Genomic DNA, 70,023 nt, shown 5'->3' on the forward strand with positions numbered 1-70,023 from the left:
TTTTGACAGAATGTATATTTCAAGGAATTGTTCCATTTAACCTAGGTTAACAGATCTGTGGGCATAGAGTTTTTCATAATATTCCTTTATAATCCTTTCAATATCCATAAAAGGACATTAGTGATGTCACCCCTTTCATTTTCCATATTAGTGATTTGTGTCTTCTCTCTTTTATCTTAGCCTAACTAGATGCTTATGAGTTTCACTTATCTTCAAATAAACAACTTTTGATTTTGCTGATTTTCTCTACTGATTTCCTGTTTTCAATTTCATTGAGATCTGTTCTAATCTTTATGATTACTTTCTTCTATTTACTTTGGATTTAATTTGCTCTTCTGTCTACCTTCCTAAGGTGGAAGCTTATTTTACTGATCTTTGATATTTCTTCTTTTCTACATATATATATATATTGAATTTTAGATTCTGGGGTTCTTGTAAAGAATCTGCAGGATTGTTGCATAGGCACATACATGGCAATGTGGTTTGCTGCCTCCATCCCCATCACCTGTATGTAGCATTTCTCCCCATGTTATCCCTCCCCCACTCCCTACTTTCCACTGTCCCTCCCTGAGTGCCCCCCACAGACCTCAGTGTCTGATGCTCCCCTCACTGTGTTTATGTGTTCTCATTGTTCAACACCCGCCTGTGAGTGAGATAATGATTCTCTGTTACTGTGTCAGTTTGCTGAGGATGGTTTCCAGTTTCATCCATGTCCCTACAAAGGACATGAACTCATCGTTTTTTATGGCTGCATAGTATTTCATGGTGTATATGTGCCACATTTTCCCAGTCCAGTCTATCATCACTGGGCATTTGGGTTGGTTCCAAGTCATTGCTATTGTAAACAGTGCTGCAATGAACATATATATGCATGTGTCCTTATAATAGAACAATGTATAATCCTTTGGATATATACCCAGTAATGAGATTGCTGGGTCAAATGGAATTTCTATTTCTAGGTCCTTGAAGAATCACCACATTGTCTTCCACAATGGTTGAACTAATTTACACTCCCACCAACAGTGAAAAATTGTTCCTATTTCTCCACATCCTCTCCAGCATCTGTTGTCTCCAGATTTTTTCATGATCACCATTCCAACTGGGCTGAGATGGTATCTTGATGAAGTTTTGATTTGCATTTCTCTAATGACCAGTGATGAGCATTTTTTCATATGTTTCTTGGCCTCATATATGTCTTCTTTTGAAAAGGGTCTGTTCATATCGTTTACCCACTTTTGAATGGATTTGTTTTTTTCTTGTATATCTGTTTTAGTTCTTTGTAGATTTTGGATATAAGTCCTTTGTCAGATGGGTAGACTACAAAATTTTTTTCCCTTTCTGTTGGTTGCTGATTCACTCTAATGACTGTTTCTTTTGCTGTGCAGAAGCTGTGGAGTTTAATTAGATCCCATTTGTCTATTTTGGCTTTTATTGCCAATGCTTTTAATGTTTTAGTCATGAAGTCCTTGCCTACGCCTATGTCCTGAATGGTTTTACGTAGGTTTTCTTCTAAGGTTTTTATGGTGTTAGGTCTTATGTTTAAGTCTTTAATCCATCTGGAGTTCGTTTTAGTGTAAGGTGTTAGGAAGGGTCCAGTTTCTGCTTTCTCCACGTGGCTAGCCAGTTTTCCCAGCACCATTTATTAAACAGGGAATCCTTTCCCCCATTGCTTGTTTTTGTCAGGTTTGTCAAAGATCAGATGGTTGTAGATGTGTGGCATTGCCTCAAAGCCTCTGTTCCATTCCATTGGTCTATATCTCTGTTTTGGTACCAGTACCAAGCTGTTTTGATTACTGTAGCCTTGTAGTATAGTTTGAAGTCAGATAGTGTGATGCCTCCAGCTTTGTTCTTTTGGCTTAGAATTGACTTGGCTATGTGGGCTCTCTTTTGGTTCCATATGAAGTTTAAGGTGGTTTTTTCCAGTTCTGTGAAGAAGGTCATTGGTAGCTTGATGGGGATAGCATTGAATCTATAAATTACTTTGGGCAGTATGGCCATTTTCACAATATTGATTCTTCCTAACCATGAACATGGAATGTTTTTCCATCTGTTTGTGTCCTCTCTTATTTCCTTGAGCAGTGGTTTGTAGTTCTCTTTGAAGAGGTCCTTTAGATCCTTTGTTAGTTGTATTCCTAGGTATTTTATTCTCTTTGTAGCAATTGTAAATGGCAGTTCATTCTTGATTTGGCTCTCTTTAAGTCTGTTATTGGTGTATAGGAATGCTTATGATTTTTGCACATTGACTTTGTATCCTGAGACTTTGCTGAAGTTGCTTATCAGTTTCAGGAGATTTTGGGCTGAGACAATAGGGTCTTCTAAATATATAATCATGTCGTCCGCAAATAGAGACAATTTGACTTCCTCCTTTTCTAATTGAATACCCTTTATTTATTTTTCTTCCCTGATTGCTCTGGCTAGAACTTCCAATACTATATTGAATAGGAGTAGTGAGAGAGGGCATACTTGTCTAGTGACAGATTTCAAAGGGAATGCTTCCCTTTTTTGCCCATTCGGTATGATACTGGCTGTGTGTTTGTCATAAATAGCTTTTATTATTTTGAGATATATTCCGTTGATGCCTAGTTTATTGAGAGTTTTAGCATAAAGGGCTGCTGAATTTTGTTGACAGCCTTCTCTGCATCTATTGAGATCATCATGCGGTTTTTGTCTTTGGTTCTGTTTATGTGGTGAATTACGTTTATAGACTTGCATATGTTGACACAGCCTTGCATCCCTGGGATGAAGCCTACTTGATCGTGATGGATAAGCTTTTTGATGTGCTGTTGTAATCAGTTTGCCAGTATTTTATTGAAGATTTTTGCATCTATGTTCATCATGAATATTGATTTGAAGTTTTCTTTTCTTGTTGAGTCTCTGCCGGGTTTTGGTATACGGATGATTTTGGTCTTATAAAAAGATATGGGGAGAATTCCCACTTTTTCCATTGTTTGGAATAGTTTCAGAAGGAGTGGTACCAGCTCCTCTTTGTATGTCTGGTGGAATTTAGCTGTGAATCCATCTGGACCTGGGCTTTTTTTGGTTCGTAAGCTATTAATTGCTGCCTCAACTTCAGCCCTTGTTATTGGTCTGTTCAGGGTTTCAACTTCTTCCAGGTTTAGGCTTGGGTGGGTGTAAGTGTCCAGGAATTTATCCATTTCTTCCAGGTTTACTGGTTTATGTGCATAGAGCTGTTTGTAGTAATTTCTGATATTGGTTTGTATTTCTGTGGAATCTGTGCCAATATCCCCTTTATCATTTTTTATTGCATCTATTTGATTCTTCCCTCTTTTCTTTCTTATTAATCTGGCTAGTGGTCTGTCTATTTTGTTGATCTTTTCAAAAAACCGGCTCCTGGATTTATTAATTTTTTGAAAGGTTTTTTGTATGTCTCTCTCTCCTTCAGTTCTGGTCTGATCTTAGTTATTTCTTCTCTTCTCCTAGTTTTTGAGGTTTTTTTGATCTTGCTCCTCTAGCTCTTTCAATTCTGATGATAGAGTGTCAATTTTAGATCTTTCCTTGCTTCTCATATGGGCCTTTATTGTCATAAATTTTTCTCTAGACATGGCTTTAAATGTGTCCTAGAGATTCTGGTACATTGTGTCTTCGTTCTCATTGGTTTTGAAGAACATCTTTATGTCTACTTTCATTTCATTGTTTATCCAGTCAACATTCAAGAGCCAGTTGTTCAGTTTCCATGAAGCTGTGTGGTTCTGAGTTAGTTTCTGAATTCTGACTTCTAATTTGATTGCACTGTGGTCTGAGAGACTGTTTATGATTTCCGTTCTTTTGCATTTTCTGAGGAGTGATTTACTTCCAATTATGTGGTCAATTTTAGAGTAGGTGTGATGTGGTGCTGAGAATAATGTATATTCTGTGGATTTCTGGGTCAGAGTTCTGTAAATGTCTATTCAGTTTGCCTGGTACAGGTCTGAGTTCAAGTCCTAGATATCCTTGTTAATTTTCTGTCTCATTGATCTGTCTAATATTGAAGTGGAGTGTTAAAAGTCTCCCACTATTTTTGTGTGGGAGTCTAAGTCTCTTTGTAGGTCATTAAGAACTTGCTTTATGTATCTGGGTGCTCCTGTATTGGGTGCATATATATTTAGGATCATTAGCTCTTCTTGTTTCATTGATCCTTTTACCATTATGTAATGCCCTTCATTGTCTCTTTTGATCTTTGTTGGTTTAGAGTCTCTTTTATCAGAGAGGGGATTGCAACTCCTGCTTTTCTTCTCTCTCTCTATTTGCTTGGTAGATCTGCCTCCATCTCTTTATTTTGAGCCTATATGTATCCTTGCATGTGAGATTGGTTTCCTGGATACAGCACACCAGTGGGTTTTGAATTTTTATCCAATTTGCCAGTCTATGTCTTTCAATTCTGGCATTTAGTCCATTTACATTTAAGGTTAACATTATTATGTGTGAATTTGAGCCTACCATTTTTATACTAGCTGGTTGTTTTGCTTATTAATTGACACAGTTTCTTCATTTTGTTGATGCTCTTTACCATTTGGTATGTTTTTGGAGTGGCTGGTACTGGTTGTTCCTTTCTGTGTTTAGTGCTTCTTTCAGGAGCTCCTGTAAAGCAGGCCTGGTGGTGATAAAATCTCTGAGCAATTGCTTGTTCATAAAGGTTTTTATTTCTCCTTCGCTTATGAAGCTTAGTTTGGCTGGATATAAAATTGTAGGTTGAAAGTTCTTTTCTTTAAGGATGTTAAATATTGGCCCCCACTCTCTTCTGGCATGTAGGGTTTCTGCTGAGAGATCTGCTGTGAGTCTGATGAACTTCCCTCTGTGGGTAACCTAACCTTTCTCTCTGACTGCCCTTAGCATTTTTTCCTTCCTTTCAACCCTGGTGAATCTGATGATTATGTGCCTTGGGGTTACTCTTCTTGAGGAATATCTTTGTGGTGTTCTCTGTATTTCTTGGACTTGAATGTTGGCCTGCCTTGCTAGGTTGGGGAAGTTCTCCTGGATAATATCCTGAAGAGTGTTTTCCAGCTTGGATTCATTCTCTCTGTCACATTCAGGTATGCCTATCAAACGTAGATTAGGCCTTTTCACATATTCCATATTTCTTGGAGGCTTTGTTCATTTCTTTTTACTTTTTTCTCTAATGTTGCCTTCTCATTTTATTTCATTGAGTTGATCTTCAATTTCTGATATCCTTTCTTCTCCTTGGTTGATTTGGCTATTGAAACTTGTGTATGCCTGCCCAAAGTAATTTACAGATTCAATGCTATCCCCATCAAGATACCAATGACCTTCTTCATAGAACTGGAAAAAACCACCTTAAACTTCATATGGAACCAAAGGAGAACCTGCAAGGCCAAGTCAATTCTAAGCAAAAAGAACAAAGCGGAAGGCATCACACTACCTGACTTCAAACTATACTACAAGGCTACAGTAATCAAAACAGCATGGTACTGGTACCAAAACAGAGATATAGACCAATGGAACAGAACAGTGGACTCAGAGGCACAAAACATTCCTACAACCACCTGATCTTTGACAAACCTGACAAAAACAAGCAATGGGGAAAGGATTCCCTGTTTAATAAATGGTGTTGGGAAAACTGGCTAGCCATGTGCAGAAAGCAGAAACTGGACCCCTTCCTGACACCGTACACTAAAATTAACGCCGGATGGATTAAAGACTTACACATAAGACCTAACACCATAAAAACCCTAGAAGAAAATCTAGGGAAAACCATTCAGGACATAGGCATAGGCAAGGACTTTATGACCAAAACACCAAAAGCATTGGCCACAAAAGCCAAAATAGCAAAATAGGACCTAATCAAACTCCAAAGCTTCTGCACAGCAAAAAAAAAAAAAAAAAAAAAAAAAACAGTCATTAGAGTGAATCAGCAACCAACAGAATGGGAAAATTTTTTTGGAGTCTACCCATCTGACAAAAGGCTGATATCCAGAATGTACAAAGAACTAAAACAGATGTACAAGAAAAAACAAGCCCATTCAAAAGTGGGTGAAAGATATGAACGGATGCTTTACAAAAGAAGACGTACATGAGGCCAACAAACATATGAAAAAATGCTCATCATTACTGGTCATTAGAGAAATGCAAATCAAAACTACATTGAGATACTATCTCACACCATTTAGAATGGTGATCATTAAAAAATCTGGAGACAACAGATGCTGGAGAGCATGTGGAGAAATAGGAACACTTTTACACTGTTGATGGGAGAGTAAATTAGTTCAACCATTGTGGAAGACAGTGTGGCGACTCCTCAAGGTTCTAGAAATAGAAATTCCACTTGACCCAGCAATCCCACTACTGGGTATATATCCAAAGGATTATATATTGTTCTATTATAAGTACACATGCACACGTATGTTCATTTCAGCACTGTTTACAATAGCAATGACCTGCAACCAACCCAAATGCCCATCGATGATAGACTGGACAGGGACAATGTGTCACATATACACTATGAAATATTATGCAGCAATCAAAACCGATGAGTTTGTGTCCTTTGTAGGGACATGGATGAACCTGGAAACTATCATTCTCAGCAAACTGACACAAGAACAGAAAATCAAACACCACATATTCTCACTCATAGGTGGGTGCTGAACAATGAGAACACATGGACACAGGGAGGAGCATCACACACTGGGGTCTGTCAGGGGGAAATAGGGGAGGGACAGCAGGGGGTGGGGAGTTGGGGAGAGATAGCATGGGGAGAAATGCCAGATATAGGTGATGGGGAGGAAGGCAGCAAATTACACTGCCATGTGTGTACCTATGCAACTATCTTGCATGTTTTTCACATGTACCCCAAACCTAAAATGCAATTTAAAAAATACAAAAATTAGCCAGGCATTACAGGTGGTGGGCACCTGTAATCCCAGCTACTCAGGAGGCTGAGGCAGGAGAATCACTTGAACCTGGGAGGCAGAGGTTGCAATGAGCTGAGATTGTGCCATTGCACTCCAGCCTAGGTGAAGAGCAAGACTCCATCTCAAAAAACCACTCTTTGTGAGAGAAATTTGTAATGAAAATCTCCATTTGCAAGGGCACCTTCCTCTTTGCATCTAAACCACAAGAAACCCAGGAATCTCCTGGTCTGTGGGCAGTAAAAATTCATTTGGAAATGTGGTGATCACTCACCCTCTGTGTTTTCACTGGGAACTGCAATCCAGAGCTGTTCCTATTTGGCCATCTTGAATCCTCTCTCCAATATTTCTTCTTTTCTAATGCAGAATCTAATACTTTAATTCATTCAGTGTTATAAATGTCCCTATAATCACTGCTTTTGCTACATCCCACATATTTTGATTAGCTATCTTTTCATTTTTGTTAGTCCAAAATCTTGTTTAATTTCCCTAGGTTTCTTCTTTGGCCCAGATATTATTTAAAAGAGTATTGTTCAATCTCCATGTATTTCGATGGTGTCCAGCTGTCTTTCTTTTATTGATTTGTAGTTTAATTCTGTTGCGGTCTGTTGTAGACCATATGTTAAGTATATTCTTTACATTTGTTAAGGTGTATTTAATGGCCCAAAATGTGATATCTTGGTTCATGTTCCATGCCAGCTTGAGAAGAATGTGTAATTTTCTGTTATTGGATGAAGTAGTCTGTAGATGTCCTTTATATCTGGTTGATTGATGGTGTTCGGTTGATTGATGGTGATCGACTATGTTCTAACTGATTTTCTGCCTGCTCAGTCTGCCAATTTCCGATCAATGAGTGTTGACGTCTTCAACTTTAGCAGTGGATTCATCTGTTTCTCCTTGAAGTTCCATCAGTTCTCCCCTGACATTTTTTTTTTGAGATGGAGTTTCACTCTTGTTACCCAGGCTGGAGTGCAATGGCACGATCTCCGCTCACTGCCATCTCCGCCTCCTGGGTTCAGGCAATTCTCCTGGCTCAGCCTCCAGAGTAGCTGGGATTACAGGCATGCGCCACCGTGCCCAGCTGATTTTGTGTATTTTTAGTAGAGATGGGGTTTCACCATGTTGACCAGATGGTCTCGATCTCTTGACCTTATGATCCACCCGCCTCGGCCTCCCAAAGTGCTGGGATTACAGGCGTGAGCTACCGCGCCCGGCCTCCCTGACATATTTCTATGCTGTTTTTAGGTGCATACAGACATTTAGGATTGTTATGTCTTGTTGGAGAATTGACTCCTTTTTCCTTATGTAATGTTCCTTTTTATCTCTGTTAACTTTTCTTGCTCTTCAAGTCTGCTCCGTCTGAAATTAATGTAGATATTCTGGGGGGGGGGTTGATAAGTGTTAATATGGTATATCTTTCTCCATCCCTTTAATTTTAATCTAGATGCATGCTTATATTTAGAATAGGTTTTTCGCAGACTGCATATAGTTGGGTCTGATTTTTTTTTTAATCTACTCTGACAATCTCTTTTATTTCTTTCTTCACACTTTTTATTTTAGGTTCAAAGAGTACATGTGAAGGTTTATTATTACATGGGTAAATTACATGTCATGGAAGTTTGGTGTACTGGCCATTTTGTCACACAGGTAATAAACAGAGTACCCAATAGGTAGTTTTTCAATCCTCACCCTCCTCCCAACCTCCACCCTTAAGGAGGCCCCAGATGTCTGTTGTTCCCTTCTATGCGTCCATGTGTACTCAGTATTTAGCTCCCACTTATAAGTGAGAACATGCAATATTTGGTTTTCTGTTCCTGTGTTAATTTGCTTAGGATGATGGCCTCCAGCCCTATCCATATTGCTGCAAAAGACATTGATTGCATTCCTTTTATGGCTCTGTGGTATCCCATAGTATATATGTACCACATTTTTAATCCAATCTGTCATTGATGGGCACCTAGGTTGATTCCATGTCTTTGCTATTGTGAATAGTGCTGCGATGAACATATGCCTGCATGTGTCTTTATGGAAAAATGGTTTATATCCCTTTGGGTATACACTCAGTAATTGGATTGCTGGGTTGAATGGTAGTTCTGTTTTAAGTTCTTTGATAAATCTCCAGACTGCTTTTCACAGTGGCTCAACTATTTTATGTTCTGACCAGCAGTGTACAAGCATTCTCTTTTCTCTGCAGCCTCTTCAGCATTTGTTATTTTTTGATTTTTAATAATAGCCATTCTGACTGGTGTGAGATGGTACCTCATTGTGGTTTCGATTTGCATTTCTCTAATGATTATTGATTTTGAGTATTTTTTCCTACGTTTGTTGCCTGTGCATATGTCTTCTGATGAGGGACTGTTCATGTCCTTTCCCCATTTTTAATGGTGTTATTTTTTGCTTGTTAAGTTCCTTATAGATTCTAGATATTAGACTTTTGTTAGATGCATAGTTTGTAAACATTCTCTTTCATTCTATAATAGGTTGTGTGTTTACCCTGTTGATAGTTTTCTGCCTCGCAGAATCTTGTCTTAGTTGTTATATTTAGACCATTGGCATTCAAAATGATTACTGACATAGTTAGATTAATATCTACCATATCTGTTTCTATTTTTCTATTTGTTGTCTTGTTATTTGTTCATCTATTTTGTCTTCCCCTCTTTTTCTGCCTTTTGTGATTTTGAGTATTTTCTATGACCAAAAGAGAAATAGCATATTTCTGCTATGGTCTATGTTCCCCCAAAATTCCTATGTTGAAATTTAATCACCAACGTAAGAAGTGAGGCCCTTAGGAGGTAATTAAGTCATGAGGGTGGGGCCCTCATTAATGGATTAATGCTTTAATAAAATAGATGAGAGGGGGCTATTCATCTTTTCCACCACAGAAGGACATAGCAAGAAGGTACATCCTGGAAGCCAAGAGTGAGCACTTATCAGACACCAAATCTGCTATTATCTTGATCTTGGACTTCCTAGCCTCTGGAACTATGAAAAATAAAGTTCTATTATTTATAAATAATGCAGTCTAAGGTATTTTGTTATAGCAGCCCAAGCGGACTAAAACAACTTCCTTTTAAAAAAAAAAAAATTTAATTCTTATTTTTTCATTTGTTTTAGTGTTTTCTCTAGATTTGCAATATACATCTACAATGAATACAAATCCATTTTTCAAACACTATATACTATTTCGTGGTAGTATATAGTTGGTATATTGTGCCAAGTAACTTATAACAACAAAATAATCCCAATTCCTGCCTCCTGTCTCTTATATCACTGCTGTTATTCATTTTACTTATACATAAGCATACTTAAGTATATATGTTTATGTTTATGTGGATATATATATACGTGTGAACAAACGATTGAATATATTGTTGCTATTATTTTTAACAAACTGTTATCTGTTAGATCAATTCAGAATAATAAAAATAAAAGTTTCTATTTTATCTTCACTCATTCCTTCTTCAGTCCTCTCTTTCTTTATATAGATCCAAGTTTCTGACTTGCATGCTCTCTGAAGAACTTCTTTCAATATTTCTTACAAGGTCCGTGCAATGACAATAAATTCCCTCAAGTTTGTTTGTCTGAGAAGTCTGTATTTCTTCTTCGCTTTTGAGGAATTATTTTACAGGGTACAGAATTCTAGGTTATTTTTTTCTCTCAAGATGTTAAATATTTCACTTCATACTCTTCTTGTTTGCATGGTTTCTGAGGAGAAGGCAGATGTTATTCTTATCTTTGCTCCCCTATAGATAAGCTGGTTTTTCCCCTGGCTTCTTTCAACATATTTTTAGGGGGTTGTTTTATTTGTTTTGAGACAGAGTCTCACCCTGTAACTAGGCTGCAGTGCAGTGGTGCAATCTCAGCTCACTGCAACCTTCACCTCCTGGGTATAAGCGATTCTCCTGCCTCAGCCTCCCAAGTAGCTGGGATTACAGGCACCCACCATTACACCCAGCTAATTTTTGTATTTTTTGTAGTGATGTTTTGCCAAGTTGGCCAGGCTGGTCTCAAACTCCTGACCTCAAGTGATCCACCCACCTTGGTCTCTGATCAACCTGCCTTGGTCTCCAGTTGTTTTATTTATCTTTGATTTTCTAGTTTGAATATGCTATGCCTGGGTGGAGTTTTTTTGGCATTTATTCTGCTTTGTATTCACTGAGCTTCCTGGATCTATGGTTTGGTGCCTGGTATTAATTTGGTGAAAATCTCTGTCATTATTTTTGTTTGTTTGTTTGTTGATTTAAAAGACAGTGTCTTGCTATGTTGCTTAGGCTGGAGTGCAGCGGCCTTACACAGGTGTGATCAGCATGGGAGTTTTGACCTGCCCCGTTTCTGTCCTGGGCCAATTCACCCCTCCCTAGGAAACCTGCTGGTGCCACATTCCCCAGAGGTCACCATACTGATGCCAAACTTAATGCAGACAACCAGTCAGCATAGTGCACTGCAGCCCAGATCTCCTGGACAGACTCGAGCAATCATCCTGCCTCAGCCTCCAAGTAGGTGGGACTGCAGGTGTGTGCCATCACATCTGACTATTTATATTTTTTGAGACAGGGTCTCACTCTGTCACCCAGGCTGGAGTGCAGTGCTGCAATCATGGCTCACTGCAGCCTTGACCTCCCAGGCTTATGTGCTTCTCCCATCTCAGCCCACTGAGTAGATGGGACCAGAGGTGTGTATCATGCCTGGCTAAATTTTTAAATTTTTTTGTAGAGATGTGGTCTCCCTACATTGCCCAGGCTATTATCATTTTAAACATTTTTTCTCTTTCTCTTCTCTTCTCTCTCTTGCATTTCCATTATGTGTTTGTTTGTTTGTTTGTTTGTTTGTTTTTGGTAGTTGTCACACAGTTCTTGAATAGTCTGTTTCACTTTTTCCTGTCTCTCTGTCCTTTGTTTTTCTGTCCTGGAAGTTTCTATTGATATATCCTCAAGCTTAGCGATTCCTTCTTCAACCATGTCCTGTATACTCATGGGCCTTTCAAAGGCATTTTTCATCACTGTAACAGTGTTTAAGATCTCTAGCCTTTCTTCTTATTTTTTTCTTAGGATTTCCATCTCTCTGTGTAACAGGTTCTTGCATGCTGTCTACCTTATTCGTTAGCACCTTTAGCATTTTAATTGTAGTTATTTTAAATTTCCAGTCTGATAAGTCTGACATTCCTGTCATATCTGAGTCTGGGTCTAATGCTTGCTCTTTTCTTCAAACTTTGTGTTTTGCTTTTTAGTATGACTTGTAACTTTTTTCTTGATATCAGACATGATGTCCTGGGTAAGATGAACTGCAGTTAGTAGGCCCTTTAGTAATGTCATATGTAGTAAGGTGACAGACAGCAGGAGAGTGTTCACAGTCCCATGATTAGGTCTCAGTCTTTTGATGATTCTATGTCTCTGAAATGTTAACTTCACGAATGCTTTTTGGTTGTGTCCCCTTGGATGAAACAGGACAGCTAGAACCCTGTATACACCTAAAAAACATAAACAAATATAGAACTTTAGCCAATGTACGCATGTTGAAATATTTGAGGGGGGCAGGGAAAGTATACTGATGTCTATAACTTACTTTGAAAGTCATCAAAAGACAAGGACAGATAGGTAGGATAGAGAGATAGACTTGTGATAAAGCAACTATAGTAAAATGTAAACTGTGGGGTCTAGGTGGTGGGTAAACAGGTTTTCACTGTATTTTTTTCAACTTTTTTGTATGTTTGAAAGTTTCCTAACACAATGTTCCAAAAATTAGCCCAACAGCTGGGGAGACAGGTCAGAGTCATCAGGATGAAATATAATGCCACTGAAGGGCAAGTGGTCTCTTCAAGTGTAGATGATCTTTTGCTTAGGCAAGAAATGAGAAAGTCATTTTTCTACCAGCTATTCGTGTACACAAGGAATGGGTTGCACTCAAGGTAATTACGATGTGCTTCTGTAAGGGATGTTGAATTCACAGATGTATCTATAATCTCTGGACAAGGAATTGAGCATGCTATCTTACTCCAGACCATTCACATCCTCTTAAGATGAAATATCCCACTTTCTAAGAGATGTTGGCAAATGAGTCATATCAGACAGGATGGGCTGAGTTTTGCTGCAACAACAAAAGACTCCCAGACCTCAGGGTCATCTCTCTCATGTTTCACATCTAATGTGAGTCGGCTGTGGCTCAATCCATGTCATTTTTACTCTGGGACCCAAGCTGACAGAGTGGTTTTTTGTTTAGAGCATTCCATCTAGTAGCAGAGGGAAAAGACACGTGGCAAACACAGGCTGGCTCTAACAGGAGACTTATAAGGGGCATATGGTGCTCCTACCCAAATAGCATCGGCCAAAAACAAGTCTCATGGCCAGGCCTTGGTTCAGCTAGGTGCGGACACCCCATCCTCCAGCAGGAAGAGGCTCACCTGATGATGACCAACAGTGATTGGATCTACCCCAAGGACATCATGAGAATAATGTGAAGTCTGAGAAAGGTGAGGGAACTAGGGGAGAGGAGGCAGAGGAATGACATGCTGGTTTTATTCAAACATTTTAGAAAATGCAGGACAAAATGTGCTCTGCACAGCTCCAGGGCAAAGCTGAGGACATTTCTACCAGCTAGGAGTCACAGGAAGCACATTCTGACAGGAAGGACTACCCAGCAAAAGGGAGCACCAAGGGCACATTGGTACCTGGGCCGTTCCATTCACCCCGCACAGTACCAACACTTGAAGACTGTGTTGCCTTCCATTCTCCCCCTCCTCATAAAGTACTGGGCCCAGCCACTGACACAGGAGTGAGCTCCCTGTCCCTGAAAAAATGTGAGCAGAGCCTGGGTGCTCGTGGACAGAGGGCTGTGGATGGAGCCCCTTTATCGCAGGAGGAGGCCAGACCAGAGCAAGCCAGAGGAGGATGTGGCTAGTCCAGGATACACATAGGGCAGAGCACCTGGCAGGGATCCTGAGTTCCTTCTTGCCAACATGTGCCCCTCTCAAGCTAGCAGGAAAAAGAAATCACAGAAAGAGGTTGCTAAGATCTAGGGAAAGAACGAATCTTCTATCCATGAAACTGTGAAGAAGGAAAAAGAAATTTGTGCCGGTTTTGCTGTTGCATCTCAACTGCAAAAGTTATGGCTACAGTGCGTGAGAAGAGCTTGGTTAGGGTGGAAAAGGCATTAGATTTGTGGGTGGAACAGATGAACAGAAATATATTCTGATTATCTGCAACCATATAGCACCAGATTAACTTCATCTTAATTAAATTAAATTTGATCACTGGTATGTATAGGAAAAGACATGACATATGCAGAGTTCGGTACTGTCTGCAGTCTCAGGCATCCGCTAAGGGTCTTTGAAGGTGTCCCCCAAGGATACTCTATACAAATGAAATAATCCCATATATACTCATTTTTAATCTACCTTTTTCTACTCCAAATAACTATCGTGATATATATCCATGTTGCATCAACAATTTGTCCCTTTTTATTGCCGAAGTAATATTCTCTAGTGTGGATAAACACAGATTGTTCACACATTCACCTGTTAATGGAAAACAGGATGGTTTCCAGTTTGGAGATTTTACAAAAAGTCTGCTGTGAATATTTATGTATAAATGTTTGCATGAGCATATTTTTTCAATTCTCAGGTAAAAAACATAAATCTGGATTTCATAAGGAGAGAATTTATTCTAAAGGATTGTTGTGGGGGGTGTGGAGGGGACTATTGCAATAGGGAAACGTTGCAGCATGCCTACTCTCGGGCTCCCCATATGATCAGCAAGTGTCTCAGAAGTTAGGCAAGTGCCTAATCTTGTATAGGGAGGAATAAACTTGGCTAGAAATAACTATTATGGAAAAGTGGGCTGAGCAGGAGTGTCACAATCCAGCAGGTCTTACCCTGAGGACAGCCTGTTGTCACGAGGGACTCCCAGGAGGGCTGTGGGTTGCCACAAGCTGCTGGTGGGCCAAAGCTCAGGGGCCTGGAGGACAGAATCTGAACCAAAGTTTGGTTACAGGCAGTGTGTTCTTATTGATGCATGGGGACAAGCAGTCCAGCTAATCATTTATGACGCCAAGAATGGGAATTTAGAGGGTCTGCGTCTGGCCGGGTCATGGATGAACAAGGGAGCATCTGGGAGTCTTATCCAAGTTATATGGAAAGTCACTGGTTCTTTCCAGTAGGGTGTTTTCTGGAACCAAAGAGTGGCGGGATTCCTTAACCTTCACTATTTCTAGGAGCAAAAGGCAAAGGTAAAATTCAATACTGTCAATCGTCACAAGTGAAATGGCTAGATCCTATGCTAGGTGTATGTTCAACTCTCTTCACACACTGCCAAATGGTTTTCAATCGTGGTGGTAACTATTTTATGATCCCATCAGCAGTATACAAGAAGTCCCAGGTCCTCCACACTCTTGCCAATATTTGGTATAATCAGTCTTCTTTGCCCATTCTAGTAGGTGTGAGATGGTGTCACATTGTGCTTGTAATTTGCATATCCTTAATGATTAATGATGTTGAGCATCTTTTCATGTCTTAATTTTCTATCTGTATATCTTTTCGGTGAAGTGTCTGTTCAAATATTTTGTCCATTTAAAAAACTGAATTGTTTGATTTTATCAATGGACTTTTAAGTGTTCTTTCTGTATTCTGAATACAAGTCTTTTATCAAATATATGCTTTGCAGATATTTTCTTCCAGGCTGTAACTTACCTCTTCAGAAAGTCTTTGGGAGCTATGGCTTAGTGACACGCTTTTGCCAGGTTCTCCTCAGCGCATCCCCCTGGTCACAGCCACCCCCACAGGTTCCATTTCTGTATCTGTGGTGACCTCCTTCTGCAAGTCAGGCTGAAGTCCCAAGCTCCTGACCCATGTCTCCAAGTGCCCACCATGCAATGCCCTTTGGATGCCCCATGCAAAACACAGCTCACCATCCTCTCCCCAGACCTGCTGCTCTTCCAGAAGCCCTGTCTCCATGAATGGCCGTGCACCTACCCGGCTAGAGAACCCCAGGAGTCGGCCTTGGACGTCCTTCCCACTTCCACCTCCTGTCATCCAGAGCTGTCAGTTCTTCCTCCTGAACATCTCTGGACACTCACCTTCTCCCCCACACACCGCCATTATTCTCACCTGCACCACTCACCCAGACACCCTTCCTTCCTTACAGGGGTGGCCAGGGAAAAACTTCTCAAATACAAGTCGGGCACTCAAATACATGCGGTAAGGACCTTCCAGCGGTCTCCTGTGCACTTAAACAAGATCCAGACTCCATCGTGGGCCAAGTAAACCCCTTGATGATCTGGTCCTTGAGTAATGTGGGGGCCTCTGGCCCAGAGCCCCTCACACTCTTCAAGCCCACAGCTCAAGAGCTAGCTGTAGCTGTCTGTGGAGTTCAGCCGCTGCTCCCTGCGTGCCTGCCCTCTGCCGGGGATGGAGCCTCGTTTCCTCTCTTCCCCACCTGCGCCCAGCAGTGCAGGTGAAGGCCGGGCTGCTGAGAGAGGCTGGGAAACGCTGGGCTTTGGGGTCAGGAATGCCAGCGCCACTACTCACTGCCTGTGTCGCCCTGGGAAAACAGCTCTGGCCCCAAGTTCCCCGTAAGAAAAACAGGGGCAGTGATCTGTCCCCTCCTCAACGACCTATGTCACAATCGGAAGCCACAAATCTCTACCAGCCAGCACGCTGCCTTGGTCTCCTCCACCACTTTCCCCAGCAATGAGAACGGCGCCAGGCCCAGAACGGGGCCGACACTGGGTGAGGCCAGCAAGGCGTTTAGGGAAAAACTTTCGGGCAGCGCCCACTCTCGGGCTCGAGCCAGAGCAGGGTAGCGAGCGACTTCGGAGAATATGCCGGTCGCCGGGCTACGTCAGGAGCCTAAGAACCACCAGTAAACGCCTGCCGAGCGTTGGGCCCGCCCCTCAGGCCCCTCAGGATTGGCGCCCGGCTTGTGGCCATTGCCTGTGACGTCACCGGACGCGTCGGCTTTTCGCTGGAAGGATCCGGCCGGGAGGCTCTGGGTTCGCTGGGGCCGCTTCAGTTTCCCGGCGGGTCGCAGTCACTGGTGCCAGTGCTCAGGCGCCCGCCGCCCTTAACCTTCAGCCCCGGGAGCCCTAACTGGGCGCGAGAGGACCGGCTGCCGCCGCCAGGTAAACTGGGCCTGGCTGGATCAGGCCAGAAGGGTGTCCATGGAGCGCGTCTCCAGCCGAGGGCAGAACTGGAACCGGTCCCCAGCAGCTTAGTGTGGAACCGTGTGAGCGCTCACTCACTGCAGCGGACGGAGCTGGGCATATAGAGAAACTGGGGGTTCCAGGCGAGTGGACTGTGGTTTGGGATCCCACGTGCACAACCCAGTCTCGGGCTTTCGAAGATGGGGGCTGCTGTTTCCACCTCAGGTCACCGCCCCTTTGCTTACGGACTCTTGCAGAGTTGGATTGAGCTCGGGCTGCGTGACATAGTGGTTGCTGCAGAAGCCCCAGGGCCACTTTCTGACTGGTACCTTGGGCACGTGACTTCGCCCCTTTGAGAGTCAGTGCCCCATTCTGTAAAATGAGGGCGCTCTACCTGAGGGGATTGCTGTAAGGTTGGAATGGACCCGCATGTGTGTCATGTGGGAAGGGCGCAGTCAGTGTGGCCCGGGGTCCTCTTGGAAAGCAGGTAACCAGCCTTGTCCCAGAGGCAACAGCCAGAGGATGCCTGTAGTTTCCCCACTCATGGCTGTTAGCATTTAGGGCCTCTGAAGGATCTCCTGTGGAGGTCCCTGCTTCTCACCACAATCTTTAGGGCCTTTGAAGGATTTCCTATGGAAGATCGCCACTTCTCACAACACTCTGGGTTAAAATATCGTTGGGGGATGGGGGCTGAAGCTAGATTTTCTTATTTGCATTATAAGCTCTGAACCAAGGACTTCAATGTCATCTGGACTTGGATTCATATCTCAGCTCCTTCCCCTCCTGTCTCTAGGACTGCGTAACCTTGGCCAAATCCCTTAGCCTCTCTAAGCCTTAATTTTTTTCATCTCTAACTTGGGGCTAACAGTACCTACCTTCCACAATTGTCAAGAGTTAAATCTGGCATTGTAGGTAGAGCACTTAATAGTTGGCATTCAGCATCAGCCGTTACCGTTATTTCTGGGTGTGGGGTGTGGAGTGTCTGAGCGTGTGCAGTTTGGCTCGAACCACCTTTTCACAGTAGCACAGTTGGTGCTTGTGTAAGACAGCAGGGCAGGGAACTCAAAGCCTCGGTTTTCTGGTCAGATTGGCGGGCCACAACAGTGGTGACCTAAGTCTAAGGAGTCTTTAACTGAACAAGGCAGATTGAATCATCCAGGTGAGGACCAAGAGGCTGGGGCTCAGGTGCCTCCACACTTTTGGGCATAAAAGGCTATACAACCTTTACCGTAAGAGCAAGGAGCAATTCAGGGAAGGCACTATGTGGTAAGGAATAGAGGCCAGACTTGGATTAAGAACAAAACAAAAGGGCAGTGTTTGTCTTTAAGTGGAGCCTTGGACTCAAAACAGGACCTGAGCCCTGTGGATAATTTTTTTTTTCTTGAGGTGTAGGTGCTCTGTCACCCCGGCTGGAGTGCCACGGCATGATCTCAGCTCACTGCAACCTCCGCCACCTGGGTTCAAGCAATTCTTGTGTCTCAGCCTCCCTAGTCGCTGGGATTGCAGGTGCCAGTCACCACTCCCACCTAATTTTTTACATTTTTAGTGGAGATGAGGTTTCACCATGTTGGCCAGACTGGTCTTGACCTCCTAACCTCAAGTGATCCACCTGCCTTAGTCTCCCAAAGTTCTGGGGATTATAGGTGGGAGCCACGGTGTCCAGCCCTTGTGGATACTTTCTAAGTGATTTGAGGAGGAAAGGCACAGCCATGTTTCCTGAAGTTAACAAGCACTAAACTTTCCCAAGTAGTGAAAAGTCAAGGCCCTGCTTCTGTCATTCGTTCATTCGGCAGAATGTCACTGAGAGCCTTCTGTGCAGCAAGCACAGTGCTAGGCAGTGAAAGAGACAAACATGTCCCCTGGACACAGGGAGGAGATGACCAAGTGATGCCTGTCAGGCCCAGACCCTGCTGTTTGTCTGCAACCTCTTCCCTTAGGCAACTTGTTCTCTGTCAGGAGAAAAGAAATAATTATTATCTGGAGAGGCAGGTGAGGCACTGCTCCTAGAAGACTGGGACAGCCTGGTAGAGGGTCTAGCTTGATCATGTGACCATTGGAAACCATTTTAAGTAGGAGGTTAACAGGAACAGATTAACATTTAAAATCATCTGCATATGGCCGCTGTGAAGCCTATTTCACCAGCAGTCTCTTGCCCACGCTGTGCTGCCACTCAGCCAATTCCTGGTTCCGCTCATTCAGCCCAGTTCAGCTTATATCACTTCCTGAAGAAACTAGATAAGAGTAGGGGCCCCTGATCATCTTCACAGCACTAGTCCTGATAGCTGAATCTTAGGTCGGTTGTTAACATCTGTGACCTCTGCAGGGAGAATGGCAGGGCTGAGTTTGAGCTACATTGTTTCCCCAATGCCTGCAGCAGAGCCAAGCACAATGGGAACTTTCAGAGAGCACCGGTTGAAGGAATCCTGGAATCCCTGGGACTTAGTGCCTAGCACATAGTAGTTGCTCCTCTAGAAAAGTTTCACCTTATGAAGTACAGCAAGGTAAAATACAAGCCTGGACCACTTCCCATGTGGTATGCAGGGAACAGTTGTTGGGGCAAAGGGCCTGGGGCTGTAGCCCTTGGAATTTCAGGGATCCTGATGATGGCTCTGGGATCCTCCGTCTCATGGATCCTGCTTTGTTCTTTGCAGGCTCTGATGCTGGTCTCTGGTAGAAGAAGGGTGCTCACAGCTCTGATGCAGGCTCAGAAATGGCCCATTCAACCATCCAGAGACATGAGACTAGTGCAGTTCCAGGCACCCCACCTAGTGGGGCCTCACTTGGGCCTGGAAACAGGGAATGGTGGAGGAGTTATCAACCTCAATGCCTTTGACCCCACACTCCCCAAAACAATGATACAGTTCCTCGAGCAGGGAGAAGTCACCCTGTCAGTGGCAAGAAGGTAAGTGGGCAGCACCGCCCTGAAGCAGCGGCCCTGGTCCCCCCGCACTCTCCCGCCCCATCCCTGCTCTGGGAAACAGCACCAACAAGTAGCTCTTTTGCAAGTGATCAGAGTAACCCCACCTTTCCTTTCCCACCTGTTCTCTTTAAAGATGCTTAGAAATCTTATTTAACAATATCTTCAATTTTCAGAGGGGAAAACTGAGGCCTAGGGCAGGTGATTAACCACGCAAGGCCATGCATTTGGTGCTGGAACCAGGACTCTATACTTCATCATACTGCCTCCTCTGGGAGTGGAGTCCGTGACTGACAGGTCTGGGACTAGGGGTCCTAAAAGACATCTTATGCAGCTGGGGATGTGATTTAGACTCCTGGATCCTGCAAGGAGAGAGGACTGCAAAGACGATTTCTACAATCCAATTGTTCCTGGGTTTGGACTAGATTAGGTGAGAGTGTCCCTGAAGCCTGGAGCCCTGTAGAATCTGGTCTAAAGAGTTGATGAACAATAAATTAAAAACACTTTAAAGATGTCATTTTCATCTATTAAAATGGGAAAAAATACAAATATTTCCCAGCCCCAGTATCATTAACTGTATGTTCCCATATTGCCATATTCTTTATTTTTTTAATTACATTTTAGGTTTTGGGGTACATGTGCAGAACATGCAAGATAGTTGCATAGGTACACATGTGGCAGTGTGATGTGCTGCCTTCCTCCCCTTCACCCATATTTGGCATTTCTCCCCATGCTCTCTCTCCCCAGCGCCCCCCCCCACTCTGTCCCTCCCCTATTCCCCCCAGTAGACCCCAGTGTGTAGTGCTCCCCTCCCTGTGTCCATGTGTTCTCATTGTTCATCACCCGCCTATGAGTGAGAACATGCGGTATTTCATTTTCTGTTCTTGTGTCAGTTTGCTGAGAATGATGTTCTCCGGATTCATCCATGTCCTTACAAAGGACACGAACTCATCGTTTTTGACTGTGCCACATTTTCCCAGTTCAGTCTATCTTCGATGGGCATTTGGGTTGGTTCCAGGTCTTTGCTATTGTAAACAGTGCTGCAGTGAACATTCATGTGCATGTGTCCTTATAGTAGAACAATTTATAGTCCTTTGGATATATACCCAGTAATGGGATTGCTGGGTCAAATGGAATTTCTATTTCTAGGTCCTTGAGGAAACGCCACACTGTCTTCCACAATGGTTGAACTAATTTACACTCCCACTAGCAGTGTAAAAGTGTTCCTATTTCTCATATTGCCATATTCTGCAAAGATTGGAAACAACCTCCATGCCCCTCATTAGGGACTTAGGTATATCTCTATAGAGCAGTAATATGCAGCCATAAGAAAAACAAGAGGGGCCGGGCGCGGTGGCTCAAGCCTGTAATCCCAGCACTTTGGGAGGCCGAGGCGGGTGGATCACGAGGTCAACAGATCGAGACCATCTTGGTCAACATGGTGAAACCCCGTCTCTACTAAAATTACAAAAAATTAGCTGGGCACGGTGGTGCGTGCCTGTAATCCCAGCTGCTCGGGAGGCTGAGGCAGGAGAATTGCCTGAACCCAGGAGGCGGAGATTGCGGTGAGCCGAGATCGCGCCATTGCACTCCAGCCTGGGTAGCAAGAGCGAAACTCCGTCTCAAAAAAAAAAAAAGAAAAACAAGAGGATGCTCTCTATGTATTGTTACATAATGTTAAGGAGAGATCCCCAAAATCAGTTGTTTTTTTAAAAAACTGTAAATAATGTGCTATCATTTGCGTACAAAAGGGTTCTAGAAGAATATCCATAGAGTAGCAGTGAAGAGCCAGGGGAATGGGGTAAATAGAAGGGGAAAGGGAAACCTTTCCATGTATTCCAGTTTGCATCTTTTGAATTCTCTTACATGGACATGAGTTACCTAAGGGGAAGAGGAAATCAACACTGGATAAATAACAGCCCTGCTCTGATATCAAAGGACAATAGCTGGGCTTGATTTTCATGCTGACTCTGATGGTTGATAGAGCTAGGAAATCATTTCAAAAACCAAACCTGTAGCTGCTGCAGGATCTGCCCAGCCTGCCGGGGGTTTGCAACCTGTTCCCAGCCAGGCCGTCTCACTTGCTCTGGTCTCTACAGAGCCTTGGCTGCCCAGTTGCCAGTCCTACCACGGTCGGAGGTAACCTTCCTGGCTCCAGTCACACGGCCAGATAAGGTGGTGTGTGTGGGCATGAATTATGTGGACCACTGCAAAGAACAGAACGTGCCCGTGCCCAAGGAGCCCATCATCTTCAGCAAGTTTGCCAGCTCCATCGTGGGGCCCTATGATGAGGTGGTCCTCCCACCAGAGAGCCAGGTCAGTGCCTCCCCACTGCTCTCCCTAGTCACTGGGCCCACCACAAGGGTGTTCTGAGCTCAGTATTCAGCCTACTGGAGCCACCTCTCTCTCAATAGTGCATTCAACAGAAACTCTAGGCAATTATATACATAGTAATAACACTGGCCTTGGAAATAAAGTTAATGTACATGTTTTCCCAATTACAAAAGCAATACACCTTCACTGTAGAAAATTAATAAAATAAAGATAAATATTAAAAAATTACATCACCCATATTCCCACTGCCCAGGACTCACAATATTAATTTTTTTCTGTCTTCCCAGTGTTTCTCCACTCCCATATATGTTTATACTGTGCATATACTTACCTTTAACTTAAGACTGCATCAGAAGCAACTTTTCATGTCATTAAATACTCTCCCTGACGTGTTTTAGATTACTGTGCAGTTTTCTGTTGTACAGGATAGTTTATATTCCCAAGTATCTTACAGCTGGGTAGTTGTTTCCAGTTTTTGTCTTCTATAAATAAATGTTACAGTTAACATCCTTGTGTAGAAAATACTTTGCATGTCCATTAAAACATTATTATTTCATTTGAATAAACACTTAGAATTTGAATATGACAAACTATAGGCAATGTTTCAAAACTTTTGAGGAAATCTGCTAATTGGCCTTTAAAGAAATTGTAAAAGCAACTTACATATCCATCAGTAGTGTACATGCACTTACTAACACTGGTTACTTTTTCTCTCAAATTTTTATTTTAGAAGTGTCTTGGAAATTATAGAAAAGCTGAAAAGATAATACAGTGAATGCTCATATACTTTTCACCTGGTTTCACTGAAAACGTTTTGCCATATTTGCTTTCTCTCCCTTGCCTTTTCCCTGTCCTCCAGATGCAAACACATACTTTTTTTTCTTTTTTGCAGGGGGTAGGGTGGAGGGGACCTTTTAAAACACATTGCAAATATTAAGACAATTTAGTTATAGAAACTTAAATAGGCATCTTCTAAGAATAAGGACAATAGCTTTCATGACCATTACCACCATTATCGTAACCAAGATTAACTTGAATAATATTTAATATGAAATCATATTGTCCCAATTCCCAATCGGAACTACTGCTGACTGCCCCAAAAGTAACTTTTTATTTGGTTAGTTTATTGCTTGCTGATCAGCCAAGCTACACACTGTGTTCAGTTGTATATTTTTAGTGGTTTCAATCTAGAACAGGATTCCGTAGACTATTTTTTTAAAGGGCTGGATTAGTCTGTTTTCACACTGCTTATAAAGACATACCTGAGACTGGATGATTTATAAAAGAGGTTTAATTGGACTTACAGTTCTGTGTGACTGGGGAAGCCTCACAATCATGGCAGAAGAAAAGGAGGAGCAAATCACCTTAGGTGGATGACAGCAGGCAAAAAAAGAGTTTGTGCAGAGAAACTCCCGTTTTTTAAAACCATCAGATCCCTTGAGATTCACATTCACTATCACGAGAACAGCACAGGAAAAACCTGCTCCCAGAATTCATTCATCTCCCACCGGGTCCCTCCCACAGCATGTTGCAATTATTGGAGCTACAAGATGAGATTTGGGTAGGGAAACAGAGCTAAACCATATTAAGGGCCAATTAGTAAATGTGAGTCTTTGAATGTCATATGGTCTCTTTTGCAACAATTCAGTTCTGCTGTTGCAGTGTGAAAACCACCAGGGATGATACAGAAATGAATGGTGGGGTTTCAGTCAAACTTTATTATGGCAGACGGTGAACTGGCCATAGTTTGCCAACTCCTGACTTCAAACAATCCCCCCCTGCCCTTTCCCTGAAGCATTCATTTGTCTCAGCACATTTCACATGCTGGGTTTGTCTGGTGGTTTCTTCATGATTAGTGTCAGGGTAAGCATTTTTATCAAGAGGTTTACAAAGAAGACATTATACATTTCCCGTTGCATTCCACTGGAAGGCTCATGTCAGTGGTCCCAGAATTTGACCACTTGGTTTACCTGATGTTCACTCGGTCCCTCCATTATGAAGATGCATGTCCACTTTTGTAATTAATAATCTATGGGTGGTAGTTTGAGATCACATAAGTATCTTATTGTCCCATGGCTTCTCATCCAGGGATCCTGCGGTCATCCTTACCATCCTTCCCGAATCCATTATTGCACTGGGGGATGGAGAACAATGACTTGACTTTTCTTTTTTTGTGATGGAGTCTTGCTCTGTCACCTGAACTGGAATGCAGTGGTACCATCTCAGCTCACTGCAACCACTACCTCCTACGTTCAAGCAATTCTCCTGCCTCAGTCTCCCTAATAGCTGGGATTACAGGCGTGCACCATCACACCCAGTTAATTTTTTTGTATTTTTAGTAGAGATAGGGTTTCACCATGTTGGCCAGGCTGGTCTTGAACTCCTGACCTAGGTGATCTACCCACCTCAACCTCTTAAGGTGCTGGGATTACAGGTGGGAGCCACCACACACCCACCAAGGACAATGACTTCTAAATCATGCTTTCTGTTTTTATTAACTGGTATTCTATGAAAAAAAGCTGCCTCCCTCATTACTCCTTTGTTTTCAATATCACTGTGAATTCCTTGGTTTTATTCAGTTGGTTGTAACCCACCATTTACATTCTTCAGGTGACCTCAATTTGGCCAGTAAGGGACCTTCAAGTTTTTCCATCCCCATCGCTTTCAGCATATATTTGCTTTCTGGCCAAGACATTCCAAGCTCATCATGTACTGTCTGTCTTGGACCTGGAATTAGCCATTTCTCCCAAGGAACCTGGTGCTTCTTAGTGGGGAGGGGTATTAGAGACCAACATCTGGATGTCAGGTGTACTTAGCTATACCAACTCTGGTTATTATCATTAGAGAGAGCTGCCAATTTTAAAGCTAAATATGTGAACTTTGTAGCTGTATTTCATGAACTATGGGAGAGGCTGAGCATTTTTCATGTTTTATGGCCATGTGCCTTAACTTTTTGTTAATTGTTTATTCAAGTCCTTTATGGAATGTCAATCATTTTCTTACTAGAGCAAGTTAATACATTAAAGCACTTAGAGTAGTGCCTGACACAGTACGGTGACATAATGCTAGGTGGTATTACTTATTTATCCTTTGTCACAAGTATCCAGAGTGACTTAAACTCAGACCCCTGGACACACATGTTACTCTTCTGCAGTCACAGTGGAGTGGGGACCTGTGCCTGCAATCCCATGATGCTGCCTGCCACTGCCCAAAATGAATGTATAGGTCTGTAAGTCACACCTCCCTTGTCATTCATGTGGCTCTGGTTCGTGGTGATAGCAAACATGGGCTGGCAGCCAGGCCATACTGACAGAGATCCACAGTGTGCAGCCTCTCAGCATAAACAATGGGCCCAGAAACCACTGCGGCTCATTGCTCCTCTCCCACCCTACAGGAGGTAGACTGGGAAGTGGAGCTGGCCGTGGTCATTGGAAAGAAAGGCAAGCACATCAAGGTGAGGTGGAAAGGGTGGGCTCCCAGGCCAGAGTGCAGCAGAAGCCCCAGCTCCTGCCTCTCCTAGTGCTGACCTCACTCACCAACACACGAGTGCCAGCTGTCCCTGACACTAGAAAGCGGTCAGCCTCCTTGCTCCCTGACGCTGCCCTGCCCTTCACCCACCTTCAGCTGGCTCTGGCTACTAACATGGGATAACGGCTTTGAGATCCTTTGCTATAGGGGTTGGTGTCACCCATGATCTCACCTCCTGTATGGCCAAATCCCCTGCCCCCATAGGCCACAGATGCCATGGCCCATGTGGCCGGCTTCACTGTGGCTCATGACGTGAGTGCTCGTGACTGGCTAACAAGACGCAATGGGAAACAGTGGCTGCTGGGAAAAACCTTTGACACCTTCTGCCCTCTGGGCCCTGCCTTGGTGACCAAGGACAGTGTAGCAGGTAGGTCCCTGGTTCTTGCCCCCTTGTGCCTACTACTGTACAGATGAACAGCACTGCAGGGAGGAGTGTGGGTTCAGGTACGTGTGCACCTGCCCTCCCTGGCTGCCCTTTCACTGCTGACTCCATACAGGGCAAGTTTCTTATCCTCAGCCATGAGTTCTTCCATGGGCTTCCTTCCCAAGCCCCCTAGAGGAAACTCAACTGCAGAGGATAAAACTGCATGCATGAAGTAAATTACAAAGAACACTGAGCTGACGGGTGGATTGGGCTTCCTGTGGCTGCCACCATCTGGAACAGCCTTTAAGTTGAGCATCATGGAGCACAGCTCTCGCAAGGCCCAGGCATTTTCCACAGTACAGGAGACGAGAGCCAGTGCGACTCACCCAGCCACTGTGGAAACAGCAGCACTGACCACACATAGGAGAGCGCACCAGGACAGAGGCAGTGGCCCAGAGGGCAGAGTAGCCTCTAAGGCACAGACACCCACAACGGTGGTGGAGGTGGGGGGTTTCCATGTGGGCCAGCCTTGCCAGGATGCTGAAAACCCCAGTGCCTCAGAGCACCCCGTGCAGAGTCCTTGGCAAAGTTAAATTGTGTTTCAGCTGCTCTTCTTAAGGGGGTAGAACACAAAGACCACCAGCAAAACAGTTAAAAGTGCTGGTTAGCCAGGATGCTCTCACAGTAATGCATCCCCTGACAGCTTCCCTGTCACTGCTCATGCCATCACCTCACTTCTTTTTTCTTTTTTGAGACAGTCTCGCTCTATTACCAGGCTGGAGTGCAGTGGCGTGATCCCAGCTCACTGCAACTTCCGTTTTCCAGTTTCAAGTAATTCTCCTGCCTCAGCCTCCCGAGTAGCTGGGACTACAGGCACGCACCACCATGCCAAGCTAATTTTTTGTACTTTTAGTAGAGACAGGGTTTCACCATGTTAACCAGGATGGTCTCGATCTCTTGACCCTGTGATCTGCCTGCCTCGGCCTCCCAAAGGGCTGGGATTACAGGTGTGAGCCACCGCGCCCAGCTTTACCTCACTTCTTTATAGATGCTGAGTCTTTTTTTTAATCTTTTTATTTGAGGCACAGTCTCACTGTGTCACCCAGGCTGGAGTGCAGCGGTGCTATCTCGGCTCACTGAAGCCTCAACCTGCTGGGCTCAAGCGATCTTCCCGCCTCACCCTCCTGAGTAGTAGGGACTACAGGCATGCACTACCGCACCTGGCTAAAGTTTTTATTATTTCACTACATTCTTCAGGCTGGTTTTGAATTCCTTAGCTTAGTCCTCACCTGCCCTGGCCTCCTAAAGTGCTGTGATGACAGGCGTGAGCCACCACGCTTGGCCCTGCCAAGTCATTTTTGTATCTACAAGTGTCGTCCTATACTGTAGACAGATGCCCCCCCCCTTTTTTTTTTTTTTCAAGACAAAAACCCTAGCCAGTTTTCTCTCCCCCTTCAGAGTCTGGAACATCTTCTCAGCTCATCCAAGTGACCACTGCCTGGTGCTCTTGGTGGGGATACAGGGAGGCCTGAGAAGGCCAACGTCTATACAGAAAGTTCTAACGTAGAGCACTGAGTCAGTGTAGGCACAAAGCCTTTTCACCTGGCAAGTCACGAAGGCCCCCTACAGTTGTGTTTATGAAATATGGGGGGTCGAGGGGGGAAAAGGGATAACTCCAAGGTACCATTTTTGCATTTCAGATCCACACAACTTAAAGATCTGCTGCCGAGTGAACGGGGAAGTGGTCCAGAGCAGCAACACCAAGCAGATGGTGTTCAAGACAGAGGAGCTGATAGCCTGGGTCTCCCAGTGAGTGACGGCCTGTCCTGCCAGCCCCGCTTCACCTGCCACACATGGGGAGGCTGATGCGAGCCCTCCACCCTTGGCTGTGGCCACCTCAGTCAGCCCCTGGTTTCACTGGGTCCTCTTGCTTTGCTCCAGGTTTGTCACCTTTTACCCAGGGGATGTCATCCTGACTGGGACGCCCCCAGGTGTTGGTGTATTCAGGAAACCTCCTGTCTTTCTCAAGGTAGGTTAGCGAAAAGGAAAGAGAGCAAAGGCCCCGAAGACCTGGCAGGCTTGGCTCAGACTTGAGAAGTACAGGCTTGCGTGTATGTATGTGTGTCTGACAGAAGGGCTGACACCTTCATGGCCTCCTGCTCTGTTGCAGAAGGGGGATGAAGTCCAGTGTGAGATTGAAGAACTAGGTGTCATCATCAACAAGGTGGTGTGATGACTCCTGCACAGGCCCTCGACATAGGAGGGGGGCATTTGCTCCCACTCAGCCTAGCCCAGGGAAAGGCCCAATGCCAGGTGTGGGCAGGGGCCAGCCCTGCAAGCCTCTTCTTCTAGGTAGAAGGGAGAAAGACAACTCTCTTCAATAAACTCGTCTGGCCAAAGCAGCAGCTTGGCTTCTACGGTTTGTCTTCTTTTGAGCTTTCTTTCATGGGAAAAGATGGGGTAATTTTGTGGGACTGGGAAAGAGGAGAGCAAATAACACACATACACATATGCCGAAAAGATACTGCTGGGCTTGGGAAAAGACCACACGACCAGTCCCCTTGTTTATTATGTCAAAGGAGGGAATGGCAAGGGACAACCAAGCTCTGATTTTATAGAGCAGCTAAGGGTCTGCAGCCTCCTGTCTGTCTTCTGGCTCTAGGACACAGCTATGTTCTGGAGCTGAGAAGTCTCAATACGGGCTCCACCTCACAGTTCTAGCTACAAATGAACTGCCGGATGAACTGTTCCAGTTTTTCCTGATTGTCCCGGCTGGCAAAAGTAGAAGACAGGTGGAGCCTGGGGCCTGCAGGGCTCGGCATCTGCTGCAGAACCTGGGCCCCGGAAAATGGGCCGTGAGTGCCCTGTCCACAGGGCCCAGGGGCCAGGCCTGTCCCCCAGAAACCTGTCTTGAGACCTCTGGCCCCTTAGGCCTCAGTGTTTAAGTACAAATGCTGCCTCAAAGCAGCCCCAATACCCCACGATGAGTCAGTGATTTGGAAAACCAAGAGGTAGGAAAACCATCCCACCTTCTCAAACCCATCAGCACATCTATTGCTGGAAGACACCAGGTAAACCCCAGGGTATTAATGAGGCACCATCAGGCCATCCCTGTGGGGTGATGGGACATAGCTGGGTTTTCCTGAGCAGCTCTATCGGGGTGGGAGCAGGAGGACAGGAAGATGGTGACATTGGTTCTTACCCCTAGGTCTCTGAAGGTCCAGATAGCACTGATGGCGAGCTTTGGGTCCACACACTCTGGAAAGAAGACAGAAGTGAAGGCTCTAGGTAGGGAGCACAGGGAGCCACTGGGCACAGGCTTCTCTCCTCTCGTTTAAAGCAGCAGCTCAGGGAGGGATAGAGCTCTGATTGGACAGAAGACCCTCTGTACTCTGCAGCCATCATTCCTAGAGTGGGCTGTCACTGTCCGGCAGGGGGCAGCAGCCACCAGCAAACACACCCCTGCCTCCAGAAAGCTTCGGACTTCCCACCCAGAGCCTCCCTCAGGCAGAGGGGTAGCAGCTCAGCATTCAGCCATGCCGGGGCTGACTGCTTGGGACTCACCAAAGATCCCTTCTTCATGGGCGGTGGCCTGGAGGAACTGAAAAAGCTGCTTTGTGTAGCCAGACTCTGCGGAAGAGAAAAGACCTAGACCTGGGGCCCCGCACAGACACAGCCTGCCTGGAGGACTGCAAGGGAAGAAGGGCCTCACCAGTATCGGGCAGCTGGCCCTGGTGGAGGAAGGCTGCAGCCTGTGCAAAAGCCTTGAGCAGTGGGCTGAGCAGGCGGCAGAGGAAAAGAAAGAAGTCTGGGCAGCGCAACTGTTGGCTCAGCTGGAGGGGACAGGTGGGGGTGAGTGCAGCTCACCACAGCCTCCCTACCACATCCCTCCAGGGGCAGCTGCTTCCAACACACCCTGAAGTACCGGCCCTCGGCCTCTTCGAAGTCATCACTGTCACTATCAGTAAAGTCCCCACTCGGTTTCCACAGCAGCCTTCTGCTCATTCGCTGTCGCCCTGTGTCACAGGCTGCTCGGGAGCCTGGGGTCTAGGGGCCATGGAAGCATTGTTCTCTGACAAGCTGGCCAGAGATCAACCCTATACCCCCAGACCAGGCACATGCTCTGACAAGCTGGCCAGAGATCAACCCTATACCCCCAGACCAGGCACATGCAGGTGAATCCAGTAAAACCAGACCTAGAGAGCCCAAGAGGATGCCCAGAGCCATGCCACACCACAGCACCTGCTGGGCCAACTTGCAGAGTCAGAGGAAGTGAACACCCACCCTCAGTGGCAGCAGCCCTGTGGCCAAGAAACGTGAAACAGGAGGTGTGCAGAGAAGCTCAGAGGCACACAAGCCAGTGCTGTCCAGAGAGACGTACATGGGCCCAGGGCATAGGTGGCCATATCCCAAGGCACAGGGCGCAGAGGTGTGAGCTAGGCTTCCCCACTGCAAGGCCAGGGGCTTCCCACCCCCACAGCACACACAGGCCAGAGGAGGAGCCTGGGGCAGCTGGCACTCAGGGTGGGAGGCTGGAGGAGGCCAGGCCCCAGGCAGGGGTCTTACCTCCCCTGGCCCTGCCTACCTCCTCAGCAACCAGGAGCCCACATTGGATGAGCCGGTCGAGCACCTCCTGACAGTAACAGTAGGAAGACTGGCAGGGCTAGGGAGAAAAAGGGACCCATGTGGCCTCAGGCAAGCCAGGCACATGGGTGGGGGCCTAGCCAAAGGCAGGGCAAGGCCAAACCTACCACCCAGGAGATTTCAGAGGTGGTGCTTGGGCAGGGATGGCCATTCCTACCACCAAGAGGGGAAGGCCTAGGACCAAGTGGGCCGCAGGGGAGGCCTGACCTGCAGGAGCAGCAGCTCTTGCGGCAGCAGATGCATCAGCAGCAGGATCTGGCGGTACAGCTCGTTCTGGCTCAGCAGCTCTATGCCCTGCAGCTCCCAGGGCCCCTGGGGCGGCACTCTGCCTACCAGCAGCCCCCGCACCGCACAGGCTGGGGGAGGAGGGACCATTATGAGGAAGGATCTGTTCCCTTAACACCTGCACACACATCCCACCTACCCCTCAAGACTCACCGCCCACAGCCTCACTCAGGAAGACGGGCAGCAGCTCAGCACTCAGCCGTGCCAGGTGCGCAAGGCCTGGGCCGGGCCGTGGCACCACTAGCAAATCCCCCTGGCGGATGCGTAGCAGAGCCACATGCGCCCGCAGCAGACTCAGAGTGTGCTGCAGTAGGCTCCGCAGCTGACCAGAGAAGCCTACATCAAAGCCACGCAACAGTATCTCCTCCGTCAGCCAGGAGAACTCTCCCAGGAGCTGCGACAGGAACACGCCCTGGGTGGGCAGAGCAGGGATGATCAGGAGGGCCATACCCCACCCAGAGTTCCCCACCATATTGTACCCCCTACCTTCTGGTGCTTGAAGAGCAGCAGTGTCGCCATGATGGCCGTGCTCATCATGGCAGAGCTCGCCACACTTGCTGGGGTGGGGCGAGGCAGGACAGCGGGTGGAGATGCTGGTCAGGCATTGAGGTCCAGCAGCTTGATCCCTCCATTATCAGACATCCCCACTCCACCCCAGGGAGGGGGAACATATGCCCAGAGCAGTGAATTTATCACACAGAGGCAGAGAGCCAGGCCAGGACCTAGGGGCCCTACCCTGGGTCTCATCATGGGGCCCACACACCAACCCACAGCCTCCACCACACAGGGGCACTAGAGAAGATACTGATGGATCTCCCTATAAGGGCCCTCTGCACAGGCACTGTGCTAAGCCCCTTACACATATCATTCCATTCAGTTAACACCATCCCCATCCACAGCTAGGGAGACTCTGCTCAGAAGGCAGGGCTGAGTGTGGCCTCGGGAAGCAGCTGCAGCCTCCTGTGCTCAGGCCATCATCTGTGTCCATGCAAGTAAGTGCTCCCTCATACTGGCCCTGACTGCCCTGCTCCTCCTGCAGGAGAAAGGTTCCATTCTTCTTCAGATGTCCCCAAGGTCCCACAGAAGGAGGGCAGCTCAGGTGCAGACACTCACTTGGAATGAAGGACCCTGGAAACTGGCTGACCCAGAGAGAGGGGACAGTTCAGGGACCCACCCCCAAAGGCCCAGATCTGGTTCATCCTCACCACTCAGGACATGATGGCTCAGTCTCCTGACCAGGAGCTGGTCCTCTTCCTTAAGGGCCAGGAGGGGCCCAGTTATGGGGGTCCACTCCTGCTCCTTCTCAGTGTCTGGAACAGCAGTACTGGGACAGAGACATAGATCACAGAATGAAGGCACCAACCTAAAAACAGTTGTGGGGAAGCCCTGGGCTTTCTGAAAGGTGAGGGTGTCCCCCCCATCCCAGCCCCAGGACAGAGGATAGCATTTATAATCCCCAGCCCCTTCCAGGCCTCTGTGCCATATCCCACACTCAGACTGTTAGCAAGGCGAGTGCCTGGAACTATTCTAGATCACCCCAGGATATCTGGTGAGGGAGGGCTGCTAGTATGTTTGTGTCTATGGAGGATACATAAGCTGATGTTGACGGGTTGCTTGCCTCTCCCCTGAGACCACACGCTCCCTTGCCCCTACCATTGGCCCAGCAAGATGGGCTGCAGTAGCTGCTCCAGGGTCTGCCTGCTGCCCCAGCAGCTTCTGGCACTGATGGTGTATTCCTGCCCAGGACAAGGCTATTAAGTGACCTGCTCTGGCCCACCAGGAAACTTGCCCACAGCCACTAGAAGTAGGCAAGGCTATCCCTGCAGTGGCTTTGAAGGCCAGGCTGCCAGGAGGCCCAGGACAGACCCCCAGGTACTCCCAGCCTTCCCCAGCTGGCTCCATACCTGCAGGGAGAAGGGCTGAGCTAGGTGCACCCGGGAGCAGATCTGACGGCTGCAGCCCAAGAGGCTGCAGAGGCTCTGCAGGACAGCCAGAGCTCCTGTCCACAGCCCAAGGGGGGCTGAGGCCTGCAAGAAGGGAGAGGATAACTGTACAGCCTCACCGGGGGCACTGCTCTCAGTGGACATCAGGGCTGCCCACCCCATCCTGCTCTCCAGGGGTATCCTCGGGTCCCAGCCTGCTCAGTTTTATCTCAGGCCACACTGGTGCATTACCTTGCCCTCCCCAAGTTCCTCTTTTCTTATCCAACAAACAGGGAAAATCCCTCCCTATCAAGGTCTTCAGAGGATGAAATGAGATGATGGCAATAGCCCTGGCAGGTGCTGCAAGATGACTATAGGGATGATTCCTTTGAAGCCCCCGCAGCTCTAAGAGGGACTCAGCCACAGGACACAATATTGTGCCTTCTCTCTGGAGCTGCTGTCCACCTAGGGGCCCCTTGCCTTATCAGCCTCTGCCCAAAGGGCTGGAGGGTCTCACATTCTCACATGGTATATGTCACATGGTGCATCCGGAACCACATCATAGGTGACAGCCACTGGTACCAGCAGAGCATCTGGGATGATGCCCACCTGGACTGCCCTTACCACAAATCCCAGCCAAGCCTGGCCCAGGGCTGACAGCCGTGGCCCTAGGGCCCCAGGAGGTTCCTCCAAGAAGATGAGCAGGGGCTGCCCACTGACCAGCAGCTGATCTATGACCTAGAATAGGAGGGGACAGAAGGGGTGTTAAGGCCAGTGCAGAAGCAGACCCCTGTCCCCTTAGCCTGGCCCATATATAACCACTGGGGCACTCACCTCCTGGACCACGGCCCTTGCAAGGAGCCCCTCAGAGCTGTCCAGGGAGAGGTTGGCCTCTGAGGGCAGGAAAAGCCCCCCAAGCTTCCTCAGCAGAGCTCTGTGCGACATAGGGCAGAGCCTGATAAGGCAAGGGGCTCTGAAGATGAGAATGAATAAAGGGCTAGTGAGAGTCCCAGCTCCCCCAGGAATAGACTGTGTCCTACTTGAATACCCTGTGGCAAAGCCATGGCCCTAGGGCCTGTGGCTGACCCCTCCATCTAAGCCCCACAGGTTAGACTGCTGTGTGGCTAGGAACAGAGAGGCCAGGAAGAGGGCCTTTGGCAGGGAGCTGCCGCCAACACACCCCAATACACACCCCCCATCCCAACCTGCAACTTCTCCCATGCGTGTCTAGAGACACAGGGTTTTTACCTGAGGGAAGGGGAGCAGGCACGGGAGTCCCAGGCCACACGGAGCACACCCAGGCCCTGGGAGAGCAGCACAAAGGGCAGCAGGATCCCATCCAGGAGGGTTTTGTGAGTAGAGAGGAGGACAAGCGGTGAACCCTGCTCCAGGGAGAGCCAGAGGAAAGTGCCAGCCTGCCCCACTCTGAGGACACAAGCAGCCAAAAACCCAGGGCACCCCTGGAGGAGGGAGGGTTCAGCTGAAGAGTTCTTCCTCTGAGCACATTTCCCAAAAGCAAAGGAGCCTTTCCAAAACTTCTAAGGTAACTGCACTGACGCACTGATGCACTGACGTAATGGTTGTTAAGACCATGATGAAAAGACATTAGAGGAAGCCCCATGGGAGCAGGACCGTGAGACATAAAGGGAAGGTCGGCAAAGAGCAGTGGATTTTTCCCACCAGCTTATGGGGAATGCGCTGCTGTACAGCTGGGAGCAGAGAGGCCAGGAAGCAGGACCAGATGGGGGCTACTCCTGACTTAAGGGCTTGGCCCAGCCTCTGCTCCTCTGCTTCTCTGCTCCTGCCATCCCCATCCCAAAAGAGGGCAGGCCTTACCGTCTGGGCGGCCTTGTGGACCATCTTCATCTGACCCTTGTGGAGCTGCACATTCAGGAAGACGCAGTTCAGAAACCGCAGCAGCGCCCAGCTGAACAGCCTGGGAGTGACACCGGGGTTGAGGTGCAACAAGGGCGAATCTCAGCCCCATGTCACCTTGGAGGGCTGCCCAGTGTTCCTCTAAGGCAGGCCCCATCACCATCATCATTTTACAAAAGAGGAAAGTAAGGCTCAGGGAAGCTACAGAACTGCTTCATGGTAGAGAATACTAAGAAGAAGCAGTGCTGGGACTGTAAGTTCTGACCCAGAGTGCATGCCCACCAGATGCTGCTACTCTCCCAAGACCTCATGGTGCAGCTGCCTCACATCAGAATCAGAGCATCTGCCTCCATTTAGTCTAAAGGACACAAGAAGACCAAGCCTCTCCCCAGGCCAAACCCACCCTGGTCTTTGCAAACTGCCAGGAAAGGTGGAAGAACAGGGAAGAATTAGTGATAGAAAAAGGAAAGGGGATAACTGCAGGGGGGAAGTCCCTGGTGGGCAGGCAGGTGGGGTTGTCCCCCCAACTCAACAGGAGGAACAGCTCTATTTATTTTTGGAGACAGGGTCTTGCTATTTTGCTCTGGCTAGAGTGCAATGGCACCAACTTGGCTCACTACATCCTCTGCCTTCTAGGCTCAAGCAATCCTCCCACCTCAGCCTCTCAAGTAGTTGGGACCACAGGTGCACACCACTGTATCCGGCTAATTTTTTGGAGAGATGACGTTGCCAGGCTGGTCTATTTTGCCTAGGCTGGTCTCGAGCTCCTGGGCTCAAGCAATCCACCTACCTTGGCCTCCCAAAGTGCTGGGATTACAGGCCTGAGCCACCACACCGACCTGGAACCTTTAATTGAAGACAGACACATAGCTGTATGTAGCAGGGAGGTGTGGTGGATAAGCAGCAGGTCCCATGTGATGGCTTTTATCTTTCTGTGAAGCATTACATGGGGCATCAGTTGACAATGGGTAAGTCCAAAAAGGAGCCGGCTGGGTGGGAGCCCTGGAGAGTGCCCTGTGTCCCTTTGACATTTGCACTTAGCAAGGAAACCAGTCCACTGTTGTGTTTCTCTGGCAATGCTGACCTGCTCAGGTGCAAAGAGAAGGCAGACAGCAGGGAGTTGTGCCCATGACTCTCTCACAAGAGCATTATTAGCACCCTGAGCCTGGAAACTCAGCTAGGCTTGGAAGGAAGGAAACACAGAAAGGGAGGCTAATGGCTGATGTCAAGGTAGGCAGATCAAGGGAGTAGAAATGAAATGTGAGCCCCCAAGCCTGGCTCCTTTTCCTCCTCTTGGCCCTGGCTTACAGTCTCTTTGTCCCCTTCCTGGTATTCTGTCTCAGCCCTGCTCCTTCCTTCTCCTAGCCACGTGTATCTGTTTACCCCTTCATTTCCCTGGAACAGTGCCCTGCATCTAACAGAAACTCAGACCTGTGCTGGGGCAATGTGAGGCGGTGGTGAAGGCAGCCACAGTTCCCTCTGGTAAACATTCTCCAGCTCCCCAGGAGGGAAGTCCAGCACTTCCCCAAGCCTGGTCAACACCCACTCTCCAGAAGGACCCCAACCGAGGGGTGAGTGCCCCTCAGCACAGTTACCTGACCAGGAAGGGCCAGGGTGGGGCCTGGATGTGACCCAGGATGCGCTGTACCTCTTTCTTCACAACGTCAGGCACCTGGCCTTCCCCAGCACCTCCTGGAACCTTCCCTGAGAGAAGGTTCTGTACCCTGTGAGGGGATTGGGAGAAGTGGTATCAGCTAGGGCGGGGCTTCACCCTCCTCTTTAAGGAAGAGTCCCAGGCAAAGCTCATGCTCTAGAACCTGTGCCCCAGCCTGCCCTCTCAACCACCCCTACCTAGTGTCATTTTCATCCCATTCAGGATGCCAGAAGTGCCAGCCAGACCCCAGTGCTTGCCTCCTCACCCAGTGCTTTCCAGGATCTTCTGTGGGGTATCCTGGCAGGAGGGGATGTGCTGCTCCAGGGACCACAGGAAATAGCAGAGCCTCCGAACCAGCCAGCCCCGAAACCTGGGAACAACTCCCAAAGCAGGAGGGAAGATCATTCAGAGAGGGCCCACCTCCAGCAGGGCTCACAGAGGGCTATTCAATCAGAAAGGAACCATACCCTAGTCTCATGTCCCAGGAACACCTGAGCAGGAAGAGGAACAGCCTACTCACCTGTGCCCCATTCCCACCCCTCACCCTCCTGAGTCGGGTACAGGTTCACAGCCTGACACATGGTGGGCAATCCATACATGCTCACAGAAGGAACTGCAAGAGAGCTCCAAGTGCGCCTCCCTGCAGACTTCTGTATGGAACAGAGGACGGGGCCCCTCTTTTTCTATCACAGGAAGAAAATGGCCCCTAAACTCAGGGCCCCAGAAGCCCTGCACCAAAGGGGCCCTGTCCCCAACCCTGCTCCACTCTGCAGCTCTGACTACCTGGTGTTCTCCTCCTTCACCAGAATCACATTGCAAAAGCCTAGGTCCCTTATGCTTCTGTGGAAGAGGGAATCCTGCCAGAGAGGGAAGGAGATAGCATGTCCTGGAGGGCCACCGCAAACTGGCAAAAAAGAGCCGCTGTGCTGCCCCTCTGGTCTCTGCCTGGTGGCCTGCTAAGTCTTCCAGGAGAAAAGATTACAGCACAATATTTCCCAAAAGGTGTTTGATCCTAGATCCTGTGCTGGCCCAGGAAAAAGGGGCCCATGCTCAAAACTGAAATGCCATATCCTGTACAGAATCACCCTCTTTCAGAGTGGCATAGGAAAGTCTCCAAGAAGTTATCTTCTTAACAGCAGACAGCATGAAGCCCGGGTCTTCATCAGAAATCTGGGACCCCTCACCACCATCACATGGCATGAACCAAAAGAGTTCTCCAAGTATGCACCAAGGGCTGGGGAAGTCTGAGTGCGTGATGTCCCCACAACTGAACAACAAAACTCACACAGGCATGATGAGACCCCAGCCCTCACGACACACCCTATCACCACCTAGGCCCCTCTGCACTTCCCCCACCCAACTCTCCCAGGCCTGGGAGCTAGCCCAACCACACAGCCAATACCAGTGCATCCATTCCCCTGAAAGACAGAAGCAGAGGCATGGGACAGGGAAGAGCCAAGCTCGGAGGGACACAAAGGAAGCAGCTTCCCAGAGCTTTGGCTCCCAGAACCATGCTTCCTGGTTGGGGCCCGGCCCTACTATCACTCACCCAGCTCTTGGGGGTGCAGGTCTGGCAGCAGCGACCCACAAAGGGACGATACTTGCCCAGGAATGGGGTGACAGCCTCCAGCTTCATCCCAAGGCCTGAGGACCACAGGCTAGTCTGGAAAGAGCAATGAGGAGAGATGACAGGACTCAAAGTCCTTGGCAGGAGAAGGGGAAAGATGGAGTGAAGGAGGCTCTAGGAGTCAGGGGCACAGCAGAAGGGGTAGCAGAACAGAGGGGATTTGAGGAATGGGAGGAGGCACACTACCTCTCGGTCATTGGGGCTGCTCCTTGGTTTGGTCTGGAGTCTGCTTTCCAACATGGTGGCAATGAGAGCCTATATGATTCGGGAACCAGTCACCTCTGCCACTCTCCTTCTCTCCACAGAAACCTGAGCTAGGAAAGGTGCAAGGATGGAGCCATATGGAATCTGAGCCATAATCCAGGGATTCCTGGGGTAACTGCAATACCCCACTCCCAGGACAGACATCACTTAGGCCATCAGCAGTGAGGAGAACTTACGGTGAAACTAGGGGCTGGCTCAGATCAAGGCCCCGCCCCACACCCAACTGGTCCCACCAAGGAGCCAGCTGTCCTCAAAAGGTCTCACAATGTCCAGGTCAGGGGCTGCCTAAGGCCAACGTGAGTGGGACTGGTTGTCTTACCATCCACACCCATCCTGCCATCTGCTAGCACAGATAGGGGCTATACTGGAGATGCTGATTCTTTCTGTGCAGAGAGAACGAGTAAGGGCTGGATTGGCAGGAAGGAGGCATAAAACTGCCAAGGAGGACAAAGACCATCACCATGAGGCCACCAGGTCCTACTCAGCTGCCCTTTCCCTCTGCACCAGGAGATACCCCTGTAACCATCCAAACATTATGGGAAGGTGGGCTGACTAACAGAAGAGGGACAACTGGGGGTCAGAACACAGAGACCTACTCACAGGGAATGAGCATCTAGTCGGAGACAATCAATCCCCTCTCACATGAACTTTCTCCTCAGAAGAAGCCACTTGTACCTCCTCAACCACTCCTTCCCACCACAATATTTCCCTGAACTAACAAATATCTGTGTTCCTTAAAACAGCACTGAACCCCTTCTGACTCAAAACTTGGGGCCTAAAAGCCCCAATTCCCTACTTCCTAGCATGACCCTGATGAGTAGGCTGGTCTAATCATATTTCTCCATCCCCACCGCACGGTGATCAGGCCCACCTGGGAGCCTCTTCTCCCTTCCCAGCCACCCACCCAATTCTGCACAGGGCTCTAAGTCCACGTTGCTTCTGGTACACCCTCTAGGCCCTCCCTCTCATCCTTGAATTCCCCAGCCCAAGCCTCCCAGGCAAGGAGCCATACAAAGCCCTCTTCCAGGGCTACAGTTTACCTCCCCATGTGATCAGAGTGTCCTGAGGGCAGAGGCTCATCTCTGTATGTCCCGCTGTCTGCCCTCAGTACAAGAGGGGCCCAGAGGAGCCAGCTGACCCACGGTAACTTCCTCCCAAGAATTCCCCAGGCATACTCCTCCTTTCCCGAGTCAGCTCACTTTCAAGCCATGAATCCAAACAGTAATGGGATCAGGATTCCTGCAGTGCCCAGGGTCTGGGGAGCCGTGGGAGGCTCATCCCAAAGGCACTAGCTATTTTGAAAATATTTGCATAGCCCCGTTCACAGACACATGGTACAGGAAGGCTACAAACACAGGCCTGTGGCGAGTCCTGCCTACTTTGCAAGGAGGTGTCTGTCCCCTAGCTTCAGATCACCCCCAGTGCCCATATCTAACCCCGGTAGGTCTCTGCTAGCTTTACCGAAGCAGAGTCAAAGCCAGGGTGAGGGGTAACCCCCATCTTCCAATTAACTCAACGACTAAGCTCAGGATTCCTATGGCAGAGGCTGCAAACTGGCACCCCAGGGAAATTCAACTCATAGATATATAGAGAGAGACAGATAGATATAGATATTTGGCTATACAATATGCTAAAACATTATAAATTAAAACGTACATTAACACCAGAGGGCTTGAGATACACACACACACACACACTTCCTTTTTTTAAAACAAGGTTTCCGGTCGTGGTTGTCATAGAAAAGGCTGAGCTCTGGCATCTCTGAGCACACACCCCGCAGGGCCCAGCTGCCCGCCACTGTCCCTTTAGCCCAGCAACAGGACCCCTCCCCTTTGCCTCCATCTTGATTATCACTGATGCCTGGCCTTGTACACATCTGGGCGTTCAGCCCTTGATCAAGGGTAAAACTCTAAACCTGCCCCATGTTTGGAATGCCTGTGCCCTACAGAGAGCCTGGAACATGGCCTCGGCGCCCCACCGTCCCCGCCCAGGGCCGCTCAAAACTCTGCTCCCTCACCAGAGCCATGGCGGGCGCTCCCAGAACTACGTCAAGATGTTCGCAGAGCACCTGCCCCACGTCGGGTCCCGGATGCCCCCTCTGGATGTAGGGGAACAGGATGCCAAGGACGAGGCAAAGCGGCGCTCTCCACCACCGCCCCCAACACCACGCCCCAGAGAGACTCATTCCCACCACAGGCCCCGCACTGCCAGCGCTCCGTCCCCTTCAACTCCTGCGGGGTCCTCAACAGGCCGCTCAGACCAGGCTCCTGGAGGACGAAAGCCCCTGGATGGTCCCGATCGGGGTCTGACAGGGCCTCGCCAGAGAGGGGCCATTGCGAGTCTCACCTCACACCAGCCGCCAACTCCCGCCAAAGAAGCGGCCCCGCGAAGCCTCTGGAAGGCGCGGACCCACCTCCCTGCGACCAGCTCAAAGAAAGCCCCGAAGCCAATTGGGAAGCGCGGCTGGGTCGGAAGCCCCGCCCCACGCAGCGTGCCCTCGTAGCTGGACGTGGTCACCTGACCCGTGTTCTGGGCGGGGCCTGTTCCTCTTCTCAGTCAGCCCGGGCTGGCGGTGCGAGGGTGATGATGCAAGCAGCCGCGAGGCCCCGGATGACCGAGCCTCAAGCAAGAACTCAGGCCATCTTCTGATAAGGAGGTTCCCAGGGCTCACTCTCCTCGAAGCAGGGGTTTCGCAAAATTCCCAGTTGGAGACGTTTAGCAGAAAAGATCGTCAAGAGCCAGTTGCAGTCATGAAAAACAAGTCAGCTCCCCCCGCCCAGGGTCATTTCCTTTGTTCGTGAAAACCCTAGACCTCACTTGGGGACCTTCCGCAGCCTCGAGGTGCCGAGGTTTCAGCTGGGCCTGTGGCCAGTGTGTTCGTCCGTGTGGTTATTCCATTAACACCCGACTCCTGTCTCGGCCCTAAGGTCCACGTGAACAGAGACCTGGGTTCCTTCATGTTTTGACTGTGCTCCCAGCACACAGCAGGAGACCAGCCAGTGGGAGGGAGGCAAGCAGTATAGAACAAAAGAACCCGCAATGACTGTCTCTCTGTTCCTGCCCCCATGGAAGGAGCCCACCTGACATGCCAGAGGAGTCCAGTGTCACAGCATGTAACACAAACGTGTCGGAGCAAAGCCACACGTGAGCCTGGCGGGACCCAAGAGAGCACAGAACGTGTTCACATCCCTCCCTCCTCTCTGACTCACCAACCCTGATGTGACTCCACACCCTGTCCCTGCAGCATGTAGCCTTTCTCTCCCTTTGTGCCATTTCCTGTCTATCCAGGCTGGGTGTGGCTCCATTCACCTTCACCCGGATTTGCAATGTCCTCCCGGTACCTGCAGACTCTATTTTGTACCCCATCTTACCTTTCTTTTTTATCACGGTGCCCTGTCTGCATTGAGATCCTGAGACTCTGAAGCTGAAAAACGAAAAATATAGACCATTTAGAAGTTGTAAGTTGCCCCCTAACAGGGCAGACTTGAACTTACCGAGGGCTGATGCCCGTTAGTTCTAGGAACACCGTCTGTACAGGCAGCTGAGTTTTGCCATTGTGAACAGGTCCTCACCTCTTACGTTCTCATGCTGAGAAGTACCCCAAGGCAGAGGCCTTAGACTAGAAGTTTGCATGGGTTGGCTATAGAGAGGAGGCCCAGCAGCTCACATAGTTGAGTTCGCAGGTGTGCAGCTCTTTGGAAGAAACATACTTTGTCGTGGTGGTGGTGGTGGAGGTTGTTTTCTGCCATTTGGACATTTAAAAAGAAGCATTCCTCTCAGACCTGGACTGGGACACCAAGGACTCAGTGTACTCTTTCTCCTTCAAGCAGTTTGCAGGACAAGCAGAGCTGCAATGCAGCAAGACCTGCAGGCCAGCCACCATGCCCACTGATGGTGACCAACCCGACCCGGAGAGAAACAGAAACCAGTTTGGGGTGTGCTCTGCCCAATCTGGTCTGGGCTTGGTGAGCCCCATCCTGGACTTACGCCATAATGCATTACCCAGAATGTCCTGATGCAACCATAACTGCCTGCTCCCAGAGGGACAAAGGCCCTCCCTGTGGCTGGGGACAGGTTTTCCCTGAAGGTGCTGACAGGCCTTTCTCCTGTACATCATCTGGAGAAAAGGACTTGGGCTGGCATTAGAATGGGCAGAGGGTCTCCTGCCTATATGTCTGGGGCTTAGAAAAGGAGATGTGATGTATAATTTTAGCTGTCAGCTTGACTGGGATACCCAGATACCCAGATAGCTGATAGGGCATTATATCTGGGTATATCTATGAGGGTATTTCCAGAAGAGACTGGCATTTGATTCACTGGACTGAGTAAGGATATTCACTTTCACTCAATGGGGGCAGACACCATCCAATTGGTTAAGGGCCTTGATAGAACAAAAGGCAGAGGAAAAGTGAATTTGCCATTCAGGCTCTCTCTTTTCTTCTCTCTCTTTCCCTCTCACCACCCACCGCTTCCCCCTTCCTCTCTTCTGCAGCTGGGACACCCTTCTTCTCCTGCCCTTGGACATCAGATCCAGCCTTTGGATTCTATAACTTGTACCAGCAGCACCCCCACACCCAGGTTCTCAGGCTTTCAAACTTGGACTGAACTACGCCACCAGCTTCCCTGGTTCTCTAGCTTGCAGAAAGCATATGGAGGGGCTTTTCAGCTTCCATAATGATGGGAGCCAATTCCCATAATAGAGCTCATCTGTCCCTCTCTGTACCTATGCTCTTGGTTCTGTTTCTCCATTCTTGGCGAGAATGGAGATTGTGGTTTGCTACAATGTCGAACAAGACTTTATGGAAGGTTCTGGAATAATGGAAGGGATCTACAACATAGACACCACCAATGGTTACCTCTGAAGGTGGCTGTGCTCAGAGCACATAGGCCTGGGAGGGAAAGGGGTGTCTCAGAAGGAGGCATGTCTCCTCCATTAGTCATGGTTATGTGGAAATTCGCTTTTCTTTTGCCTTTTGTTTCTATCAAGGCCCTCCCCCGATTGGATGGTGTCTGCCCTGTGGGGTGAAGGTGAACATTCCTTACTCAGTCCAGTGATTCTAATGCCAATCTCCAAGTAACCTGATTAATGGAGGAGACATGCCTCTTTCTGAGACACCCCTTTCCTTCCCAGGCCCAGGTCCTCTGAGCACAGCCACCTCAAGAGGTAGCCACTGGTGGTGCTCTATGTTGTAGTTCCCTTCCGTTATTCCAGAACCTTCCATAAAGCCTTGCTAAGCGTTGCAGCAAACCACAGCCTAGAATGGAGAAGTCCAGGTTGGGCACTAGTGGCTGGAGAATGGGAACATTGATGCTAGAAGCTGCCAACAGACACTCACCACACAGGCCACTTTCCTCTGGCCAAGGCTGGCACCACCTCTATAGATGAAAACTTGAGCCAAGAGACTGTGAGAGAGTGAGTGGGGAACCTGAGGTCATTTCTAATATTGGGACTCCGGGATTCTGTGAAGGGACAGTGTGAAAGCTTCAAGGGCTGACACCCTGACGGAGGAGGGTGCAGCATGCTACGCTGTTCTGTCCTCCACATCAGTATCTTCATCACCAACTTGTAGGATGACACAGAAGGCAGGCTTGGCCTTCTAGCAGATGTTAGAAATCAATAAGGAATAAAGGATACTTACTGGCAGAATCTGGATTCAAAGACATTTTGAGAAAGGGGAATTATGATCAAAATAAGCCCCAACCGAAAAGAGTCTAGTGGAATCTGAGGGGTGAAAGTTCATTAGCGGGAGCAGAGAGGTGGATTTGTTGGTAGGGGCTCTGTCCAGTGGGACTCCTTGTTTCCACTTATTCCAACTCAAATTAGCATAAGCCAAAAGATCATGGGTTGGCTCACATAGAAAGTATGAATGTGTTAACTTCGGGCATGGCTGGACCCAAGTACTAAAGCAACATTGGCAGGCCTCTAGTCTCTCTCCTGTGTCCATACTGCTTGTCTCTGCTTGGTTTTCTTCTTCCTGAAGCCTCTTTCCTTTAAAAAGATGACTGGCAACAGCCCAAGATTTGTTTCCACCCTCCTCCAGCAACCTTAGTAGAAAGAAACGTCTTTCCCCAACATACATGTGAAACCCCAGGGAAGACTCTGGTCCTGCAGGCTCTTCATCTTGCCCTTTCAGTCAATCAGTGTGGCTAGGGGGTGTGGCATGTCCTGCCATAGTGGCTGGACCTAGACAATTGCCCTCTTTCCTGTCTTTGGCGAGGGGGCACCACGATTGACCGGCCTAGCAGGAATGGAGTGCAGGGGGTTTGTTCTCTCAGGAAATGGTGCTGCCTGACAAGAACAACATGTCCACCATGGTGTCTAATGCTGACTGGAACCATTTGACCATTTGTCTGGTCTCTGCCAGCTCCCAGGGCCGAGAAGCTGCTGCGCTATGGGCTCTTGATAAATGTTTGTCAAGTGATGAGTGAACTTCCTTCTCCGCAGACCTTAGCAGGAGATGGCTTCTCCTCTTCTCCTGAATAGGGGTGATAATCTGGCTCCTTACTTCACAAGGTTGAGGCGTGGCTCAGTCAAGTCATGAGGAAGACAAGCTGAGTGAAGCACATCAATCCTCCCAATGCCCAGGACGAGGGGGAGCTAGCCGGTGCCACCTCAAGATGCTGACTGGGAGGACTGGCTCATGCTAGGGAAAGCCAGGAGTTCTGTTGCTCTGTGTCCCCTCGTCCTTTGCCCCAACTTCCCGCCGTAACTGCCTCCTCTAGGATACCTGGGTTTCATCCACCCAGGAAATATAGATCTATGACAAGATGTTTCCTCCCTCTTGCCAGGCATGGCTGGGAATGGAAGCAGTGGTACAGAAGAATATTCCAGGCCCACTCTGTTTTCCTCCCTGGAGATCTCCTCCCTAGCATCGATTTAGCAAACTCCATCCATTGCTGATTCATTGGTGGGTGGGAGTAGAACGGGGTGTAGACACTCCCCACGTAAATTCATGTCCTGCTCCTGGGAGGGGTGGCCTGATATATCAAGGTGTCAGTTTTCCCTTATTCAGCTATCACTTCACTTCAGGCGATTCTCCTGCCTCAGCCTCCTGAGTAGCTGGGATTACAGGCACGCGCTACCGTGCCCAGCTAATTTTTTGTAATTTTTAGTAGAGACGGGGTTTCACCATGTTGACCAGGATGGTCTCGATCTGTTGACCTCGTGATCCACCTGCCTCGGCCTCCCAAAGTGCTGGGATTACAGGCTTGAGCCACCGCGCCCGGCCAAGAGTTGCTATTCTTATTGAAAAACCTCTTACTTAGTATGTGGAGAAAAACAATGTGATCCCATAGAATGTGGATGCTCAGATGATGGATTAAAGAATCAGTGAATGATTCTTTTCAGTTTGTTTCACATTCTTTTCACATTGTTCATGAATAATTCTTTAATTCGTTATCTGAGCGTCCACATTATATGGGATTATTTTTCATGCTGACCACCATGCATGACCAGATTATAACATGCTAGAAAAAAAAAACAAACATACACTCACACAAAGGGAAACATCTTTTAGACTCAAAGGCAGTAAGAGATTTCTTAGACAAAAATTCAAAGTAGAAACCATAAGGCAGAAAAAGCAGAGGGGACTTCATGGTGTTAAAATCAGATAGATCTGTTCCAAACGACACATGGCAAAATGAGAGAAGTTACGTGCAGTCTAAAATTGACAGGAGATTAGTAGCCTCAATATACAAGGAACTCCTGAAAATTAACAAGGAAAATAAATGGACAAAGGACACGAGCAGGTAATTTTTGGGAGAGGAAACCCCAAAATCCAGGAAGCACATGAGGAGGTGGCCAAGATCATTAGTACAGAAACATACATTATAACAATAAGATATATGAGCAGATATTTCTCCAAAAAAGATATACAGATGGCCAATGAGCACACAAAAAGATGCTCAGCATCACTTAGGATACGGGAAATGTGGACGGAAAGCACAGTGAGATATCACCTCATACCCTCTAGAAGAGCTACTGTCAAGAAAACTGAAAATACCGAGTGTTGGTGAGGAGTGAGACATTATACCCTTGTGCACTGCTGGTGGGTATGCACAAGGTGCAGCCACTGTGGAAAACAACATGGCCATTCCTAAAAAAACAATTCAATAGAATCACCATATGACCAAGAATTTCCACTTCTGGACATATTCCCAAAAGGATTGAAAGCAGGATGTCAGAGAGATACTGTATATCCAAGTTCATAGCAGCAGCATTCACGGGAACCGAAAGGTGAAGCAAGTGTCCATTGATGGATGAATACATAAACAAAATGTGGTCTACACGTGCAATGAAATATGATTCGGCCTTAAAGAAGGAGAGAATCCTGTGACAGGCTACACCATGGATGAACCTCGAGGGCATTGTGCTAAGTGTAATAAGCCAGTGACAAAAAGACAGTATTGCATTTACCTCTGATACCTAGAATAATCAAATTCATAGAAACATAAACTGGAAAGATTGCCAAAAGCTTGAGCCAAGAGGGAATGGGAAGATAGTGTCTAATGGGACACAGTGTTTCAGTTTTGCAAAATTAAAGAGTTCTTGAGATGGATGGTGGTAATGGTTGCACAATAGTGTGAATATATTTGATACCCCTGAAGTGTACAATTAACAGTGGTTAAGATGGGAGATTTCATGTTATATTTGTTTTACTACAATTTGAACAACAAGATACCACCTAATACGTACATAGGAGACAAAATTCTCAGCTGAACCCCAATAGGCAAGCCCTTCTGTAATCCTCTCCTGGTAACTGTGGGCAGAACCTGTAACATGTTTCTAATCAATAGCTTATAACAAAGGTGACAGTGTGCCATATGGAAAAAGGGAAAGGAACTTGTCAATGTAATTAAAGTCCCTGATCAGTTGACTTTGAATTAATCAAAAAGGACATCATCCTGGTGCAACTAATCAGGTGAGCCCTTTAAAAGAGGATGTAAAGGTATGAGACTCCCTCGCTCCTGCTGACCTTGAAGAAACGAGTCTCCTTGAGTTCTACAACGACTCGGAGATGACTTCCACCAGAGAACTAAGGCAGCCTGGAATCAGATCTTCCTCCAATGGAGCCTCTGATGAGAATGCAGCCTGGCCAACATCTGATTGCAGTCTGAGGAGAGAACCCAGCTAAGCTGAGCCCAGAATTTTGGCCCACAGAAAATGGAAGATGAAAACTATATGGTGTTTCTAGCCACACAACTTGTGTTAACTTGTTCAGTAGCAGTAGAAGACTAATGCAATCTATTGGGCAAAATTTAGCTGGGTAAAGACAAGTATTGGAGCTGGGCACAGTGGCACATGCCTGTCATCCCATCTACTCGGAAGGCTGAGATGAGACGATCGCTTGAGCTCGGGAGTTTGGGGCTGCAGTGAGCTATTACGACAACTGTCAATAGCCAGGGCAGCAACCGAGATTCGGTCTCTTAAAAAAAACAAAAACACAAGCGTTTGTGTTGGGTGTGGACGTGGGATGTTGGTGAGGGCACTGCTTGTGGAGTATAGACCAGAGCCACCATTGTGGAGGGATTTTGGTCAATAATATGCATCCTCTACAACCATAGATGTAGAAGAAACTGACACAGATTCATCAAACATGCACACCGAGATGTTCACTGCAGAGTTCTGTGAGGCAGTGTGGGATGGGGGCTGTGGGAGGCACCCTAGGGGTCTACGCTGGAGAATGGAAAGGCAAAGTGGGAATGGTCCACACCATGGAGAATTCTGCAGCAGCAAGGAGAGATGAAATGCACACACGGCCACATGGCTGGGCCTGAACACAGGGCTGAGTTTAAAAAGGAGGAAGCAACATGGGAACCCAAACATTACCATTTGCAGAAATTAAAAGCACATAAAGTATCTGTTTTGCAAGAGCATTTTAAAAGCAGGGCAAGAGGTGGGGGAATCTATGGGGAGTGTGTTGCCCATGCAGGGGAAGGGAAGGGGAGTAAGTGTGGAGAGAAAAGAATAAATAAAACCAGACCGCTTTGATTGGACCAATGATAATAATTCACCGAGGAGTTTAGCTGGACTTGAGAGTAGAATTAACTGCAACTGGATCCAGGGGTGGCTGCAGAGGCAGCGCTGTCCACTCCTTTGTGGAGGAGGGAGGTCACCCGTGCAGGTGGGGAAACAGTAAACGCCAATGAAGTGGGTACGTGTGGTATAGAGAGAGCAATAAAGGAGAGATTAATTTGGCTTAAGAGGGACATCTGCCTTTATATTACTAAAGACTTTCCATTGCAAGACACAGAGTCTGACCCAAATTGATTTGTTTTTAACAAAGACAATTTATTGACTAAAGTGGCTAAAAAGTCCAGGCTGACTCCCTTGTGTGGGAAAGACCGTCTCCAGCAGTGCCAGACATATTCTCTCCAGCTGGGAAACCAGAAATGTGAGCCTCCATTACTAAGAGGTTTTCACAAATGCCCTAAGGCTGCCCCCTTGGCCTAGAAAGAATGGCATGCCTGTAGTAATTCCCAGCTCCAGGCCTGGGTCACATCACCACCTGCCGCCAGCACGGGCATCCAGCATTGGCATGGCAGGAGCACGAGCTCATGGAGGGACGTCTTGGAGAATGAATCTTGAAAAGTAGAAAGCGCGATTCCGCGGCTGTGCAGCTCACCTGTGACCTTCGCCCCATTCCCTCAACTTGGCAGCTAGTAGTGATGGAAGAGAGCCCTGGAGCATTTCCTCCTAGAAAGAAAATGCCTCCAGAAGTGCCTCCCTCTGGGCCTTTCTCACTACCAAAATGTCCCTTTCCCAGAGAGAAAGGAGGCTGAAGGGCGCAGAGTGTTCTCAACACAGATGCCTGTAGGGAGGGCCCTCGTGGGGGCCTGGGTCATTGCAAGAGGCAGCTCATGTGGATGCACATCTATATAATCAGTTGGCAGAAAAGTACCAAGCCGGCCACTTTTCATCTGGCACCAGGCAGGCTGCAGGGGACAGAATGTCCATGATGTCTCTATAGAAACACATTCCGGCCTAGCCCCAGGGCCTTGGGGTTCTCCAGCACTTAACCACCAGCCCTCCTGCCCTGCCCAGCACAGGAGAAGCCAGTGGATGACTGCCTTCATTGTCTCCAGGGGCACTGGAGGAGATGCTGGGCTGGGTAGGGCTGTGTGGGGTGAAGGCAGTGTGGGCTCTGAGGGTCAGGGAATGGCCTTCCTTTATCTATTCCCACAACACCTCCCCAAACCACTCCTCCCACTGCCTGGGGTTTTGAACACAGTCCTTGAAAAGTAGAAAGGACTGGTGGCAGGCAGTGTGGTTATGGAATGAGCAGCCAGCCGCAGGAGGCAGCGCTCCCACTGTGTCAGCAAAGAATAAGCACTGTTGCTTTTCCCCAGAGCCAGGCTGCCTGGTACTGGTCTGCACCTGTGTCTCTGGAGCAGGAAATCGAGCAGAGGGAAATGTGTGAATTGGTTAGAGTGCTGTCAGCTGTGAGGAACAGAAAGCCCAACTCACAGGGCTTAAACAATCAAAATGCGTCTCCTGTGCCAAGCAGTGCAGAGGTAGGACAGCTCAGGGCTGCTTAGTTCAGTGCCACAGGGACATCAGCAAGGACCCAGGTTTCTTCCACCTTTCCGTACTGCCCTCTTCAGTGGGCCAGCTCTGTTTTCAGGCCAGGTTCCCTCATGATCACAAGACAGCTGCCACAGTTCCAGGCATCACCTCCAGATATGACAACACCCAGCAGAGGAGACTCTCTTTTCCTGGATCCATCTTTCAAAGAGTAAGGGAACTATTCCCAGAATCCCACCCAGCAGCTCTTCCATCATGTCTCACTGGTCAGAATTGCATCACAGACCTATCCTTAGCCAGTATCTGGCAAAGAAAACAGGAAAGCCATGACTGGCTTGAAGGGTGTGGACTACCCCAGTAGCACACAGTTCAGATACTCCTGCACATGCTTCAACAGCCTCCACCACACAAGGAGACAGAGGCCCTTCCCAATCGGAGATTAGCTTTATTCACCATTGAGGATGTGCTGTTTGGAGCTATGGGGGACATCTTGCCACACTGGGAGACATCTTGCAACAATGGGGGAAAATCAAGACAATCTCAGACCTGCCAACCTCGTGACTTCATTGGCCTGTGAGACAATCTTGGGACCACACTAGTTTGTTACGTGAGTAAAATTAACTCCTGTTCAATGAGGCCTCCATTACTTGAGATTTCTTTGCTTGCAGCCCACCTGACACAGACTTCAGTGTTTGCAGCAGTGGAGGGAGAGGAAAGGCTCCAATGGCGGCCATTCTCCTTTGGGCTCCCGTCCTCCGTGATGAGAAATCCTTGTAAAATTCACCCACCAGTCACTGAGAAGGCCTAATTTCTGCTGACTTTCCATCTGTCCTTGCAAACTTGAGAGGAAACTGGACCCTGAGCAAAATGATGAAATTAGAAAGTCCCTGAGCCCTTCTTCTTCTCACCAGAAATCTCCACACATGACCCAAATTTTCAGAGGACATAGGAAAGGATCAGTTATAATTGCAAATAACAAAGACTCAGAAACCTGAAAACAGGGTCTTAAGCAAGCAGGATTAGATGTTTTTCTTTTCCTTGAGTAATGAGAAGCCCAGAGGTCAGGATCCCTGCTGGTCCCACTGCTGGGGTTGGGTGAGGCTTTAGGGGACCAGGGTTCTTCCAGTTCCCTTTGCCATCCTCAGCAGGTTCCTTCATCCTCAGGATCACAAATGGCTGCTGCTGCACCTTCAGGCAGAGTTTTGTGCCCAGGGAGCAATATAGGGAAGGGGAAGGATACAGTGAAGAGCCACCAGCTCCAACAGGAAAGCAGTAGCTGTCCTGGAAGCTCCACTCAGAGGACACCTGTCCTGCGCTGTCCTGAGTTGTGTAGCCACCTTTGGCTTTGAGGGAGAGGAAGGGGAGAATGGCTGTGGGCTGGGCAGCTAGCTGCCTGGGCCACCAGGTGTGGCGTCAGGAGACCTGGGACTCAACTCAACACTGCTTCCTGCTGCCTTCAGTAATCCCAGGCAGCCCACATCATGCCTGCCACCTCAGCAGCCTCCCATGCCTGGCACAAGGTGGGAGAAGAGAACTGCCTCGGTGAGGGTCCCTGCAGGCTGGGTGTTCACTTGGCCTTCTCCCCATCTGGGGCAGTGGGACCTGGGGCAAGCGTGGGATTGGGAAGAGTGGCTTATTCAAGGCTCTTCTGATCGCAAGTGATGGACATTCATTTATCTCATTGAAAGGGAAAATGGCCGGATGATCATTGATTTATTTCAGACCCAGTGGGCAAGAGGAGCTGTCAGACCTCAGGAAGAACCTGACCTCAAGCTAGTGAGCGCTTGGAGACAGGCAGCTGCTCCTTCTGGTTCCCCTGGCCCCAGGGTTGCCTGCCTCTGCTGTTCTCTCCTCACCCACCATACCTTCCCTCCCTCTGGATAGAAAGGGGTTTCTCAGCCCCACAGCTCCTGCATTCCCATGGACAATGGGCTGCTGGCCTCTCTGAATTCATATTTCAGATTCCTAGGAGAGACTGTCTGATAGTCCAGCTCACCCTGGTGTCTCTCTTGGCCAGTCAATCCAGCCATGGAGTTAGAGCAGTTTCCAGAAAAGAGGGGCTGGATGAGGCTGACCAGCACACCTAAACACTGACTCCAGGGAAGGAAGAGAAGTAGAGGCAGGAGGCTCCTCTTGGAGATCTGGGGGAAGGTGAGACAGGGCATTCCTTTAGGACCTGTGCCTCAAAGGCTGGTGGGAAGTGACAGCTGGGTGAGGACAGGCTTCATGAGCTCTCATGAGTCCAGATCAAATATGGCTTTAACCCCTCTCTGAGTCATGGCAGATCTTTATCTTGCAAATAGCAGAAAATCCAATTCAAATGACTTGGCCAAAAATGACAATGTGTGGATTCACCTAACTGAAAAGTCAGAGCCAGGAGGGACTCAGGCATGGTTCGATCCAGAGTTTCAAACTGTACTTGCAATATTTTCTCTGCAAGTTTCATTTTGTTTCTGTTTCCAGTTCTCTACAAGTCATTCATCTCTATTTCTTTGTGAGACAGTTTCATTTCAGGCTGGCTTTCCCCTGTGGCCCAAATGGCCTGCTTTTGTCAGCATCTCAGTGAAGTCCTTATATGGGCTGTGAGTGGCCCAGCTTCACATGCCCCGTCCTGAACAAGAGGGAGGGTCGTTTGCTGATTGGCTTGGTCAAGTCACATGCTCCCTTCTTCTCACTCCCTTCAAGGAGGAAATTGGCTTGTTTGGGGTCACACCATCCCCCAGCAGATCTCTGAACTATAACCAAGAAAAGGGAGAAAATGAAGCAAATGTCCCCACACCAGTCATTTCCAAGACCTGGCCAGTTTGCACAGAATAAGAAAACAGATGTATGGGGCACAGGCAAGTGGGCAGCTGAAGAAAGGCCCCAAAGATGAACAAGTCCTAATTTCTGGAAGCCATGCATATGTCAGGAAACTGGACCCTGGGCAAAAGAAGTTCAGGTAGCCAATGGGATTAACGTTACTAGTCAGCTGACTTCAATGTAAGGAAATAATACTGAATTATTCAGGTGGGCTCTGTACAATCACGCTCATCCTTCCAATGTGCAAGAGGGAGGTAGGAGAGTCCGCATGAGAATGTGAGGCATGAAAAACCCTCACAACAATTGCTCACTTTAGAAATGGAAGGGGGCCATGAGCCAGGGCATGTGGGCAGCTCAGAGAAGCAGATTCTTCTCCACAGTCTCCAGAAGGAATGCAGCCCTGGTGACACCTTGGCTGTAGCCCAGTGACACCCAGGTCAGAGTCTGACCTTGAGAACTGCAAAATAATAAACGAGTTGTTCTGAATCACTGAGCTGGTGGCAATTTGTTACAGCAGCAGTAAGAAACAAAGCCACGGCATTCCAAGGGCAGGGTTCCCCATGGTGAGAGTGACAGAGCAGTGCCCTGTGCAGTGGTGGGTGACAGAAATACAACGTGCACTGCAATGGGGAACTAAAGTTTTCTAGTGGCCACATTAACAAAGAAAAAGAGGCCCTGTCCCCTCGCCGAGTCCTTCTGCTGCCGCCACGATGATGTGCGCGGCGCCCTCCGCCGCGCAGCCGGCCACCGCCGAGACCCAGAACATCGCCAACCAGGTAAGGTCCCAGCTTGAAGAAAAAGAAAACAAGAAGTTCCCCGTGTTCGAGGCTGTGTCCTTCAGGAGCCAGGTGGTTGCGGAGACGAACTACTTCATCAGGGTGCATGTCGGTGATGAGGAATTTGTCCACTTGCGAGTATTCCAAAGTCTCCCTCATGAAAACAAGCCCTTGACCTTGTCTAACTACCAGACCAACAAAGCCAAACACGATGAGCTGTCCTATTTCTGACCCTGACTTTGGGCAGGGTCCTTCCACCAGAAGGCTGGTAATTAGTGATTTCTGTGTGGACCACAGCGTACACTTGGGATCATAAAATTAGCATCTCCTGGCTGCGCCCCTCGGGTGGAAGGGGCCGGATGCAGCAGCTGCTCTTGCATTTCTGTTCCTAAATTTCATTGTGTTGATTTTTTCTCCCTTCCAATCAGGTATCTTAATTACTTTCAAAATATTTTCAAAAAATAAAATACGTATTTTAAAAATCAAAAAAAAAAAAAAAAGAAAGAAAGAAAAAGAGGCCAGGCATGGTGGCTGGAATACCAGCACTGTTGTAGGCTGAGATGGGAAGATCTCGAGGTCGGGAGTTCAAGACCAGTCTGGTCAACATAGTGAAACCTCATCTCTACTAAAAATATAAATATTAACACAGAGTGATGATGGGCACCTGTAATCCCTGCTACTTAGGAGGCTAAGACAGGAGAGTCACTTGAATCCCAGAGACGGAGGTTGCAGTGAGCCAAGATCGCACCACTACACTCCAGCCTGGGCAACAGAGCGAGACAACATGTCAAAAAAAAAAAAAGAAAAAGAACAAGTAAAATTAATTTCAATAATATATTTTAACCTAGTATATTCAAAATACTATCATTTCAGTGTGTCATCAATACACAAAATGGTGATGAGGTATTTCACATTCTTTTTATACCCAGTCTTTAGAATTCAGTGTGTATTTTACACTCACAGCACATCTCAGCTTTTCTGAGCTCCTCTCAAGTACTCATCAGCCACATGTGGCCAGTGGCTGCTGTCCTGGATGGCACAAGCCCAATGACTGTACCTCTGGTTGTAAGGTTGGCAGCAGCTGGCATGACCCAGAACAGGAGTTTGCTTGTGACAGCGACAAGGAAACCGCTAACCCTTGCTGATCTGTGTGTCCAGTTTTCTTTCTCCCTTTTTTCAAATTCTTTATTTCTATGCATGCCCTGCTTAGGTATCAAGTTCTTTTCTAATCAGGGATCCTCAAATGACAGGAGATAACCTCTGATTGTGTTTGTGAATTTCATAGTCCAGAGCTGTGACCTCAGCCACGGTGGGCAGGAAGGGCGCTGGAGAAGGGTATTAAAGCTGCCAGCTTTGTGGGAGAAATGGTGTCTTCTTGGGTAAGCGGGAAAGAGTCCCAGGGAAATATGCAAAAGCTAGGAAGGACATTTTTATAGCCTGTGCTTGGAACATTCTGCCCCTAAAGAATCAGGTGAGCTGGCTCGGAGCAGGGAGCCAACTGCAGAGCCAGGGTGAGAGGGCTTTGAATTTGGAAAGTGAAAAGAATACGGTGGCTTGGGCTTTGGACACAGAGCATCAGAAACTCCAGAGAAATGAGATCAACCAAAAAAAAAAGTGGGTTTGATGTTGTGGACCAAACATGAACACTGGAGAACAGGCTGAAAAAGGAGGGGAGGAGAACAGCCAGAGGCTTCCACGGCTTCTCCCAAATGGAGGGAAGCAGGGTCAGCTCAGGGGACAAGCTGGAGGTTTATGATGGAAAGGTAAGTGGGGTATAGGTGTGGCCAGGAGAGGAGAAAAGGCTGGGGCTGCTATGGGACAGAGGGGCAGAGGAAAAGTTCATGCTGCTGATAGGGTCACAAGAGTCACTTGTGGCCTGAGGCCTTGAAGAACCAAGGGAAGCCTTTCCAGAGCCCAGCAACACCTCGAGCAATGCTCACCGCTCCAGCCAGCAAGAGTTGGGGTGGCAGCCCCCAACCTCTCTCCCCATACTAGAGACAGAAAAGAGCTGAAGAAGCCAGAGAGAGGGAGCTGGCCAAGCCCCCTCTGAGAGGGCACAGCCCAGGCCGCCAGCATCCCATGGCTCAGGCCCCTCCCCATATGTGTTCAACCCTTTAACACTTTGCTCAGCATTATAGTAGTGGCTTCTGCTAGAAGTGGCCAATCAAATGTCCCTGACCTTGGCTCTTGGCCCATGGCAACATTCCTTGCTTTTGGAGAGGGTGTGGGGTCCAGGAGCTGAGTGTACCCTTCAACCAAGTCATAGATCATCTCACTCAACCTCACAATAATGGTTCTAGGTGGTGTCTTTCTTACCCATTTTACAAAGGTGAGGTTGCCCCTGTTTAATAGTCAGGGTAGGCTTGGTTATGCTGCTGTAACACACAGCTCTAGCCATCACATAACTTAACACAGTAGTTTACCTCTCACTCCCACTACATGTCTCAGGGGTGCTGGTGAGGGAATCTGTTCCATGCAGGCACGCAGGGATTCAGGCTGATTGAGGACCTGCTCTCTGGAACAGCAGCCTCTGCCAACTCCCTGGGAAGGGAAGACACAGATGCAGGTGCATACTGGCTCCTTTAGAATTTGGCATGATCCTGGCTAACTGAGAAGTCTGAGGAGCATCTGGGCTGTTTGATGACCTCCGAGTTCCCTAGGGTGGGGAGTGGAGCGAGGCTTAACTGAAGCGTGTTTAACATGAAAGTCCTTGCTACCAGCCCTGCCTTATGCAGCTTCCCCCAGATCACTGTGAAAACGTGTGAGCCCTGTGGTGATATGCAAATTTCAGGGGTGTCAGCACCATGACCCCCAGATATTCTCATAAAGGGCCTCCTTAGCCCATCCCAGGCAAAGAGGGCTCTGCAATCCAGGGGCTGTGTGAGGCCAGGGGACAGTTGTGATTATACTGCCCCATCCACTCTGGCCTGCCTCCTGCCCTTCCAGCCTGCTCACTGTGTCCTTGCTGAGTCTCACAACCAGGTTCCCCAGTCCAAAGAGTCCGTTCCATCCTGTGGAATCTGGAGCCTGGTCCTTCCTCACTGGCAGCAAGCAGCCTTGCCAACAACCTTTCTAATCTGTTAATTATCTGCTTTTAGCAGAGGACCTGTTAATTGAAAACTCCACCCTCTTCTTTAATTGCCTGCCTGCCTCTGGCTGTCTAGGTTTCCCTGAGTTCTCCCCAGGCCCCCCAGCCCTTAGTTCTCTGCCTTTGGGCTCCTGACTTCTTCCTGGTCAGTAAGGGTGTCTGTGGCTGCCTCTGCAGTGCCCATTACTGGGGTTGTCAGGTAAAAATCCGGGGCTACACCCCCTACCCACAGCTAACAGCCTTTCTCCTGCCTGGCCCACTGTGGGAGGAAGGAAGGCTTCTAAGGCAATTTACACCAAGAATTGAGGGGGAGGTATGGGGCCTGCAGGAGTATTCCACAGGGAAGCAGATTTCACTAAAATCAAAGGCTGAACTCTTCCAGCCCAGAGCTAGCCCAAGGGACCGACTGCCTGGAGGGGCTACTGGGAGCCTCAGGAGGAGCCGCACCAGTTTCTGGAAGATTCTACCTGAGTCGAAGTCTCAGCCATGCCTGGAGGATTTTCTGACCTCAGTCGTTTTAGTCTGGACACACAAGGGCCCAAGGTGGCCCTGACCTTCTTCACCGCTTCCTTCCTGGACACATCACCAGATTTGCCAGGCAAAGAGGGAATCTGGCAATTTTGACAATCTGAAGAGTGAAAAAAGTGAATTGCAGAAAGAAGAGGTGAATATTCCATTTTCCAATTTAACTGTATGAGTGCGGTATACATACATCTTTACAAACACATGCTTTAAAAGGTCTAATACAATGCCCACCAAACTCTTAAGAGTGGCTGTTAGGGACGAGCTGCCTCAGAAAACCTGTTCCTGGTAAGCTGACCCCTCCCCGCCACTGACTGCTCTGCAGCTGCATTCCTGAACCCCTAGCTGGGCACCACATCAAGGCTGCCAGACGTGTTACATTTAAACAAAGCCTGATTACAGCCATCCAGGCAGCTTGAGGGAGGACAAAGAAAACATATGTTGGTTATCTATACTTGTAAATTCCTGTTTGACACATATCTGTAAAAAAATCCTGGTTTCTCTCTTTTTTTAAAACATTGCCAGCACAAAAGTCACAGGATGATGTATTGTCTGTTAAAAGTAGACAAACTATCCCTGTGCCTGTTACCAGCAGATAGATTACCTCAGTCCTGAAACTCCCTTATGCCCCTCTCACCCCTTATAAACCCCTGTTTGGTAAGCTTGGGATTGCCTCCTCTGATTGTTATGGAGCAGCCGGACAGGTTAGTAAAACTTGCTTGCCTGGCTTTGGGTCTATTCTTTCTCTTGGCTACCCTTACAGTGGCCACTTCTGAGAGTGGGGTAGGAGAGGGAGAGGGAGGACTCACAATGGATTTTACCGTTTGGGTTATTTCACCAGAAAGGGAGCAGGTGAGCATTAGTCCTCAATGGCCCTATGATCCTGGACAAGCGCTTGGCCACTCTGAGCCTCAGTGTCTCATCTGTAAGATGGAGACTTCTCCCATGTCCCCTTTGACTCTGTTAGGACTCATGGTTGTGAGGAAGGAGACCTTGAATCACCCTTAAGCATCTAAGAGCACCTCTCCCTTGACTTCTACATTGCATTTCAACAGGAGAAGTAAAGGCTGGCAGACAGGGTGCCACCTGTAATCACCCTCCTATAGATCTCAGGCATCCTATGGAGGAATCTTTCCATAAGGTATTGTTTTTACTTAAGCACGATCAAACCCCCACCTAAGTCACGTACCCCAAACCTACTCCATGGACCCAGACCATTTCACATGTAAATTCTAGAGTTGTAAGCCTTTAAAAGGACAGGGATTTTCTTTTTGTTAGGGGATCTCAGCTATTTGGGGCATTCAGACCTGCCCCAGCTCCCAGCTGAATAAATCACCCCTTCCTTCCCAGTTCACTGTTCAAGAGATTTTGTCTGTGGGCTGCCCTACAATACTTGAAGCAACCTAAACCAACCCAAGCTTGTACAGGAAAAGGGAAGGGTTTTCCAGGACACAGGGAGATTTAGGCATCCAGATCTTAGGCAGCAGAGAGAATCCTGAGGAGGGCTGTGCACCTCTCCTTACCGTGTGCCTGCTTCCTTCACTGTCCTTGAAAAATGATCCCACAGTGCAAAACACAGCAGCCAGGTTTACATCTTACGGGCCCAGCCCTCTGGAGAGTTGGAGGTCCTATTTCTGAAGTCCTGGGCAGGGATCTTACTGGCCAGCGTGGTGACTATATCGAGGCTGACAGGCTGGGTTACGTTGGTAACAAGCCGCCCCGATCTCAGTGGCTGAAAACAGTGAAGTTTCCTTCTGACATATTCAGCGGGAGGGCTCTGGGCATCACAGTCACTGGGTGACCCAGTGTGACAGAGGCTTCATCTCAACAGGTGTGCCCTGGATCTCAGAGACAGGGAAAGAGAACATGGGCTCCTAAGGCTTCTGCCTGAAAGTGACGTTCCATCCACTTCCACCCACATTTTTCTGGTCAGGACAACTCACATGGCCATGCTTGAATTGAGGTGGATGGAGAAGTCAGCTCCTACCATGGGCCTGGTGTAAAGGAGGCTTGAACACCCGTGAACAGCCCCAGTGACTACCATAATGACACCTCACCAAGAGCCCCTGCCTGCTCCGTTTCACCTGGCCCTTCGCTGCAGGAATTCCCACTATGCAAGTGAATGTTGCCAGGGAAGGAGGAAGACATTCCATGGAGGGCTCAGTTTCTAGCTATTGCTATCTGGCTCCTTTTCTGTGGCTATAAATAAATAAAAATTATCATGGCAGAGATCTAGGAGTCCCATAGGAGGCTCCCTGTGAATCCCAGAGAGCTGCTCAGCCCAGCCTCTGGGCCTCAGGGTCCAGGGAAGATGTCTTCCCAGTTCAACCCTTCCCCCTCTTAGCATGAAAGATGAACTTTTGAAGGTGATGGCCGGGTGGGGTGAGGTGGGAGTGTGGGACCTTTGGCATTTTCTGTCTGAACAAAACTGCGGCACCTGTTTGCCTTGGCAGCCCTCCCTGGCTTTGCTTTCAGAGACCTCACCTCCCTGTGGTCATTTAGGAGGAAGATGTGGACTCAGGATCCAGAGACCTGGGTTCAAGCCCTGGCTCGGTCGCTAATGGGCTGGCTCCGTGACCTAGGCAGGTCAGTGAACCCCTCCAGAGGCTCTGTTTCCTCATCTGTAAACTGGGTTATCATAATGTCTGCCCTTCTAGTGAGCTCTCTGGGTCCTTGTGAGGACTGGCAGTTATGGGGGCATCACAGCTCTTTGTCCAGGTGACGCGTGGGAAATCTGAGGGCTTATCTTTGTGCTGCTGTGGGCTTCCTGGGATTCTCCCTGAGGACCGGCCCTGCCCTGCCTTGCTCCTGCCCCTGCAAACGGCCCATGCTGTCTCCTGCCTCCCCACCCAGACATGAAGCTGTCACTGTGCCAGCTCTCAAGGACTCATCTCTGAGATTTTAGACAGAATAATTTCCTCTCCCTCTCACACCTGCTGTCCAGAAAAATTACACAACCCATTTGGGCCCCCACACGTGCACCCACATGCCCCACAGCCATTGCCTCCTTCACCAGTCAGCAGAAAAGCAGAGTGGGGGCATGGGAGGAGGACTGGGAGGCAGCAGGAAGGGGGGCAACCTTCCCAACCCTGAGGGGCTCCTAGCATCAGGCCAACGGCTGACATCCACATGGGGAGGCAGGAGCCAGGCTCTTCCAGATCCCCCAACAACCTGGGTTTCAGCCACCCTCAGCCACCCTGCTGAGGCCACAGGAGCTGCACAAGACCACAGGCGGGTGTCCGGCTAAGGACCAAGGTAGGGGCTGGATCCCACAGCCCACTGGTGGCAGAGACTGGATAAGAACGCCCAAATCCTGTGCTGTTTCTACACTGCTTCCCAAAACTTCCTGCCACTAGGGGCTTGCAAGCCAGAAGGGACAGGGCAGGATGTACAGAGATCCTGCTCCCAGAGACAGCCCAGGGACAAAAGGGGCCTCATTCCTCCCAACCAGCACCGGCCACGCCCAGGCCAGTCAGGACCACCCACAGGGCGCTGCCTAGCCCTGCTTGGGCTGGGATCACCAATCCTTAGGAACAGCAGGCCCCACCTCCCAGGCACAAACACTTGGCAGGGGAAAGCCTTGGGTCCATATAAAATGCAGGCATCCCCAGACAGAGAATTGGTCTCCCCAGGATGGGAAGATTTGCCCAGGGAGGGGCCACCCTGGATACCCTGCCCTCCAGTAGGAGCCAGGCTCTGGAAGACTCCCCAAGGGGTCGATGTGGACCCCTCCCCTTTGACCATCCAGGCCTGCAGAGCTAGGGCTGATGGTGGGGAAAAGAGGCTGAAGGACCTGAGTAAGGAGGGACAGAATAAGGAGATGGAGGCAGAAGGTGAGCAGATCTCAGGTGCATTTTCTGTGGTGATGAAGACCTTTTGCTCTGCAGCTAGCTTCCACGGGCAACTCTCCCCGGGATGGTGCTGTCCTAGGGCCACAGGAGAAGGTTGGGAGTAGGCTGAGGCATTGGGTCCCCTTCCTTCTTCCAAACACACCTGACTACAGGGGCCACTGCCCCTTCTCAGAGACTGGGGCTAGAGGCTTAGCTGCAGGGGGCTGGGTGGCTCCAGGACAGGAGAGCCATGCAAGAGAAGGCAAGGGCTCTGGGAGAAGAGGGGGTCCTACCGCCCTCCTGGAACAGGGCTCCTGGCCTGTGAAGCCATCCCCATGGCTGCCACAGCTGCCTCCTCCTGCGCCTCCGCAAACTCCCACAGCCGCCTCCAGCTCCCAAGCCATGAGGTCCGCTCCATACCCACAGGAGCCAGAGAGGGAGCATTTCTGGGTGGCTGGGCTAGCCTCAGGCACCAAAGGAAAGACACTTTTGTGGGTGTTCACCCAGAGCTAGACCTCAGGGAAAACATGGGTGGCCTGGGGGCTGAGAATTAGGCAGTCCCAGTACCCAGTACATCCGGGACCATAAATATGCCATGCTCTTTGACCCACTAATCCCTCTTTTTGGAATTTCTCCCAAAAACATAATTGCAAAGCGAAAAATAGCTATATGTGCACAGCTGTTTATAGCAACATTATTTATAATAGTAAACAAGTCAAGTCAGCCAAAATACTTTGCAAGTTGTGGGAGGGGGAACTGTGGGTCAATAAGGCAGGGTATTTATTAGACATCCAAGAAAACTGGTAAACTTGGAAAATTACTGATAAATATTGTTAAGGGCAGTGAGAAGACAAATTTGCACATATTTCTGCAGGCAGCAGATGCTGACTGAGCACCCGTCTGGGCTATGCAGCTGCTCCAGGTGCCAGAGAGATCCCCATGAACAGGACCAAGTCCCTGCCCTCATGGAGGGAACATTCCAGAAGTGAGACACAGGATCAAAAGTGAATCAAAACCACAGGTAAGTACTTCCCCAAGGCAGGGAGATGAACAGAACTGAGTGTTGCCCACGGCGGGGTCCGTCCTGCCAGGGCTGGGTGGGTCACCAGGGAGTGGCCCCACAGAGGTCCGAAGGCTGCTAAGGCAGGAGCCAGGCCCAAGATCAAAGCCAGGGTGCCTAACCAAGGGCAATGGGTCCTGCCAGACCACAGGGTCTTCTCCCCACAGGAGGGAAATTTTTCACGCTGCTTTTAGGAAGCCCATGAAGCTTACAGATTTGTGGGTGGACTCGGGGAGGAGCTGTCCCCAAGAATGTGAGTTGAGCTTTCTAATAACCTAACCAGTAGGGGCTCAGGAAGGGTCAAAAATGAGGGGCTAACAGGGTGGGGTCCATCCTGCCCTCATCATGGCAGATCTGCACTAGAAGACATTGTATAGCTGCCTTGGAGGCAAAGGAGTCTGAGACAGGAGTAGAGTTGTAATCAGAAGGTGCCCCGGCCTCTGCTCCGCCAGCTCCCTGTGGTCTAGAGAGTTGGAAAAAGCCCCTTGGACCAGAACCTTCCCACACGTAGTCCAGTGTCAGGTAAGAGATTTGCCAGAGGCCGTTTCTGCTGTCCCAGAGCTCAGACAGACTTCCCTGGAGTGTGGGAGCCAAGGCATGGCATTGCAGGCCACCTCCCAAGTGCAGGGCCCTGGGTGAAGCCACTGGCTACAGCCAGGGCCAGGGTGTCAGAGATGCCCCTCTGCCACACTGTCCCACCCCAGCCAAGGAAGAGACTCCAAGCTCTGGGCCCGTGGGAGGCACCAGGCAAACAGGAGTCGGCAAGCTAAACATGCTATTAGCAGTGATGGAGAGTGACAATTATCTGCACAGCTGTCAGAAGCAGCTCCCCACTGCCTCACACCAACACCTGGGGAGGGGCCGTCACTCATCGGCCTTCACAGAGATGCCCCAAGCTGGGCAAGAAAGGCCAGCAGGCCTGACATTCTGTGCCACCACTCCCTGGTCCTTGGCTGTAGGGATCTTGCCCTTCATCCAGAGGCTGAGACCTGGGAGCCAGGCCCACCTCTGCACCTGCCCCTGCACCTGGGCCTTCGTTCCTCAAACTGTGTGCTGGGGATGAAAGTAACACCACCTTTGGTGGCGGAATTGTTGGGAGGGACCAGTGAGATGTGTCTGAAAGTACCTTGCAAATGGTAAAGGTTATGGGGTCACTGCTGTTACAATTCTTCTATCAAAAATCTAATCTTCAAGGGCTTTCACTATCTGTTTCATTCACACACAATGAAATTGAGGTTCAAGAGGTTACACGATTCGACCAAGTCACGCAACTGCAAACAGAAGTAGGTGTCAGTTTCCAGGATGGGAGCCAGGAGGAAGCTCAAAGACCATCCAACCCCACGCTGTAAAAGGGATTCAAGGCCCAGAAATGGGAGATGATTGGCCTTGGAGCAGGACAGGGGGCAGACAGCACTGGAGTCCAGCTCTGCTTGCTCTGCTGGGCGCACTTCCCAGGCCACTGTGGATCTGGGCCTGGTCCTCAGCTGGAGGTGGCTACAGGAGCAGGCTGAAAATTGAAGCCATGCCAGAGCACTGAAGATGGGCCCCCCACCCCACAGACTCTCCACCTGGGTCGATTCATCTCAAAGGGGTTTTCATAGATGCCCAGGGCTATGGACTGGAGGAACACACTCCACCTTTCCTGATATCCAGCCCATCTGTCACTCTAATGGTGGAAAGGTGGGTTCCAGAGTCTGCTCAAGATGGGAAGCCCAGAGCAGGGAAGGAGCCTGCCCAGGTGCAAGGCAGGGACACCCCTCAAAGCCTCAAGTGCTGCCTGGAGACCTTGACAACCCAAGGCCTTCCAGGAATTTTTGAACTTGGTCTTCCCAGCCCTGCTGCTGCCCCACTTGACAGAATAGAGATGGACTGGGAGGTGATAAGCATTGCCCACCTGACCACCCACTGCCTGTTGCCTCTGCCTTTTGAAAGCACTTTTGTGGGCAGAGAGGGGAGATGCTGATTGCACCATGTGGGAGGGATGAGGAGGGTGGAGCAGTGACTCACAGGACAGTGGGGGATAGGAAGCAGCTCCAGAGCCTCCCTGACAGTGGAAAGGAAGGGTGCCGGTGACTCAGGGACAGCTGGGGAGGGGTGCGTGTGGAGGGAGCTCATTCCTCGAAGTCACGGTTGTCTGCACCCAGCTCTGTGTCCTGGGTGCCTGGGGGGTGACCTCCTGCTGTGGTTCCTGCTCTTGCCCTGGTGGGGCAGTCTTTGCCCTCAGCTTGCTTCCCAGCAGAGGCCAGGCCTCTAGTGGCTGCATGGGAGTGAATTCCATCCTCACCCAGTGCCGCCCAGCTGTGCAGACCTGTGGGCTGAGTGCCCCTTTGACTTCACATGTAGGCCTGTAGATGGGAGCAGAGCCTGACTCATAGAGCTGATTGCCTATCCTGCAGCTCTGAATGTCACAGCTTCCAGCAGGTTCTTGCTGCAGACTTGCTGAGAAGACTAAAGCACTGTGGCAGGTCACCACAGCCCACTGGGCACCCCCTGTGAGATGGCCCCCACAAATAGCAAATACATGCCCTACTCCTGAGCCTGCTTGCTTCCAGTGCTCCTTTCACCCCTTCCCTGCACTGGCCCCCTGACTATGGCTCCCTGATTCATTCTCACCAACACCTGGTGTCCCCAGAACGCTATCCACTGGACCCTGGCGGGACACAGGGGAAACAGCACATCTCAGACTGGGCATCCTCACACCCAAGGAGAGTCATTCACCTGGATGGAGGCAGAGGACAGGGAGGCTCACATGGTTGCACTGTGTCCCCTGTCCCCATAACACTCAGCCCATCCCCTACTGCCTCCTCCCAGGCCACCTTCCCTGACATCCAGCCCATCCATCACAAGTCTCCCCAGAACCCAACTACTGTCATCCCCAGCCCTGCCTCAGCCAGGCCACTGCCCCCTTCACTTTCTATCCAGGAGACCCAGGCAGTGAGTCAGCTCTGTCCTGAGATGGAAATGCAGCCACAGGGAGGAGAGCAGGAGCTCAGGCTTCTTCCCCTCCTCATCGACCCATCCATAGATTGGGTCATCTGTCTGTCCATCTATCATTCCATCAATCCATTCTTTCATCTGTCTATCCATCTACCATCCATTCATTCTTCCATCCATTCACTCATCTGTCTGTCCATCTATCCATCCATCCATCTATCCACCCTTCCATCCATTTATCTGTCTATCTGTCTATGCATTCATCCATTCATCTATCCATTCCTCCATCCATTCATCTGTCCATTTATCTGTCTATCCATCCATCCATTGATCCATTCATTCACTCAACTGTCTGTCCATCTATCCATTCATTCATCCATCCATCCATTTACCATCCATCCATTCATCCATCCATCCATTCATCTGTCAGTCTACCTATCCACCCATGTATTCATCCACCCTTCCATCCACTCATCTATCCACCCATCCATCCATTCATCTGTGTATCCATCTATGCATTCACCCACCCATCTGCTTCCATTCCTCCATCATTCATCTTTCATTCCAATTATCTATCCATCCATCCACTGATCCATTCATTCACTCATCTACCTACCCACCCATTCATTCATCCATCTTCCTACCATCCATCCATTCTTCCATCCATTTTTTCATATACCTATCCATCTATGCATTCTATCTATCCATTCCTTCATCAATTCGTTCATCTGTCCATCCATCTATCCATCTACCATCCATCCATTCATCCATCCATCCATTCATCTGTTAGTCCTTCTATTCACCCATCCACCCATCTATCCACCTATCTATCATCCATCCATCCATCCATCCACCCATCCATCCATCTATCCACTCATCTGTTCATCCATCCACATATCCATTCATCTAATCTCAGAGTGCTTAATGATGTCACCCTGTGCCCTTGGGTCTCCTAAAACATCAGCTCTAAAGGGACAAGGATTACTGCTGAGTTTGTTCTCTGTGGTATCCTACTGCCATGGAGTTGGCACAAAGTCGGTGTTTAATGCATATTTGTTGAATGTCAAATGACTGAATGAATGAATAGAATCTTCACCTAGAGAAGGGGAATAGAGCCCACCAACCCACATCTTCAACTCTGGATGATCCAGCTGAGTCCCAGAACATCCAGAGGTAGAGCCCCAAGTCCCGGGAAGGGGTGCACTTGCCCAAGGCCACCTGGCAAGGTAAGAGCAGGGCCAGGTGTCCAGCCCAGGGATTCTTCTCCCAGATTAGTGTTTTCCCCACTAACTACTCAGAGCCTCCTGTGCTGGGAGTCACTGGGACTAGGGAGCAGTCTAGATCCCAGGGGGAGCCAGTGGCCATAGTCAGGAGCTGAGACTGGGGGCCTCTGAGGGACAGGCACCTTCCTGAGCTGGGTTTGGATATTCCCAGCAGGAGAAAGAGTGTGTGCTGGGTGGCAAAGCTGTCCCAGCTGCCCAGAGGAGCAGCAAGTGCTCTGCTGGCTTGCAATCCCAGCCCCAGGGAAGGATGAACAGCCACCGCCCCTAGACCTTTATGCCCCTCCCCCTCCAGCTCTGGGGGCCCCAGGAGCCAATGCCCACTTCACCCCCAGCTGACATGACCTGGGATCCAGGCCTATCTATGCTCTGATGTCAGCTCTGCCCCTGGCTGGCTGTGTGGACTTGGGTAGTTCACTTCTCTCTGCCTCAGGCAAGCTCCGCTCTTCAGCCTCACTCAGGACTGCAGAAAATGCATGTAATTGGGCCTGTCCCTAGAGATTCTGGTTCAACATATCTGCAGAAGTCTCATAAATAAGTAGTTCACAAATGCTGCTCCTCAGCATTTAAGGAGACAGGCTGAATGAGGGGCAGAGGGCCCCATGGCTGAAGCCACCCCATGGCATCTGGCTCTGGACAGGCCACCTGAACACTGCCCAGCCTCGGTCCTCTTACATGCTCAATGAGGATGCCAGGGAATCCCGTGGGTGTTGGGAGGTCCTGTGGGAGATAGTGTGGTGACAGCCCTTGGCCATAACTACAGGACTCCAAAGGGTAAGGGGCTCAGGTCTGTTGAGATCCATTTCTGCTATGAGTAACGGCACCTGAATACCATGGAAGTTGGTTTCTCTCTCCTGTCTGTGGGAAGATCAGAGCACTTACTAGCTACGTCCTGCAAAGGGAAGGGTCTCAGAGGTGGAAGGGGCTCCACCCTGCAGCCTCAGCCTCCCAGGCAGCATAGAGTGGGGACAGGCATGTGCAGAAGTCCTACCTTTCCTCCCTCTGCTTGCACTTTTCAACTGTGTGTGGAGCCTCCCTGGGCCTCAGTCGCCTCGTCTGTGAAGCGGGTGTAGTGATCGTGTTCGCTCTAGGAGGTGGTCACTTTGAGGATTTGATGAGGTCGTCTGTGCAGGGCCTGCTCAGGGCCTGCATGTGGTGCCCCACAGATCACAAGGACAGCTCTGCTCCTCCAGGCTGCTGCAAAGGGCTGCCAGTGCAGGGCCTCTCCCTGGGGACTTGGGAAATGCCAGAACCATGAGGCTGTTGCTCTGGCCCTGCTGCCCACATCACTGATCCATCCTCAGCCTGAACCTTAGCGGCTGCAGCTCTGAAGAATTCTGCCGCTGCTTCCTAGAAGCAGAGTGAGGATTCCAAGGGGAGGTGCTGGGAGCAACCAGGGACATCAGTGCCTCCTTCTCAACCAGACGCCCTGGGCTCTGAGCCCTAATAGTTCTCCCTCCCACTGTGGCCTAAGTGTCTTGGCATTCAAGGCTCTGACAGTCATGGGGATTACATCTGAACCTGAGATTTGGAGGGACCATCCAAAGTATATCACATAGTAAGACATGATGTGTGGTTATATACTTTATTGGACAATTTGTTTACTGACAGCCAAAAGCACCCTAACAGATGCAAAGGCTCAACACTATCTGCGGAGTCTTTCCAGTCTCGTTTTCCACCACTGCCCTTCTGATGCCTCTCTGTGTGAAACATATGTTGCTTTCTCTTTGGCTGCTAACTACAAGGTCCCTCTAGTCTTCTGAAACTGGTGAACTTCTAGCCATCCTTCAAAGCCCAACTCAAATGCCCCCATTTCTGCAAAGGCTTCTGAGTTCCCCTAGGCAGAATTCAAAGCCCTGTCTTCCTGCCTTGAAATGTCTTCACTGTGGAATTTCTCACATCATCCTCCATGCACTTGTCAGCTGGCCACTCCACTGCGCTGTGGGCTCTTCAGTGCTGGAGCCCTTTCTCCGTGATCTGTTATGTCCTAGCATTGCACCTGTATGCTTCAGGTGCTGGTGAATGCTGCATATTGCATTATGGAAAACACTGCTTTCTCCAGGCTTCCTGCAACCCTCAGCTCTCCTAATGTTTTTGCCCAGCTGGGCAGGAAGGTGGTATATCTCTCATGCCCCAGGGGAAGCGAGCTCTCAGCGAGCACACAATATGGGAATAGACTCCTGCTGCACCACACTGCCCCTGGTCTCTTTGACCCAGGTGGATCCCTGGCCCAGACAGAAAAAAGGACACCCAAGGTCACCAGGCTTCTTGGAGCAGAGCGGGTCCTCCAGAATTGGGTAGGGAACACTGGGTGTGTTTCAGAGCTGGCATGACAGCTGTCCAAATTGACACAATGGTGCAGGAGGCAGGAGCTGTGGGAGTGGAGGGAGCTGTCAGGTGCCGAACAATGCCACCTGCCAGCCACTGAGGAGCAGAGAGTATGGGGGGAGTGCGGGGAGGGGGAGGAGAGGTTGGCACAGGGAATGGGCCTGGGATGCCTCCCCAAGAACCCTCTCCCCTCCAGCCCTTGTTTTTCACCCTCAGGAACCAGAGGCCACGGGTGAGGGGAAGGAGCAAGAGAGCTGAGTGAGCTCACCGTGGGCAAAGATGTGGACTGCTGGCTCAGGGTCCACCAGAGCTCCTCAGGGAAGGAAACAAGGACAGAGGTTAGAGGACTTTGGAGACTAGGATGGTGCTTTATCTGTCTGGTGGGTCAGGACCAGTGCCAGGAGCATCATGCATTGCTGGGGAACTGGCCAGGCTCCTGGGCTCCCAACCTGCCCCTCTGACAGCCCACAGCAGAATTGATTAAGTGCTGTGCCCTCTGAGCCTTCCTGGAGCCCCATGGAGCTGGGCAGGTGCTGAGCTGCCCTGGCCACAGCACAAAGCCTCTCTTGGAAGTTGGTGGGGCCTCTTAGGAAGGTGAGCTGCAGGCAGGGGCTTGTCTTCCTAAAACCTGAGATCCCAGGCAGGGTGTGCAGGGGAAGGAAGGCCAGAGGCTGCAGACAGGAGTTGTTTTGGTTTTTTTTATTTATTAGCATTTACGGATTTTTTAAATTGTCCGAGATCATCTCTTTTTGTTAGAAAAACACTGAAGTGTTACAGACAGTGCTAATATGTCTCTTAACCCCCTAACCGTCCCACAAAACAAATTTCTGTTTCTAGAGGTAACCACTTCAGCCAGTACTGCTTAATAAAATAATATATCGCCCTCCAAAAACATACACTTTAAGCGACACCAAATGTCTAAGATAAAATGTTTCCCTTTCCCCAATAATCATTACAATTTCTCAGGTACTCCTCCGGATCTTTTAAAATTCATGCTCATGTTCAGGCACCAGATATTTGTTGTTGTCTCATAAAGATGAATGGATACTTAATAAGAGTAACAATAGGCCCTCCTCTGCATCCCCCACCCCCACCTCCTGGGTTCCCGTGATGCTCCGGCTTCTCCCTGCCAGGGCCCCGCACTTTCTTCACCATTTCCGTGGGGGTGGACGCCTGTGGTCTTACCTGTTTGTTTCCAGGCAGCACAGGAGAAGGTGCAGACTCTCAGTCCTGGGTGCACATAAGGTGTCTGCCCCTGAGGTGGCCTCTCAGCGGTCCTGGGCAGCCTCTGCACGGACTTGGCCTCTGCTTCCTCCACTGGAGCTGGGGGGTTAGACTCGATCTAGTCCATTCCAACCTCCCCAAGGATGGGCAGGGACCACACCCCTTCCTCTGTACCTGTTCTAGCAGATGACCAGGGCACTGTATGTGGGAGCGCCAGCTGGATTTCCTCTGCGCCACCTCCCCCGCC

At 49.0% G+C, this 70,023-nt stretch overlaps 2 protein-coding genes, 1 long non-coding RNA gene and 1 pseudogene across 15 annotated transcripts; 2 read left to right on the forward strand and 2 right to left on the reverse strand.

The window, feature by feature from the left end:
* Nucleotides 1-8,352: 8,352 nt before the first annotated feature.
* On the reverse strand, nt 8,353-16,690 carry LOC128929551 (uncharacterized). The gene is made up of 2 exons (XR_013526284.1): nt 15,544-16,690; nt 8,353-12,330 (listed from the first exon to the last, which is right to left on the reverse strand). It is a non-coding gene; the product is annotated as an uncharacterized LOC128929551 (long non-coding RNA).
* Nucleotides 16,691-16,807: 117 nt separating this feature from the next.
* On the forward strand, nt 16,808-28,555 carry LOC100409256 (oxaloacetate tautomerase FAHD2B, mitochondrial). The gene is made up of 8 exons (XM_035290104.3): nt 16,808-16,973; nt 19,646-19,896; nt 22,011-22,227; nt 25,640-25,699; nt 25,978-26,140; nt 27,838-27,946; nt 28,079-28,166; nt 28,308-28,555. The coding sequence occupies exons 2-8, from the start codon at nt 19,652-19,654 to the stop codon at nt 28,368-28,370; spliced, it is 945 nt and encodes a 314-aa protein (XP_035145995.1). The 5' UTR covers nt 16,808-16,973; nt 19,646-19,651; the 3' UTR covers nt 28,371-28,555.
* Nucleotides 28,556-28,662: 107 nt separating this feature from the next.
* Nucleotides 28,663-40,860, reverse strand: LOC144576472 (glycerol-3-phosphate acyltransferase 2, mitochondrial-like). Of its 13 annotated transcripts, XR_013526282.1 has the most exons (23): nt 40,755-40,860; nt 38,331-38,458; nt 38,067-38,180; nt 37,301-37,374; nt 36,783-36,887; nt 36,459-36,587; nt 34,825-34,924; nt 34,237-34,370; nt 33,823-33,961; nt 33,514-33,726; nt 32,971-33,093; nt 32,720-32,802; nt 32,272-32,390; nt 31,553-31,623; nt 31,220-31,478; nt 30,989-31,137; nt 30,723-30,800; nt 30,380-30,438; nt 30,053-30,184; nt 29,850-29,970; nt 29,702-29,767; nt 29,340-29,395; nt 28,663-28,971 (listed from the first exon to the last, which is right to left on the reverse strand). XR_013526282.1 is itself a non-coding variant. In XM_078348592.1 (22 exons), the coding sequence occupies exons 2-22, from the start codon at nt 38,382-38,384 to the stop codon at nt 28,855-28,857; spliced, it is 2,436 nt and encodes an 811-aa protein (XP_078204718.1). In that variant the 5' UTR covers nt 38,385-38,453; nt 40,755-40,860; the 3' UTR covers nt 28,663-28,854. The 13 variants fall into 13 exon arrangements, 10 of the variants coding, with proteins under 10 accessions (XP_078204718.1, XP_078204722.1, XP_078204721.1 ...); XM_078348592.1 differs by lacking the exon at nt 30,380-30,438 and having other exon boundaries at nt 38,331-38,453; XM_078348596.1 differs by lacking the exon at nt 30,380-30,438 and having other exon boundaries at nt 33,823-33,922; nt 34,237-34,292.
* A 12,584-nt stretch (nt 40,861-53,444) lies between these two features.
* LOC128929552 (cystatin-B pseudogene) lies at nt 53,445-53,741 on the forward strand (annotated as a pseudogene).
* Nucleotides 53,742-70,023: the final 16,282 nt, after the last annotated feature.

This window comes from Callithrix jacchus, chromosome 14 (assembly GCF_049354715.1).
Source record: "Callithrix jacchus isolate 240 chromosome 14, calJac240_pri, whole genome shotgun sequence".
In the NCBI taxonomy this organism is placed as follows: domain Eukaryota; kingdom Metazoa; phylum Chordata; class Mammalia; order Primates; family Cebidae; genus Callithrix; species Callithrix jacchus.

Bases quoted from the DNA above. Each gene is read 5' to 3' on its own strand.
- LOC100409256 (XM_035290104.3), top strand. From the start codon at position 19,652: ATGCTGGTCTCTGGTAGAAGAAGGGTGCTCACAGCTCTGATGCAGGCT. The intron at 22,228-25,639 runs GTCAGTGCCTCC...CCCACCCTACAG, and splicing joins TCCTCCCACCAGAGAGCCAG to GAGGTAGACTGGGAAGTGGA. The intron at 27,947-28,078 runs GTGAGTGACGGC...GCTTTGCTCCAG, and splicing joins CTGATAGCCTGGGTCTCCCA to GTTTGTCACCTTTTACCCAG.
- LOC144576472 (XM_078348592.1), bottom strand. From the start codon at position 38,384: ATGTTGGAAAGCAGACTCCAGACCAAACCAAGGAGCAGCCCCAATGAC. The intron at 34,925-36,458 runs GTAACTGTGCTG...TGTCACTCCCAG, and splicing joins CCCTGGCCCTTCCTGGTCAG to GCTGTTCAGCTGGGCGCTGC. The intron at 31,479-31,552 runs GTAGGGGGTACA...CTGCCCACCCAG, and splicing joins TGCTCTTCAAGCACCAGAAG to GGCGTGTTCCTGTCGCAGCT.